This window comes from Colobus angolensis, unplaced genomic scaffold (genome assembly GCF_000951035.1).
Source record: "Colobus angolensis palliatus isolate OR3802 unplaced genomic scaffold, Cang.pa_1.0 Scaffold14, whole genome shotgun sequence".
Classification (NCBI taxonomy): Eukaryota; Metazoa; Chordata; class Mammalia; order Primates; family Cercopithecidae; genus Colobus; species Colobus angolensis.
Genome location: NW_012114488.1, coordinates 23231705 through 23303793, shown reverse-complemented (window position 1 = coordinate 23303793; position 72089 = coordinate 23231705). Strand labels below are relative to the sequence as shown.

Here is a 72089-nt window from a genome sequence, read left to right as displayed (position 1 = left end):
AAAAGTCACTTGAGTAGAAAAACCCACCAAGTTCACAATATTGCCCATGGCTGTCAGAGCCTGCTGTCACATCTTTTACATGATGTAGTTACTGTCTAACCTGTTGTATGAGTTCTTCTTTTATACACTTTTTTTTTTCCTTGAAGTTGGGGCAGTCAGTAACTTAAAAATAAGGCTTGTGGCCGGGCGCGGTGGCTCACGCCTATAATCCCAGCACTTTGGGAGGCCAAGGCGGGTGGATCACGAGGTCAGGAGATCGAGACCATCTTGACTAACACGGTGAAACCCTGTCTTCACTAAAAATACAAAAAGAAAAGTAGCCAGGCGTGGTGGCAGGTGCCTGTAGTCCCAGCTACTCGGGGGGCTGAGGCAGGAGAATGACATGAACCCGGGAGGTGGAGCTTGCAGCGAGCTGAGATACAGCCACTGCACTCCAGCCTGGGCGACAGAGCGAGACTCCATCTCAAAGAAAAAAAAAGAAAGAAAGTCTTGTAACATAGTCAAGAAGTTATTTAAATAACAAGTAGTAGAGTCTTGAGACACTGCAATTGTGTTTTTGCCTCAGGGCCTTTGAATTGGCTGTTCTTCTCTCTAGAAAACTGTTTCTCCCAAATAGCTTCACAGCTAAATCCCTCACCTTCTTCCAGTTTTTGCTCAAAGGTTATGTTTTCATGAGGGTTACCTTTCTTACCTTATTTAAAATTGAAACCAGCCACCTCACCCACTACACTCTTGAACCTGGTAATCATGCCCTTTTTTGTTGTAAGCTATAATACCTAATATAGTCTGAATATTATATATTTTACTTATGTATTATGTTTGTTGTCAGTCTTCCCCTGCTAGATTTTAAACTGTACAGAACAGGAAGTTTTCTCTCTTTTATTACATTGATGTATCCCAAGTGTCTGGTAAAATACCTGGCACATGGTAAGTGCTCAAAATGTACTGATTAAATTAAAGCAATTATATATTCATGCTTATGCAGTAAAAGAAATTAATTACTTTGAAATCACCTTTAATATATATTTTGAAATACTGATTTCTTTTGGAAACATCGCTTTTTGATGTTTTACACTGAGTACAGTTACCATACTATATAATTTAAAAATCCCCTTTTCAACTAGAAAAAAAGAACATATCTATATATCAAAGATAATTTTCTCGTTTTTATTGATAAAAAAATTTATTATAGGCTGGGCCTCTAATTAGTGGCTCATGCCTATAATCCCAGCACTTTGAGAGGCTGAGGGGGGAGGATCACTTTCTCCCAGGAGTTTTGAGACCAGCCTGGGCAGTAGCGAGACCTCATCTCTAAAAAAAAAATTATTTTAATTAGCCAGACATGGTGCACGCCTGTAGTCTCAACTACTCAGGAGGCTGAGGAGAGAGGATTGCTTTAGCTCAGGAGGTTGAGGCTACAGTGAACCATCATCACCCCACTGCACTCCAGCCTGAGTGACAGAGTGAGACCCTGTCTTAGAAATATGTATATTATAAAACACAATAAAATTAGGTAAATAGAGTACCATAGGATTCTACAGAAACCAGAAGTTGGTATATTAATTATGAGAAATTTGATAATGCTAATAGCCAGGGCAAGAAGCCTTTTATTTTTTCAATAAAGTGCTGAAAGGAAAAAAAGAATCCACTGATAGACAAACATAGTATCATTTTAAAGAGGATAACAGTGTTTCATCCTACCTTTTAAAAATTTATCTACTGTAAAATGTAGAACATAAAATAAAGTTTAAGAAATAGGATCAATTAATATAAACACATGTTGCATTAGTTATAAATTATGAGCCGTTGGGGGAACAGGTGCAGCAGATTGGGTATAGAGGGAGGGATATTTGGGAAGAGAAGCTGTCCGAGTGTAAGGGCATGTGTGTGTGTGTGTGTCTGTGTGTGTATGTGTGAGTGAGAGACAGAGAGAGAAAGAAAGGCGGGGGGGAGACAGAACTGAAGAGATAACCAAAACCAGAAGGTAAGACCAACCTAGTGGACTCACCTACTCATACAGAGAGACACATAGAGAAATAAGCAAAGGCAGCTTAAGCCCTTTAAAGATCATAGCACTGAAAAGAATATGAGGCTCCCCAATAAGTAATTCAAAATAAATACAATATTACATTGTAAAGTTTTAATTTTCCCCAATAACTACTACTTCAACGCATTTTAAATTACAAATATCTTAGTATATTTTACCCCTCATATTTTCCTGGTGTACTTGTTTTGCTAGTGGCTAAGCTCAGGCCTCCTGACTGTTGATTATCCAGGCCATATACAGTACTTAGAAAGAGACACACTCTTTACAGTATCTTCATATTGTTTGCTAATAGAGATATCACCTGTTGGTGTCTTGTCCCATAGGCAAGATAGATAAAGTGAGTGCAGGAGTGAGTTTGGTGGCTGGAGATTCAACACCTCTGTTTAAAACTTCTATCCCTAAATCCTTGTGTAGCCTTGATCAGATAATTCACATTTGCTCTAATTCTCTTGCTTATATGATGTGCTGAATTGTCCCAATCTTCAGAAATTTTATATGGTAACTACAATAAATGAAAATACTCACTCACCTTAGGGGTATGGACAATAGCAGGTTCTGCTCCAGGGCCAGGTTGGAGAGCTGAGAACGCCTCTGCAGGGCTCCAGCTTGAAACAAACTCACAATGTTGTTGTCCAAAAACAAATATTTCAAGTCTTGGAGGTCCTGGGAGTCTTGTGCTGTAACTCTCTGAATCAGATTATCGCTACAATCAAGTTTTTGTAGCTTTACTGGTAGTCTGAAGGGCAACATTTGGAGCTGGTTTGGGGACAGCTCAAGAATAGTTAAATTGGTAAGGAGCTGTGCCCCATTGATGGAAGAGAATAAGTTTTCTGACAGGTAAAGATGGCAAAGATTCTTCAAGTGTTTCGTGTCTCGAAACCTTACCATTCTGAGCTGGTTTCTTTCCATCTTTAAAGATAGCAAGGATTTGGGTAGATTGACAGGAACTTTAGTCAGAAAGTTACCACTAAAACTGAGAAACTGCAAAGACTATAGAGAAATAAAGAAGCTATCGTATAAGATGTAACTTATTATTCTCCAGGCTCAAGTGTGTCAGATGGGGAAATATCAGGGGTCCAGCTATAGCCTCCATACTGTTACCAACCAACATCAAACTTTGCAAACTGACAAGGGAGGAGAGTGTACTGGGAGAGAAGGAAGAGATCGGGTTGTTTTAAGGATTTTTAATTTCTTCAGTCCTTCAAAATCTAATCCATGTATGACATTTATTGAGTTATCATTTAGTTTTAACACTTCAAGACTGGCTGGGAGAGCACTAGGGACTCGTCTTAACTTATTTTTTCCAGAGTTCTAAGGTCTTCAAAGTACTCAGAGCTTTGAAGGTGTCATTTTCTACTGACTCTGTTCCACTGGCCAGCAGAATAGAATCTTCTACAGCCAACATTCGGGTGAAGTCAGACAGCTACAAAAAATGTAGAGGCAGGGAAGGGGAAGAAAAAGCAATAAATTAATATTGTTTAAAAAATACCGTATACACTGTCATTACAATACTAATAATACTTCAGATTTCTCTTCGGGTTCTATTTTAAATTATCTCTTGGAAAAGGGTTGAAACTCAGATCCTGAATATTTTTATTTATGATTGATAACATAAGTGTAAGGTATGAAAATTATTCTAAGCACTTTCACACATTATTGATAGACACATAATATTTGCCAACTTTTTTTTTTTTTTTTGAGACGGAGTCTTGCTCTGTTGCCCAGGCTGGAGTGCAGTGGCCAGATCTCAGCTCACTGCAAGCTCTGCCTCCCGGGTTTAAGCCATTCTCCTGCCTCAGCCTCCTGAGTAGCTGGGACTACAGGCGCCCGCCACCTCGCCCGGCTAGTTTTTTGTATTTTTAGTAGAGACGGGGTTTCACCGTGTTAGCCAGGATGGTCTCGAACTCCTGACCTCGTGATCCACCCGTCTCGGCCTCCCAAAGTGCTGGGATTACAGGCTTGAGCCACCGCGCCCGGCGCCAACTTTTACTACATATTCTCTGACCCAGCAAATTTACTTCTAGGAAGAGATACAAATTGCAAAATGATTCATGTACTAGGATGTTCTTTGTTGTATCATCTCATAATACAAATCTCTTACCAAATTGTTAGTAGTTTCTAAATCTAGAGGGTAAGATTACAAAGGATTTTCACTAGCTACATTTTGCATCATTTAACATTATGAATCACATATTTTAAAAAGGCATTAAAAGTTATAAAAATGTAAATGTCCCAGTCTGTTATCACTAGGATGCACTTACTGAAAACACTTTCAACTATACTGTATTTTGGAAAATGAGCCTGTTTCCTATACCCAATTTTCACTTCACCAATGAAAAAAAAAATCATAAACAAATGTGTACATGTTGTCTCCCTCCGTCTCTGTAGAGCAAAGAGTTCATTTGTGCATATATCCCAGACCTAATGCCACTCTTCCTCTAGAATTTAGATATTTGCCAAATCTGATATACTTTCTTCATGTTTTGCAAGTTTCCCTATCTCTCTACATGCCTGCCAACCTCCCAGCTTAATACCCATATCTTTTTCTCAAAGATGTAATTATCTTTATTTGGTGCCAGGAGTGAGGTTATGTTTAAGCAGAAAAAGGAATTGTTCTGTGTTTTCTTCAGGTTGATAAATCTTCACAAAATTTTCAATCTGCCTTAGAATTCAATGAAGCTGGAGTTTTCAGTATACAATTTCATGTGTCTTACTATCCACAGTTTTTAAATATTTGACTTAATTATGCAGTTGAGCACTTTCATAATACCAATACATGGTTAACACCTTCAAGGTGAGTTAATTTTGTATCATATATTTATTATAGGTACTTATATTCTGGGAGGATATGTGATATGAATTATCATGTATTTTTAAACATCTAATATGTTACGGACTCTCCAGTTAAAATTTCCATAAATGAGTATTTTTAATCATAATAGTTTTGGCAGTTGCCTTGGGTTACATATTGCTGCTAACATTTTATATTTTTTTAATGATTTATCAGTTATATTAAATAGTCCTAGTCCCAATAATGATAGAGATTGTATTCTTGCATTTGTTGAGTATCTATGAGTGCCAAGTGCTTTTTTATGTATTATCACCAATCTCCTAATAACCCAGCAAGTTTACTATTATCAACACTGGCTTCTAGATGAGGAGACTAGGAGAACTAGAATGTGAAAGAATTCAGAATTTCAGCAAGGTCTGTTGAACTGCAAACCCCTTTCTTCCTTAGCTACACCATTTTCTAAAGCATTTCCTATTGCATTTGGCCTGTAATTAATGTTTTTCAAAAGAGGCTCAAAATCTAGACACCAATCACAGAGCTTTAGAAAAGCAGAGATTTTAGGGATTATCTAATCTAAATCTCCCATTTCAGGAATAAAGAATTTCAGGACCAAAAAAGTTAAATAACTTGCTGAAGACTCTGTGTTCTTTACACTCCACTCTGAAATGTCTTTTTGTAGGCTTATCTTTTATATAAAGTCAGAACTGTCTCTAGACATATATCTTTATGTCTTGGACTGTTGAGATTCCCAAAAAAGAACTGGGTATTATATTTCCACTTATATCTGAGTGACTATACGCAAAAAATGATTACTAACTATGCAATAAGTCTCAGAGATGACATGGATCAGAATGGGCAATTTATTTTGGGAATGGGCAAGGGATGGTGTCAAAGCTTCAATTTGTCTTGATTTCTATTTATAAAGTATACAGACTGGCCTAAATAGACTTCATATTCTTAAATGAATATTATTAAGCATAGAAAGCATTTTCTTTCTTTCCTCCTTTTTTTTTTGGTCAGGGTCAATAGAGATTACATTTGATTATTAATTAAAATGGCTACAATTTTAGAAATATTTACTATATTTAATTTTCACAAAGCCCTAGGCATAAGCATAATTATCCCATTTTCAGAGAGGGAAACTAAGGCTCAAGAAGGTGGAATAACCTGTCCAAGTATATCCTTTTCTAGTGGAAAAGTTGGGCTACTAACCCAGGTTTATCTTACCCCAGTACATATATTTTTAGCCTTACTGCTATAACATCCTTTAGCTAAAGAAAACAGAGGTGTGGTACCACACAACAATGAGGAAGACTCCTGCTGACTTTCAACTTTTCAGTTGGGTTTGCAGAGCTGACAAAGGGAAAAATTTCTGCCAGACCCATTTTTCCATTTCCATGGCTTAAGCAGGACCTCGAACAATTACGTGGAAAGAGGTGCTTTTGCCCTAGAGCTAACCTTGGGGCTACTGGCAGCTTTTCCAATATTGCTTAAAAAGCAAGGCCAGTAAAACGAAGTAGGGCACAGGATAGCTCCTGCTAGCTTCCCCAGGAGAGGCTTTGTTTCTGGTTTCAATACTGGGCAGACCCTGCTGCAAGTAGTAAAGGGAACACACCCTTTTCTGGCTCCTTATAGATCCAATGTACAACGAAACTGACATACACCCAAAGTGATGGTTTCAGACCTGTGTGAACCAAGCCAGGAAGGAGTTTGTAAAACAATGCTGGATTTTTTTCCTGATCATCAAAGCAACATTTGTTCTCTCCAAACAATTTTTAAATTCTGGAAAATATATAGAGAGTATAAAATAACCCATAATCCCCCTATTCAGTAATGAATCCTTGTTTATATATTTCTTAGGAAGAATTTGAAGAAGCTTCTTCTCTTCCACAAAACAAGTACAATCATTTTAACTAACTGCTACCATAACTACATTCCTATTTGTCTTCTACCTCTGAAGAGAATATATCACTTTTGCTTATCCATTTGAATGGCAATAGTGAAGTAAACTTAATGATTTTTTACATATGTGGACACAAAGTACTGAACCAAACCTACAGTCCTCTAAATAGGAGTGACTTGGGTCACCTAGCACACTGGCCATTTGGTATCACATGTAATCAGCTGTTCATTGTGTATTTCACTCAACACAGTCAAGCAGTTCATCATGGCTTGAGACTAAAGTCTGAGTTAGTGCATAGCAACAGAACAGGACAGAGGAAACAAAAGAATGAAGCTGAATTCCTTTCTTATGCCATACACAAAAATTAATTCAAAATGGATCATAGACCAAAATGTACAAGCTAAAACTGTAAAACTCTTAGAATAAAATATAGGCATTACATTTTCATGAACTTGAATTAGGTAAAGCTAGCTTAGATATGATGCCAAATGCATGAGTGATAAAAGAAAAAAGTCAGGTGTGGTAGCTCACGGCACTCTGGAGGCCAAGGCAGGTAAAGAGCAACTAGTAAAGAAAAATCAGTTGAATATATGGGGGTACAGAAAGTGAGAGGGCAAGGTCTGGGGAGAGGTGTGAAGGATGGAATCAAGGGCCTTGAATACAAGGAGAGACATATCTTCTCTGGAGAAAAGAGTTTGCACAAGTGGATGGAGACAAATTTGTACACAGTGAGCAGGAACTGAGGGAAATCAAGTCTTGTCATGATTTGTCAATAAAATGGGAGGCCAGCTATTCATTGAGAATTAGGATAGCAGGAATTGAATATGCAACCCAACACTCTACTGAAGTTTTGGAACATATTGAATGATTCTGTAAATTCAAACCCAATAAACAGAATGTACATTGTATTTACCAAATGCAAATGAGATATGGTCACTTAAAATCTATGCAAGTGAGATATGGTAACTTAAAACCTAAGTATTTTTAAAAGAGAAGTATCATTGGTCAGAACTTTCATCAACTAAAAGAACTTTCCTTTTCTTTAACAAAACAATCCTGTCTTTTATTATGTTTCTCTTGTGAACAGTCCTTACAAGAGATAATTACCTAACTTAAAGTCAGGGAAGTGGCAATGCTGCTGTTCAATGAAACTAAACCAATGACAAACTGACTCATCCAATAACTGAATTTAATAAGAGGTATAATTTTATCTTATTGGCTACAAAGTACCAGTGTGTAATCATTACTAGGATTAGTTGACATTCTGCTTTCAATAAACATGTCAAGTCCTCAGGGCAAATATTGAAGTAGCTTACCCTTTAACCAGGTGTCTTGCTTGAAAATTTACACTTAATGGGGTCAAACTTGCTATCTGGTGTTAGGCACTACAGGGTTAGAAGAGGAAAGCAAACAGATGGAGACGAGACAACTGTGTTTATTGAGCCAGGATCTAAATACCATGCTACATATTTTAAACTCTATGTGTTTATGGGACACCCATATGAACATTTCTTAACCAAATTAAAGGGATGGTGTCTCTGTTTGAAGGTAAGGTACACTCACCTGCTGCCTCTCTGCACCTGGCTCACAGAGAGGCATTTCTTTATCTTAGGATTCAGATCTTTAAGGGAGAAGCAGTGCATAGTAAAGGGAAAATTAGACAGCCATAGAATTTTCCATCTGGAAGGGGCCTGGGATCACCTATCTAATCTAACCTTCTCACTTCATAAAGGTGCTGCCCAAAGATTTTTTTAACAGCCAGCCTAAGATAGTCATATCTCTAATTAGGGGGGAAACTGGGATGAGAACTCTAGTCTCTTGATAACTTTCAAAATATCAGAGATCAAAAATAAAAGTTCATTTATATTATATAAGTCAGACAAATCCATAGCACTCTTTTCAGTGCCGTCTGCATAAGTGGGCATAAAAATAAAAGTCATAATTAAAAGCACATAGAATGAGAACTGTGGGTAACTTGGCAAAACAAAAAAATTTATTTCCTCTGTATAGGTTTCCACAAAGACACTGATACCTGACTGATACACAGGGTTTGTGTGAATTCTTCTGATATACTGGGTTCACTTTGGTAGTCTGATGTTGCTGTATCATCTTCCATCCATGGAATAAACAAAACTACACTTTCCCCTGAAAGGATTTATTCTTAATCCTGGGGACATAAAGTAGCAGTATACTTTTTGTTAAGCAAGAGTCATTTTTACTTTGCAGCAACATAGATCTTAATGTTTTTGAATAAATATTAAAATAGAATATCATTAACTATAGATTCTGACTTTTGTTGTTGTTTTCCTAAAAATAAACATCCGGAGGCATATACCCATCTCAATACTACAGAGCAAGCAGGTAGCTAGTTCAACTACCCTAGTTTGATAACTAGCACATTTAAGTTATGATTATTTAAAATAAATTTAACAATCCCACACTTGCCCCTCACACTGTCTCATGAAATAAGATTGCAATAATTTGAGTGCCACATGATATAGTTACCTGGAGGTGTTGAATTTTTCTGTGGCTAATGTAGAGCCTCTTGATGACAGAAGGAATACTTGATGGTACCTCCATTAGTCTGAGGCATTACACCAACTGCATAGAATCACAGTTACATCTTCCATGACAGTTAGGATTAAACCCATTGCTGAGAGAGCAAAATAAAGAAAGCATAAAGCAGATGCATCTTCCACAACAGGGGCTCTCAGATGTAGGTAGGTGTTCAGGTGATGTCTCTTTATACCATGAAATCTGATGATAAAATCTCACAAATGTGCACTCTGTCAATGTAAGAAGGCAGTAGAGAAAAATTTCTCAATGTTGGTTAAAATGTTAGCAACAATTACAAAGAGGAAGGGGATTAAACATTAATAAGCTGTCTTAATATTTGTAGGTGAGCAAAACCCTATGTTATTTATGGTTTTGAAAGCTAATCTGCAAATGCCTCTATTATCTGTAGTTTCCTTGTTTTGTTAAATGTGACACTAGGGAATTAGTGGGAAAAGACGAAGAGCTGTTTTATAATGGGCCATAAAACCTTTGAATTTTGTGTGACCCTATATTAAAACCACTTTTGTGGGACTGAAACAAGCAGGTGTTGTCGTCTCACATTAACTAGTAAGGGAAAATAGGAAGGTTTTCTATTTGTTACTGCTGTTTCACTAACATTTTATTGCTAAATAAAACAATGGCAGTACAATGGCAAGATACTTAGAGGCACAGATAACTTACTCATTTATCACTTGATCCACCCAAATATAACATTTGGGAAACAACTTTGTCACTCAAAAATATTGCTCATTCAGAAAACAAAACCTCAACATGGGTCAACTATTTTCATCTATTTTTAATAATGATAGAAAGGGCCTCTGGCCGCTTCAGAGAAAGTTGTCAGATGTGAAACCTCACTGACTACAGAGGAGAAAGCTTCACTTGTCTAGGCACTCCTTTGATGTGGCTTTTTTGTGTTGCTCTGAGCATACCTGTTTAGGGTTTCAAAAGCATTCTATGCAAAAAATTATATAAAGAAGATCTCTACCCACAAATGGAGAACTTTATTTCCTAATGCCAGCAGTCCTCAGCAGTTTGCTTTAATGAAACCCTTAATATTGAAAAGATCCTTCAGTCTCCTCTTCAACTTTGCCTCTCTGCTATAATTGTCATTTGAAATGTGAACTCTGAAAATCTGAGACAGGTCTCAGTTAATTTAGAAAGTTTATTTTGCCAAGGTTGAGAACACATGCCTGTGGCACAGCCTCAGGAAGTCCTGAGTGGTGGTCAGAGCAGTTTTGGTTTTATATATTTTAGGGAGATATGAAACATCAATCAACATAAGTACGATGAACATTGATTTGGTCTGGAAAGGTGGGGAGGGGACTTCCAGGTCAAAGGTAGATAAGAGACAAATGGTTGCATTCTTTAGAGTTTCTTGTTAGCCTCTCTAAAGAAAGCAATCAGATATACATTTATTTCAATGAACAGAGGGGTGATTTTGAATAGAATTGGAGGCAGGTTTGCCCTAAGCAGTTCCCATCTTGACTTTTCCCTTTAGCTTAGTGATGTCGGGGGCCAAATCACTAAGATATTCAGTCCCACAAGATATTTTCCTTTCACATTTCCTTCCTTTTAATTTTTAAAATCTTTTGGAGAAAACATGTTGGAAGAAAATGAGTCTCTGGTCTCAGGTTTCATCTGATCTCTCATGGTTAGGATGGTTTATTCTTAGTCAGGTGGGTCTCGAGATATTAGGAAAGCTCATTTTTAGAAGGTTGTGAAGTGTCATGTACTACAAAAAGAAAATAGGGGGAGGAAGGGAGAAAAACAACAACAAACAAAGAACATCCTGGAAAATCAATATAGGCCACATTACTCTGAAGCCCATACATCAGTAGGCAGGTATGAAAGTGGCTTATGTATGTAAATAGGTTGCTGTTATTTTCTTCTGAAGTTTAAGCTGTCTAGCTTCAGTTCACAGGGCTTTACGAAAGCACAGCTTAGTTTTCAATGACTCTGAATTAGGAAAAATGGGAAAAAAGGAAAAAAATGAAAACATTATTTTAAAGTCTTCTAGCCAAGAAAAAATAGAATTTGATCCAAACTGTAGAAGATAATAAAAATTGAAAAACATTAGGCAAGACTAGAATCTAACAACAGGTGTACTACAGTTTTTGAAAACTAATTTTTCTCTCTCCACTTTCCCATTTTTACTAAAGACAAACCATAATAGGACTAGTTTGCTTTATTATATTTGCCCTAATTATTTGTATACAGTGCAGCAAGAATAATTAAGTTTTACATACTGGTTTTTTTTTTTTCTTTTGAGATGGAGTCTCACATTGTCACCCAGGCTGGAGTGCAGTGGTGCAATCTTGGTTCAACACAGCCTCCATTTCCTGGGTGCAAGCAATTCTCCTACCTCAGCCTCCTAAGTAGCTGGGATTCCAGCTGGCTAATTTTTTGGGTATTTTTAGTAAAGACAGGGTTTTACCATGTTGGCCAGGCTGGTGTTGAACTCCTGACCTCAAGTGATCCACCCACTTCACCCTCCCAAAGTGCTGGGATTAAGGGCGTGAGCCACCATGCCTGGCTTACATAGGCTTTTACATTGGCCTTGATAGAACTTTGTTCCATAGAAAGAATAAGCCGAGCCCAGTCATGTATTTATACCATTAAATACCTATGATTTGGGTGAATTCCTCTCCTCTTGAGGTTCCAAGATAAACCTTGGGTCCTGGACTTGTCAGAAAGTACATTCCTTACTTACCACACGTCAGGAACCCTGTACAGGAACTGTGTAGACAAAGGTATGTGGACAGTTTTTCCAAGGAGTTTTATTGGCTCAGTAAGTTTGATTCCTAAATGGAAAACACACCATTCCAGTAAAAGTTTTGGTAAAATAACCAGTTTTCCAACTGTGTCCTGTTACAAATGAAAACAGATTCTTATTGCACTTATGCTACTAATTATATTGTCACAAGTTAAGAATACTCACAAATAGTTTCCAAATTCTGTAGCAATAAGGTAGAGAGAAATAAATATGCTCCAAATTTCGTTCATAGGAGTATACTTTACTCAATTGTTAAAATTTGTAAATAACTTAAAGTTGTTGACTCTGAAAAGCAAAACAAAGGATCAGCAATGTTTTGAGCAAAACTTAAAAAGATTACTTCAGTCTTCTATTAGTTTAGTCCATGAAGTTAATTCCTGTTCTTCTTGATATTCATGAACATTTTAGCTCTCAATGAGTACTGAAAGTTTTTCCTCTATTCTGATGTCACAATCTTCAAAATTATCAGAAACCTGCATTCAAGAGCACCTGTTAGAGTTTATACAGGACTATAAAACCACCTTCTAAAGAGGACCAAAACAAGACAGTCATTGTCCATGGATGGCAAAAAGTTTCAGGATAGCCATTCTCAAAGACACAATTGACAAGGAAATTTGTTACCTGTATGGCACACAATAATTTAATGTAACAATTATAATTATTACAGATAACATACATTAAGTTACATCAATATTATAGAAATTTCTCATAATTTTAGAAGAGGTACCAATAACATATTTATACAAATATAGCCCAAAGAAAATCAAACACCATTTTATATTTGACAATGCTTCCTGTGTAATTTTTATACCAAATAAGCCAAATATGTGATTTTTGCTTCCAGGTGTGACAGGAGCAGGACTTGTCATCTTTTTCAGAGTCACTTTGCAGGGGTTGGTGAAACTGCTCCCATCCATGTACAGCTCCCGGTCTACTGATGTTTGAGGATGATCTCGGAGGCTGGGCCCACTAGAATAAACTGAGTCCAATACTTTTATACAGTTATATTTAACTGGGCTCTCTGATACCAGGAGCAAGGTGGCAGATTTAGGGTACTGCAAACTTCAATAGTTGTGTGGGGATTTTCACAGAGCAAGCTTTGGTATTTAGTTAGTCTAGCATTTATTAGCTAATGGTGTCCTTTGGAATTTATTAAAATCACCACAGCATGGGGGGACTTTAGGTTTTGCCTAAGAGTTAGCTTATCTGCTTCTTATGCTAACAAGGCCATTGCTGCTAGGGCCCTTGAACATGGCCGCCAGCCTTTGGAAACCTGGTCTATTGTTTTAAGAGATGGACCACTGGCCTTGGCCAGGGCCCTACAGTCTGGGTTAAAACTCCAACTGCCTTTTTTCTTTGACATACAGAGTGTAAAGAGTTTTGTCAGGTCAGGCAGCCTCAGGACTGGGGCCGACATGAGTTTTTTTTTTTTTTTAACTCATGAAAAACTTGTTGCTGTTGGTTGTAATAGATGTAGTTTATCTAATCTATAATTTTTTTGACTGTCATTTACCAAAATATTAACTTAAATCCTGTAACTATTTGATTTCAAGTTTTAAATCGATCTGGTATTTCTTGTGGGGTTCTAATTGCATCTAAATAGATGTGAGAGTTGAAAGACCTATAAGGGTCTTCTCTCACTTTACGATGTCTTCTTATTATTATTATTATTTTGATTGATGAAATTCCAGGGTGAAAGGGATAGCCAAATGGACTAAAGCACAAGTGCCACTCTAGTTATTTGGCAGAGTGCCCAGTAAAGGTCCACCACAATACCACCACACATCTGCTCGGGGATGAACAAGGACTGACTGATTGATAAGCTCTTGAAAATTCTTAAGCTCACTGCATCCCTTCAGGTCTCCAAGGAATGCTAAGTTTCCTCCTTGCCATGAAAGACACAAAGTGAGCTTGGTGTTGGGAGATGGAAGCTGGATGGCCCTCGGGGGCTGACCCGCAGGGACTTTGGGATATAGCAGAAAGCTTGGCATGAATTATTACTCCAGGCTGTAGAATCCTGGAAAAGAGCTACCATGCAGCCCATGCCTGGTCAACTGGAGGACCCACCTTAGTGGAAGGGGGACAATCAGGGCTTCTGGCTTGCCATGTGCACAAGCATAACAATTGCTTTTGTTTAACGTGTGCAGATGGAACATTTGATCCATTTCAACCAGGCATTTGCATCTTGGTATGCTGTCTTAATTGCCAAAGTTTAAGTCTTTAACTTCTGTGATCTTCTAGTAAAATGAATGTTTTCTTTAGCACCTATTTGTATTAGTTTTTAGACCAAAAAAAAAGCTAAATACCATTTTCTATTTAATAATGCTTCTTGTATGATTTTTATACCAGATAAGCTAAATTTTACCTTTAGATTAGTGTGTTATTAATTTTAATAAATCCTTGTAGACATTTATTTAATTTTTTATGTTTGACTATCAGGTAAGATTTTATAGACTCTTTTTAACCTTTCATAATTTTTTTTAAAGAGCAGATTGATGCTGTAAGGAAAACCTGTTGTAGTTTTACTTTAATGTCTAGTTTACAGAAAAACTGGATGATACCTTTTTAAGTTTAGCTAATATGTTCACACATAGAATTTTTTTTACAATTAACATTTTAAAACTTGCTTAAACTTTTAAAACAATTTTTTAACATTTTAATGTAGGTAAAAATCCACATTCTTATGCCTCATTATAATCTTTTTACTAAAGGTATATTTTACTTTTTTATACCTTGCACATAAACTGTTTTTTCAAGAGTACTCAGAAGGCCTTATTACTTTTAAATTATGTAACATTTTTTGCATACAAATTTTTTTGTAACTTTTTTTCTTTTACAACTTCCACAGACAATTTTTTTGACATATCTCAACTTTTTGACTTATTACAAACATTTTTTTTTTTAAACAACCAGTTAATTTATTTCAGGACAAGAATTTACCATATAACATTCTTTTTATATAAATTCTGCCTCCCCCCTTTTTTCCTTTCTTGAAATTTTTCAACATAGTTCCCAATGGGGTGGGCTTACTTTGCACCTCACCCATGTTTTTTCAAGACAAACTACCACGTTCTCACCACACACACTCACCACAAAACAAAGAACGGGTAAAGAGGGCACACACACACTTTTATCATTTATATCAAACAAAAATCAGAATACCACAAAATTCAAAATCCGAGTACCAAGAGATTAAGCCAAGTCAAAACCAAATCCAAAGTATCCAGCAATTCAAGTCAAGACAAAACCAGAACAAAAGTGCCAATCCAGGCACACCGTGGGTGATCAGGCCACGCTTCCACTCAGATGGAGGGGGGCACGTTCCAAACACTAGTCTTATCAAATCCAGTCAGTCAAAACCAGAACAAAAGTGCCAATCCAGGCACACCGTGGGTGATCAGGCCACGCTTCCACTCAGATGGAGGGGGGCACGTTCCAAACACTAGTCTTATCAAATCCAGTCAGTCAAAACCAGAACAAAAGTGCCAATCCAGGCACACCGTGGGTGATCAGGCCATGCTTCCACTCAGATGGAGGGGGGCACGTTCCAAACACTAGTCTTACCAAGTTTCGGATGTTCAGACTCCAAGTGCCAGTTCCTTCCCAGTGTTCAGCCACTGTGTTAATCCTCTGTGGGGGCCTGCTACGTGCTGCTCTGATGAGGTGTTCCACTGGGACAACTGCCTACCCAGAGAGCTCTTTGGATCGCATCACTCAGGCTGGCCGGAGTCCCCTGCAGGAATGCTCCATAGGGCAGGCCTAAGCCACCTAAGGGGCTGCCTCAGCTGTCCATCCATCAGTTATCTCGCTTTCCAGTCAGGGAACCAAGAAATATAGCAGGACGAGTCACAGACAAAACCTCTCAGACACTGAGTTGTAGAAGGAAGGGCTTCATTCAGTTGGGAGCATCGGCAAGCTACTGCCTTAAAATCCGAGCTCTCCAAGTGCACAATTTCTGTCCCTTTTAAGGGTTCACAACACTAAAGATTTCATATGAAAGGGTCTTGATTGATTGAGCAATCTAGGGGATACGTGACAGGGGTTTCATGCACTGAGAGAAACAGAGCAGGGCAAGGAGTTTCACAATGTTCTTCTATACAATGTCTGGAATCTATGAATAACATCGGTTTCTAAGTTATGAGTTGATTTTTAACTACTAGGTTTAGGCCAGGCAGGCCCAGGCCAGGTTTTGGGCCTGGCACCGGGCTGCCTGTCTTTGGTTTCTCTTCCTTATTTTTTCTTAAAACAGGTAGAGTATAAAACAATATAAAACAGTATGAGAGGGTCTCTCTCTTTCCTCAGGACAAATTGTTGCAATTTCAGAAATACAGCCATTGCTCTTTCAGTTTGGTCTGGCTAGTAAAAAGGTGGCCTTGTTTTGTAAATAAAGCCCCTTGGTAGTCAAAATGAAAAGTCTTTCCTCTTTTTTTTCCCCCTTTGCTGGCCATTTTTTTCCCCTGACCACACCACCATTTTTTTCTTTTTTGGTAGGAATTTAGCCACTTCAGAGGCCTTGTTCCCCATAATTTGGAACTTCCTTCAGATTTAATCAAGTTGGATAGAGCTGATCAAACCTGGTGGTAAAAAGACCAAAACAACAACAAAAACAGAAACAAAGAGCAACAAATAAAAAAGTTAAGCAAAAGAAATGATCACACAACTTATATATTTACTGAGTGCTCTAATAGTAAGGAGAAATTAAGACCAGCTGGTTGTTAACCTTAACTAACTTTAGCCAAGACCGCAATTCACTTCCTTATCTAGCAGTTGGTCTCAAGCTGACGACTGCTCTCTATCACCCTAGAAGCAGGGAAAGAAAACCTCTTCTTCCCTGGAGGAAGGAATCTCAAACTCCCCAAAGGAGTTACCTGTTGTTAGATACGAGTTCCAAATTTCTTTTCAAATAATTAATATGTCAGTATGTTCAATTCTTTGCCTTTTACTTTTAAACTTAACTTCCTCGTAAAGCAACATTTTTCGATTTCGTACTCCACCCTGACTCATTCTGATCACCTGCTCCGCCCTAACTCATTCCAATTACCTGCTACCAGCTCTGCACTGACTCCGCCAAAGCACTCACTCTGTCATTCTCTTTAAATTAGCCAGCCAATCAGAATTAGTTTAGCTTGTGCAGTCTAACCCTAGCCAATAGAGGAACGACACAGGAGCAGGGGCCACGTGCGTCAGGGACAAGAACCCCTTCCCCTTCCTTGTCCAGGTGAGCGCTCACCATTGCTCCATCTGTAAGGGTGCACCCTTCTATAGAAGTATCTTGCCTTGCTGAGAATTAAAAGAAAATTTTATATTCGAGTGCTATTTCTTTTGCAGTACCAAAACTTTATATATAACACTGCCTACCATCGTCATGGAAGCAGAAAAACTTGCCTTCCTTGTCTTGGAAACAAGTAAAACTCTAAAAAAAAGAAAAAAGAAAAAAAGAAAAAGGTTGTACAGCAAAATAAACTTTAGTTCTCAACCAAATTTTGGGAGATCAGGGATTCTCTGGAGGAGATGCTTCCAGGCCTCAGCAAATTGTTCTATTGGTTTGAGCCATAAAGATTGCTCAAGCTGGTACCAAGCACCCATAGGAGATTTGTCAAAGGTGAGGGGCACCTACACCCAGAATCCCTCCGGGGTTACCAAAATGTGAACCCCCAAATTCTGAGACAGGTCTCAGTTAATTTAGAAAGCTTATTTTGCCAAGGTTGAGGACACACGCCCATGACACAGCCTCAGGAGTTCCTGATGACATGTGCCCAAGGTGGTCAGAACACACAGTTTAGTTTTATACATTTTAGGAAGATATGAGCCATCAATCAACACATGTAAGATGAACATTGGTTTAGTCTGGAAAAGTGGGACAACTTGAAGCGGGGAGGGGGCTTTCAGGTCATAGGTAGATAAGAGACAAATGGTTGCATTCTTTTGAGTTTCTGATTAGCCTCTCCGAAGGAGGCAATCAGATAGGCATTTATCTCAGAGAGCAGAGGGGTGACTTTGAATAGAATGGGAGGCAGGTTTGCCCTAAGCACTTCTCAGCTTGACTTTTCCCTTTAGCTTAGTGATTTTGGGGGCCCAGGATATTTTCCTTTCACAGAAGCTAAAAGTTTCCTCTGTTTTCTTTATCTATCACAGATAAGGAATGGTAAAGAGATTTTGGTTACTATTCTGACTTTCCGAACACTTTGTTGTTTCTTTTGTTGAGTAATATAATTTCTTTTTGATTTTTAGAATTTCTAACAATCAAAGTAATGCTCAATGAAAGAAAATTTGGAAAAAAAGACAGCAAGGAGGGAAGAATAGTCACCTTGAGTCACATCCCAAAGTCAAACATCACATTTCAAGTTTCTTCTTTTCTATGTTTAGGCTTTGAAAAGACAAAGAATAATACTTATTGCACATGTTTCTGCATTACTATAAAGGTAAATTGATATCCAGTTACTTGAAATAAAAATGCTTGCAAAATCCTGTCCTCTCATCTGCCATTGATAACAGCAAATTTTTCTATTATACAGTACAGTGATGAGTTCTATTCTTCATCCTTTGTTGGTGACCATAGGATTCCTTTTTCTTTGAGCCTTGAAATTATACTATATAATTTTTTTCTTCTTTTCCATGGCAGTTCTATAGCTTTACTGCAATTCTGGCATTATTTCTAATATTTTACACGGTGAAGAGTTTTATTTCCTCAGGTTGTAAACATACTTATATATAACTTTACATTTCCCTCTTTTCACTATTATATTTTTCCATATTATTTCAGTTTCTATAAATAAAAACTTAAATGTCTAAAATAATAGTCCATCAAAAGTATTGTCTATAATTTAACTACTTTCTAACTATTGGAGTTTTAAGCTGTTTTTTGATTTTACCATTATAAATGTAAATAACTTTGATCATAAAAAGTTTCAGAATGTTTTGAAGAATAAAAGATCTATCTTTTCCCAGAACATACCTATTTATTTCGGTTAAGCTGAAAAGTCAAATTTTTTTTTTTTTTTTTGACAGGAAGCAAAGTCTTGTTGATACTTATAGACTACAGAAAAAATATAAAACAAAGGTACAGCCTGCATGCTTGAAGGACACACATGTTTTGTTGTTCCTCTTCTGGAGATGGCAAGCCTGTCTCATCTTTGTTATGCTAGGAGCAATACAGGAGCTGCCACCATTGCTCAGCTTCTAGTTCACTTTCTGCTCGCTTTTGGAGTTTTCACACATTGACTAAGGACCATAAGTATAAAGCTCTGGTGTGTTTATCTCTGGAGTTTGTGGGTCCTGAGGCTAAGTGTGAAGTATGCAGTACTTTCTTCCAAAGATTTTAACAACACCTTACATGATTGTTATTACTTGACTCCTTTGGGTAAGGGGAAACCAAGTGAAGGAACAAAGGTGTCTCTCAAGTATGGCAACTCAATGACACGCCTAGCAACTGTGTGCAAAATAGAGCTCAGAATCTAGCTTTAGTCTTTCAACATAAGAAAGACAGCAATCTCAAGAAATATGCTTTGTATTTGAATTTGGATTGGAGTAGATTATTTGTTCAGATTCTCTAGGCTGGATACTCCCTCTCACTTTATCTTTTAATTTTATTTTTATTTTTTTTGAGACAGTCTCGCTTTATTTGCCCAGGCTGGAATGCAGTGACAGGATCTTGGCTCACTGCAACCTCTGCCTCCCGGGTTCAAGTCATTCTCATGCTTCAACATCCCGAGTAGCTGGGATGTCCCTTTCTTGCTTCTTTATCCTTATTTTCCGTCTCTCTCCGGAAACTTTTCTGTTTTGTTTTATTTGAGACAGATTCCGTGTTGCCCAGGCTGCAGTGCAGTGATGTAATCTTGTCTCACTGCCACCTTCACCTCCCCAACTTCACACCTTCAGAGTAACTGAGACTACAGGGCTGCCACCATGTTCTCGGCTGGAAACATTATTTTTGATTATCATTAAAACACTGGGGAGAGAGGCAGTGTTACCGGCCTCTAGTGGGTAATGGCCAGGGATGCCGCTCCATTTTGGGGGCTACGATGCACAGGATAGCCCCCACAATGAAGAATTATGGAGTCCAAACTGTCAATAGTGCCGTCATTAAAAATGCTGCAGTATATACAAATGTGTACCTCTATGAGATGGACATTGGCCTTCCCTGATTTATTAAAAGCAAAGGGCAAGAAATATTGGCCTAAACTCTGAAGTTACCTAATATCTTGTATGTAGTATTTTGGGAGTAATTACCATACAAGGCATATCATACCAGGATAAATAAATATGCAGAAACTTCTGTTGTAGTTAGGAGGAGAATTTGGTCGCGCCAGGTACTCACACCTGTAATCCCAGCACTTTGGGAGTGTGAGGCAGGCAGATCACCTGAGGTCAGGATTTGCGGTCAGGATTTTGACCAGTCTGGCCAACATGGCGAAGCCCTGTCTCTGCTAAAAATACAATCACCTGAGCCTGGTGGCGCACACCTGTAATCCCAGCTACTCAGGAGGCTGAGGCAAGGAGAATTGCTTGAACCCAGGAGGCAGAAGTTGCAGTGAGTCAAGATTATGCCACTGCACTCCAGCCTGGGTGACACAGTGAGACTCAGTCTCAGAAAAAGGAAGGAGTATTTACCTTTGTTTTTGATGTGTTGATCATTTTTATTACTTTCATAGGATGTCCGCATTGGAAGGGACTTTAGAGATAATCTAATCAACATCACATTTTTCCATTGTGCATAGGAAACTGAATTCCAAAAAGGAAACGAACTAACCCAAATTCTCCCTGATCTGGGATTACAAGCATCAGCTCATTATTCCTGCAATAAAACTGGCCAGTAGCTAAACAGAAGACTTTTATAAAATGAAAACCCCTGTCTCTGATAAAAGACATTTTAAAGATTAAACAAATTGTGTATATGATTTTTTAAAAATATATTTGTTCCTTCTAAAGCATGTTGCATAAAGAGCATATGTTTAAAGTAACACAGAAAATTGAATTCTACTACTACTTAACTTCTCTAAGCCTCATTTTTGTTCTTCCACAAGATAAAATGGGGGAAATAATTTCCACTTTACAGAAAGGAATAGATGAAGCAAACTAAAGTTTATCAAGTTGATGGGCAAAAAGTAGGATCTCAACAAATGATAATTGGTGTATCAGTTTAAGTTATGGATTGCAAGCAACAGAAACAAATTCTGGCCAATTAAAGCAGAAAAAGAATTACTGAAAGAAAATTGGGTAGCACAATGAAGTATAAGAATGCCTGGCGAATGTGAATTGGAAATGACCAAGAATAAAGGAAGGCTGCATAGTCAAAATCACAAGCAAAATTGCAAAACTGCACCTCAGTTGAGTGAGGACACCATTCCTGCTGCCACTACACAACACGAATGTACCAGCCTCTACCACAAACCTGAATCTAGCACAACACCATCACTAGCATGGTTGCTGCTGGAACTGCTATCTCCCCTCCCTCTCCAATCCCTACCAAAAGGAATTCTCCCAATCCTGCCTCACTATCTCCATGTTAAAAATTTCAGGTGGATAATTCTAGTTAGCTAAGTCCAGGTCACATACCTGTCACAGAGCCAGGAAAGTGATTATCTGACATTTTCAGCTTATTATGGAAGAAGGATTCTCTCTCTCACCAAGTAACATAAAACGGGAAATTCCCTAGAGGGAGGGAGCTCAAATATGGAGAGTATCCCATGTGTAGTGACATATTATCACTATAGAAGTCTTTTCGTCCTAACTCTCTCTGCTCACCATGGCCATAAAAACCAAACAAATTCTGAGTGAGTTACAATCAACTAGGGACAAAACAAATACTATCTCCAACAATTGTTGTGATAGGGTTTTTTGTGTAATAGTTTCACTACACTTTTCTGATTTTTAGTTTCTTTTTCTTTCTTTCTTTTTTTTGAGACAAGTTTCACTCTCATTGTCCAGGCTGGAGTGCAGTGGTGCGATCTCGGCTCCCTGCAACCTCTGCCTCCCAGGTTCAAGCAATTCTCGTGCCTCAGCCTCCTGAGTAGCTGGGATTACAGATGCGTGCCACCACACCTGGCTCATTTTTGTATTTTTAGTAGAGACGGGGTTTTACCACGTTGGCTAGGGTGGTCTCAAACTCCTGACCTCAGGTGATCTGCCCGCCTTGACCTCCCAAAGTGTTGGGATTATAGGAACGAGCCATGGCACCCGGCTGAAATTTCTAATTAGATAATTTATACTTTTCAGTCAAAATTTGAAAAAATAATTATTGTTGAAGGGTATTTGGAATACAACTGTTTGGGAGGCCCTTAGTAGACTAATTTATAAAAAACATAAATAACAGAGGGTGATGAGGGAAAGTCTATGTTTGATCCATAAAGTCTGACACTTGAGAAATAAACAGTGACTTGACAGTGGATGAAAGAAGAAGAAAAAATGAGTAGGAAACTCTGATACTACTGTTGATGAACGGTGGTTTCAGACAAGGCTGAAGCAACCCTGGAGCTGTGGGAAGTGGTAGATGAAGAATGTACATCGAGGAAAAGGGGAAAAGCAGTTATAGTCCAGCTTTGATAGTGTAAGGAAATAAAAATATAATAACAAGGGCTTTTTAAAAACTTGTTATGTTTTGGTTTTAGGTTGAATATACTACACAAAATGTAATATCTAGTAAATTTTGACAATGGAATAAGCAAAAGAATCCTTGAAGCCTAAATTATAATGTATTTATTAGTCAAATAAGCCAGATCATTGTAAAATAAAACTTTATCTTTAGGTTTTGAAAAAGAAAGACTAATACGTAATTTACAGATATCCTAATCTCTGAGGCAATATAAAAATAGATTCATATTTAGCTATGCTCTCTAGCATGTATCACAAGTATGTCTTGAAAAGTGAAGTGACTGTTAAGAGTTTCCTAGGTAGAATGCTCGAATGCCTTAATTATTTAAGTTATCCCACAAATAGTTACAGTATTCCTACCACATTCTAGGTCCTGCGTTAGGACCTGGGATACAAAGATAAGTAAGACACAGTTATTGTTGCCAAGGAACTCACAGTCTAACAAACTCCAATATAATATGATAAATGCTGTAAAAGATATTTTCAGGAAGCTAATTGGGGATGGAGCCTATAGCATCTTATGAGGAGAAAGAAGGAAGGCTTCCTGGAAGAGGAGGTATCTGAGCTAATTCTAAATCACTGCACCAAAATTCTCAAGTTTAAAAAACAAGAGAGCAAACAGTTGTCCTGTTTTTTGTTTGTTTGTTTTTGAGACATGATCTCATTATGTTGCCCAGGAGGGTCTCAAACTCTTAGATTCAAGAAATTCTCCCACCTCAGCCTCTCAAGTAGCTAAGACTACAGGTACACACCACCACAGCCAGATCCCTTTGTTTATACAAGAGAAATAATCAGGGGAATAAGGCTAATAAATCCCTTTCGATTCCTAAACTTACTTCTTTAGCATATGTATCGGAAAAGTTCAAAACTGTTAGTAAATATGAATAATAATTTTAATAAATATAAATAATAGGTATGAATACAACACTCCAAGACTTTCCTACATTGATTAAGTAAAATGCTAGTGGATTTTTACTTTCTTCATTCACCATACATACAACTTGTTACAGCCACCAACAGCGCATACTTAACCCTTTCTCTTGGTAGGGTTACTGGAAACTAAATGAAACATGTGAAGTTTAGTACAGGTCCTGGAACACAGCAGAGTTCAATAAGTGATAATCTCCCTCTCTAGTCCAAGGTGGGTCTTATACACCCTTTTATTACAGTGCCCTTGCAATCAATGATGCTCCATAAATATTTAAACTATACACTGACCCCACAGTTAATTACCAGTACCTATCAAATCCTTAGCATCATCTCTCTTTCCCCAACTTCCTCAGTCTCCACCCAACTTATTCTTAGTAATGCCTTGTGACAAAACTCTGTAGGGATAAGTTCCTAAAACAAGAGTGTCACATTTAAGTTATGTTTTTTAAAAATCACATAAGCATGATTCATAACACAGTGATTGGAAGCTTCTGCCTATCCAATTGCAAATAGAAGTATCAAGACTTTAATATCTGTGGAAAAACAAATCGCTCAAGTATTGACATTACATACAATGTCAAATTCCAGAGTAGGTAAGGATAAGGCAGTAAGTGTAGATAGAGTACACCGACAACAGATGGCAGCACTTGAACATTAAGCCCTGATGATAAGCCCTCCTTTTCACATTCATGTTGTGCTGTGACTTGCAGATTTGCATAACCTCAATCAAGGTGGGCAAAAGATTATGTCTCCATACTATGGTAATAAGAAGGGACAACATGACACGAAACTTGTCTGAGACATAGATGAGTCTATGACTTGTTGAAGTTGTAAAAGTTGTAATAGATATGAAGCTGGGTTCTGCAATCTTGAAAATGGGGGTACCCACAAACCATTAGAGCACTGGAAACATATCAACACTTAAAATGTCGCTCAGCTGCACCCACACAATGTCGGTGGAAGTTGATTTTTTTAAAGAAATGAAATTTATACTCAAGTGTGGTTCATATAAATTAGAGTTACAAGTAACAGAAAATGAGTTACTACAATTTTTTGGTAATATTTCTTATATGTTAATAGATTTGTATACAGTTTCTAACTAGGAAGAAATTAAAAAGAACTTTTGGAACTGACTTGTTAGTTTATTATACTGCTAACTTATGCAAGAAGAAATAGATTCCTTCATTCTTCTGTATTCCATGGTTAACAGCAACAACTTAGGAGAAAAAGACACCTAGATTGATATACTACCTCAGTCACTTTCTAGCTTTGTGACCTTACCAAGACACTTAAACTGTCTGTGACTTCATCTGTTAAAAAGTGATTACTGGGTGTGGTGGCCCTCACCTGTAGTCCCAACACTTTTGGAGGCCTAGGGTAGGAGGATTACTTGAGTCCTGGAGTTCCAGACCAGCCTGGTCAACAAAGTGAGGCTGCAGTGAGCTGTGATCGTGCCACTGCACTGTAGCTTGGGCGACGGAGCAAGATCCTTTCTCAACAACAACAACAACAATAAAAGACGTGGTCATACCTACCTCACAGGATTTTGTAAGGATCAGAGAAGTAAAGAAAATAGCATAATGCCTAACACATAGTAAGGACTCAATAATTGAAAGCTATTATAATTGTGGTTCAATGTATTCTCCCCCTGTCCTGCTAATTTTAAATTATTTACTTCGAGTTCCTGAAAATGCATTGCTAACTGTATTATGTGTAGATAAAGTGGCTGGGAGCTTGATAGTTGTAGCAATGATGTTTTTGCTAATATTGTAGATGAAAATAAATCTAATTTTGGAACGGAATGGGGAAAGATGCAAATTTTAGTTTTACATTATTTATTGTGTACTAAAACCTGTGTGAAGGTCCCTACTTAAGGTCTAAGGTCAGGATCTCATGATCCATTCTGATTAGCTAAGTTTGCTCAAGCCAAAGGACTTTATAGCTTCATGCTAACCAGTCTGCCCTATAGTACAAAGACTGCAAAACTAAAATTGTGATTTCTTGCTCCTCAGTGGCCTTGCATCGGCGAAGGGCACACAGTGCAGGCTTTGGGTGGTAATTAACTGGAAGGGTCTGTCCCAAGAACAGATTACAGCAGACTGCATTCATCTAAACATGTTTCTAGGTAATGCAGGAGTTTCCACCATCCTACTCTAATCACATAGGTTTCTCTTTCCCTCTCTAGGATTGTCTACCCTTGCAGTGGAAGTAGGCAGAATGTAAAGGGAGGAGTTGCTGAATACTTTTAAAGGCACTGAAAAATTCAAGTTGAAGTTATAGTTGAGAGTTAGTAGCCTCACTAGCCTGTCTGAGCTTGAGTAAAGGTCATGTCTCATTAATTTTTGTGTCTTCAGTGTCGCAACAGAGTTCTGCATTCAATATATTTGTAAATATACGAATTCACAATTTTGATTTTCTGAAATGTCACGTGTGGGAACGCTGTACGTTTTCAAATGTGCCAAATAACAAGGCTTCAGCCATGAATGGATCACATAAACTATGGTGACCCTATAAGAGTATATGCCATGTTTTTACTGTACCTTTTCTATGTTTAGATAAGTTTAAATACACAAATAGTTACCACTGTATTATAATTGCCTACCGTATTCAGAATGACAACATGCTGTACAGGTTTACAGCCTAAGAGCAATAGGCTACATCATACAGCCTAGGTGTGTAGTAGGCTATACTATCTAGGTTTGTGTTTAAATACACTCTAGGATGTTCCCTAAGGGATGATTAACCTAAGGACACATTCCTAAGAACATATCCCCATCTTAAGCGAAGCATTACTGTAGTTGCTTTTGAAATGTGTGACCTATGGCGGATTTAGAGGAATACCATGTGCCAAGAAGTGACGCTAAGAGTTTATCTTACAAGTGAGTTAAGTAAAATTTGGAAACTTGGTTTCAAGGTTAACTAAGACATGTAAGGTGACACAGGTAGTATGTGACAGAGGGTAACAACTGAACGTTCACCAGGTCTACCTGACTCAATCACCATACAAAAAGTTTTCTATTAATTCCGCAAAATCTGGTCAGCCGCTTCAATGCGCAGCGTTAGGCAGTCCACACCTGGAATTTGGGGCTGGTTTCCCAAGAACAGCCAGTGTGTACACCCACTCCATCCTAACCAGGAACTGGAATCCAAAAGGTACAACGTGGCTATTGCGCATGCTCAAACCGCCCTTCCTTGCTCTCCCCTCCCTGACCCTAGACGCCACCGCGGCAACTTTCTGGGAGGACTTTGGAATGGCTCCCGCCAACTGTTAAGTCAAACCGGCGGAAATCCTTCCTTTCTGCGACGTGGACACCTTTCTCATCCTCGGGCCTTTCCAACCAGGATGCAGAAACCACGCGCCTCCGTTTCTCAGGGATTCAAGCCGTAGTTTGCCAGTTGTTAATATGGCCGCTGACAGGCAGGCCCCAAGCTGAGGCCTTTCATAGGCCAAGGTCGCATCCTGGCCCCGCCCATTTTGTCCCTCCTGGCTGCGTCCGCCCAGCTCTTCGCTACGCATGCGCAGGGTGGGCAAGCTGGGAGGTGGGACGGACCGAATCTTCCGTGTGTCGCCGCCGCTGCCGCCTCACCCTCAGCCTCAGCCTCGTTACTCCTGCGGTTCTGTGGCTGTGTTGCTGGCGTTAACGGCGCGAGGTGAAGGGAGGTGACGGAAGGTGCGCGCGCGCGCGGGGGTCCCCTCAGTCCCAGGAGTTCCCTTCGTGCGGGTAGGACGGCGAGGGTCTTCAGCAGTCGGGTGAGGCCCTTGACGGCGCCATGTCGGCGGGCGGTCCATGCCCAGCAGCAGCCGGAGGGGGCCCAGGGGGCGCCTCCTGCTCCGCCGGGGCCCCCGGCGGGGTGTCCATGTTCCGGTGGCTGGAGGTGCTGGAGAAGGAGTTCGACAAGGCTTTTGTGGATGTGGATCTGCTCCTGGGCGAGATCGATCCAGACCAGGCGGACATCACTTATGAGGGGCGACAGAAGATGACCAGCCTGAGCTCCTGCTTTGCACAGCTTTGCCACAAAGCCCAGTCTGTGTCTCAAATCAACCACAAGCTGGAGGTGAGCCGTGGGCGCTGGCGGCTATGGCATCCAACCCCAGGTTGCCCGGTGGCGTCAGATCCCATTTAACGCTCCAGTGAAACGACCCTAGAAAACTGCCCACCGGGGCTCCCAAATGTGATGGGAGAGTGCATGTCTGTGTGTGCGAAGGAAAGGAGTGAGGTGAGGGTGGGGGACAAAAAGGGCCCTAGACCGACGCGTGAGTCTCCCCGGGGTACTGTCGTCCACCTTCCTAGTATCTCTCTCGAGGAGGAAACTAATTACATACACTAGCCCCCCTTTTACATGTTACGTTAACAAACCTAACAAAGATTCTCTGTCATGAAAATACCGTAGGCCACCTTTTGACAATTGAGTTTTGCAGATCTACTTTCACATTGATAAACCGAATTTGTATATGTTTAGACAGATACAGCCCTGATTATTTTCATTTTAACTATTTCAGGTCAGCGCCTATTACTGCATACAGAGACATGCATAAACTAGGGGAATCTGATCAAAGCTCTTAGGAAAATTTCGTGGTGCATAACGATAGTATCATTGTCTCGGTTTACATCCATAGTTGGTCCTTAAATTACAGGCAGATACCTCCAGAGAGCTCCCTGCAATTACTGAAATTACTTCTGACATTGAGTTTTTATATGCTTGTACATTACTGTGTAATTTTCCAAAGTCTAGATTTATTTTTGAGAGAATATAAAGCATCATTTGCTTTAATCTCTGATGCTGGGTGTGGGTGAGGGTGGAGTGGCTGTGATTCAAAAAAACAAAAAACTATCACGTTGTGCAGAAAATTTTAAAAGGGCATTATTACAATATTTATAAATCAAGATAGATTAACATTATTGCATAAAGAGTACTTTCTAACTAGGCAATTTAAGAGAATGGGTCTTTCTTTTCAAAAAGTATAATAGATAAAAGTGGAATAATCAGTGATGTGCAAAACTCTTCGAACATTAGCTTTCCTAAGAAATCATTACTCGTTGTCACTGAGAGTGCCCATTGTATCTATATCAATATATGTCAGATAAACATCCTTTCCTTGCCTAGTGGTCAGCATTCTTTCTCTCCTATTAGCCATGAAGTATGTGGCATAATTAATCCTTGATTAACATAGATGTACATATCCAAGAATTGTGGCTCTTCTCCACTGCAAGAACTGTTAATTTCTTCTATCCTTTTTGAAAAGATTAGAAAGTGCTAATATGAAGGTAATCACTTCTTACTGTAGGTAAATGAAAACATCTCTTGATTTCTTTATTAGTAGTATTTTCCACAAGAAAGCTATTTTTCTGATAGTGAAATTACATTTAATGTTTTATAGAAATAGTACTTTAACTTTATTTCATTTTATTTTATCTTACTGTATTTAAAAAAAAAGAGATGGAGTGCTTTGTTGCCCAGGTTGGTCTTGAATTCCTGGCCTCAAGTGATCACCCTCCTGCCTCGGCCTCCCAAAGTGCTTTGATTACAGACATGAGCCGCTGTGCCTGGTCATTAGTTCTCTAGCTTTAAACAACAAAGATCAAGAGTAGCTTTTGCCACATGGTATAATTTGAATGTGTCCCCCAAATTTCCTGTATGGAAAACTTAATCCCCAATGTGACAGTACGGAATCTCCAATGTGGGGCCTTTAAGAGGAGAGTGGATCATTAGTACTCAGTTCTTATGAATGGATTAATCCACTCATAGATTGATTTGTTATTGGATTAATGGATGAATGAGTTATCATAGGAGTGTAAAACTGGTGGCTTATAAGAAGAGGAAGAGAGACCTGAGTAAGCATGTTAGCATGCTCAGCCCCCTTGCCTTGTGACACCCTATGCTGCCTCCATACTCTGCACAGATCCCCTGCCAGCAAGAAGGCTCTCGACTTCTCGAGATCTGGCCCCTCGACCTGGGACTTCTCTGTCTCCATAACTGTAAGAAATAAATTCCTTTTCTTTATAAATTACCTAGTTTCTGGTATTCTGTTATAAGCAACAGAAAGTGGACTAAAACATGACATGAGAAATTTCATATCATTTACAACTGCAGTATCAACTGGGCATTAACAACTTTTTAAAAATGAAACAATATTTTATTTATTTTTAAAATGACCTAAGGAAACTTTAAACAGGGATTTTTTTTTTTTGATGTCAGATATAAAAATAGAAATTGGGAGGAAGGATAATTTTCTGAGTAGGAGGTTGTGCTCCATTTTTTTTGTCTTTAAATATTGTAGATGAGTATTCAGAGTTGTAATAAATTATGCATGTTCTTTTTTCAGAAATTAAAATCGCACATTCTGACTCTTAGGTTGTGATTTAGGAGGTTGCATTATTTCTCAAAATAAGAAATGCTAGCATATCACAATGTGAGCATGTTTTTTAAACATGCTTGAAACACTTGATTTAAAGATCTTATGAAAATGGGGAGGGAAAATCCTAATGATTTTTGTTTGTTTGTTTGTGTGTTTTGAGTTACAGTCGACTTATTTGTCTTTGGTGTTACTCTGTACACATTTAGCAGCTTCTGCGGTTTTCGTGGAATCAATTGTGTATTGCTGTGGAAAGAGGTTCATTGTCAGCAGTGCCTTTCAAAGTAGACTTGCTGCTGTACCATCTACAGAATTTCAGTGGTTGCTCCATATATTGTTTGAAATCTTGAAACAATTTCCATATTTTCTTGCCCTTTTTTACTTTCTAGTAAAAGGATTGAATTAGTTCTATTGTTTTAATTATATGGACATTAAGACATATTTGAGACCACTTATGGTTTGATATGACAAATGTGGTGACGTTCAGTGGTTTCAGAGGTTAATACCTTAAATCATATTGCTATAATAAAATATTTTTATATAATGAAGAAACACCTCCGATTTGGGTAATTTGTAATGTAGTTAACATTAAACACTATGTTTATTGTTAAAATATTAAATTTTGCTGCAAAAAAAATCATAGGTTACTTTTTTACTTGAATAGGCTGTTAGGGTTATTCTTTTTTGTTTTTATTTGACACAATAATCGTACCTGTTTAGGGGGCACAGTGTGGTATTTGGAAACACATAATGAATAATGGTCAAATTAGAGTAATTAGCATATCCATCACCTCAAACATTATTCATGTTAGAAACAATTCAAAACTTGCTCTTCTAGCTGTTTGAAAATATACATTAAGCTACTATTAACTGTAATCATCTTACAGTGTTATAGAATACTAGAACTTTTTCTTCCTATTTAGCTTTAATTTTGTTAACCTTGGAGTCCCCAACCCTGGGATGTGGACCAGTACTGGTCCCTGGCTTCTTAGGAACTGGCTGCACAGCAGGAGGTGAGCAGTGGGCGAGAGAGCATTCTAGCCTGAGCTCTGGCTCCTGTCAAATCAGTGGTGGCACTAGATTCTCATATAGATTCTTATAGGAGCACAAACCCTGTTGTGAACTGCACATGCGAGGTATCTAGGTTGCCTGCTTCTTATGAGAGTATAATGTCTATTGTTGAAACCATCCCCACGCCGTCCTGTGGAAAAATTGTCTTCCACAAAACTAGTCCCTGATGCCAAAAAGGTTGGTGACCAGTGTTAACCAACATATTCCTACCCGCCTCACCCTTCCCAACTTAGAGTAACCACTGTTCTATTCTCTACTTCTATGAGATCAACGTTTTCTTTTCTTTTCTTGAAACGGGGCCTCACTCTGTTACCCAGTCTGGAGTGCAGTAGTGTGATCATAGCTCACTGTGGCCTCCAACTCCCAGCTCCGTTGATCCTGCTGCTTCAGCTTCCCAAGTAGCTAGGAGTGCAGGCATGAGCTACTATACTCAGCTAATTTTCCTATTTTTTTCTTTTGTAGAGATGGGGTTTACTATGTTGCTTAGGCTGGTCTTGAACTCCTGGGCTCAAGAGATCCTCCTGCCTCAACCTCTCAAAGTCTGGTATTACAGGTGTGGGCCACCATGCATGATAGATCAATTTTTTTAGCTTCTACATTTGAGTGAGAACATGCATTATGTATCTTTCTGTGTCTTGCTTATTTTACTTAATGTCCTCCATGCTCATCCATGTGGTCTTGAATGCAGGACTGCATTCTTTTTTATGGCTGAGTAGTATTCCTTTGTGTACATATACCACTTTATTTTTATTTTATTTTTTAAATTATTTATTTATTTATTTTTTCTGAGACAGAGTCTTGTTCTGTCGCCCAGGCTGGAGTGCAGTGGCACTATCTCGGCTCACTGTAAGTTTCGCCTCCCGGGTTCACGCCATTCTCCTGCCTTAGCCTCCCGAGTAGCTGGGACTACAGGCGCTCACCACCATGCCTGGCTAATTTTTTGTATTTTTAGTAGAGATGGGGTTTCACCGTGTTAGTTAGGATAGTCTCCATCTCCTGACCTCGTGATCCACCCACCTCGGCCTCCCAAAGTGTTTCATCGTGTTAGCCAGGATGGTCTCGATCTCCTGACCTCGTGATCCACCCACCTCGGCCTCCCAAAGTGCTGAGATTACAGGCGTCAGCCACCATGCCCGGTCCCACTTTTTTTTTTGTTAAATCTGTTCATCTGTTGTGGAAATATAGGTTGCTTCTGTATCTTGGCTATTGTGAATAGTGTTACAATAAACATGGGAGTGCACATATTGTTCAACATACTGATTTCCTTTTTAGGGGGCATATATACCTAGTGTATATGTTCTATTTTTAGTTTTTTGAGAACATAGGTTACATCTTAAAATTATAAATGATACCCATGTGACTGCTTTTTGCCATAGCAATATTTGGGAAGAGTTATATCTGAGAAGAATGGAATAGCAGAGAATATCAGTATATTTTGACGTGGGGCCATTTCAGATTGCTCACATCTCTCATAGTTTCCACCTGCTTATGAATTTTTGCTGTGGTGAGCCACTTGATAATGGCTATGCTGGAATCATAGGCATTGATTGGAATAGTAGTAGCACTGAGGAAGAAAAAAAAAGAAAAGAAACTTTTTATCTGAAGAATGTGCCCACATTCACCACTTCTATTCAGTGTAGTACTAGAAGTCCTAGCTGGAGCAATCAGACAAGAGAAAGAAATAAAGGATATCCAAGTGGATAAAGAGGAAGTCAGACTGTTGCTGTTTGCTGATGACATGACAGTATACCTAGAAAACCCTAAAGACTCATCCATAAAGCTCCTAGAACTAGTAAATGAATTCAGCAAAGTTTCATGATACAAAATTAATGTACACAAGTCAGTAGCCCTGCTATATACCAACAGTGACCAAACTGAGAATAAAATCAAGAACTCAACCACTTTTATAAGACCTGCAAAAAAATTAAAATACTTTGGAATATACTTAACCAAGGAGGTGAAAGACCTATACAAAGAAAACTATAAAACACTGCTGAAAGAAATCATAGGTGACACAAACAAATGGAAACACATCCCATGTTCATGAATAGATAGAATCAATATTATGAAAATGACCATACTGCCAAAAGCAATCTACAAATTCAATGCAATTCCCATCAAAATGCCACTATCATTCTTCACAGAACTAGAAAAAATAATCCTAAAATTCATATGGAACCAAAAAGAGCCCACATAGCCAAAGCAAGACTAAGCAAAAAGAACAAATCTGGAGGCCTAACGTTACCCGACTTCAAACTATACTATAAGGCCAAAGTCACCAAAACAGCATGATATTGGCATAAAAACAGACACATAGACAAGTGAAACAGAATAGAGAACTCAGACATAAAGCAAATACAGTCAACTCATCTTTGACAAAGCAAACAAAAACATAAAGTGAGGAAGGGAACCCTTTTCAACAAATGGTGCTGAACAATTGGCAAGCCATATGTAGAAAAATGAAACTGGATCCTCCTCTCACCATATACAAAAATAAGATGGATCAAAAACTTAAATCTAAGGCCTGAAACCACAAAAATTCTAGAAGATAACATTGGAAAAACCCTTTTAGATATTGGCTTAGGCAAAGACTTTATGACTAAGAACCCAAAACCAAACACAACAAAAACAAAGATAAATAGATGGGACTTAATTAAACTAAAAACTTTGTGCACAGCAAAAGACATAATCAGAGTAAACAGACAACCCACAGAGTAGGAGAAAATCTTCACAATCTGTATATCTGACAAAGGACTAATATCCAGAATCTACAAGGATCTCAAGGAAAAACAAACGATTCCATCAAAAAGAGGGCTAGGGACATGAATAGATAATTCTCTAAAGAAGATATACAAATGGCCAGCAAACATGAAAAAATGCCCAACATCACTGATGATCAGGGGAATGCAAATCAAAACCACAATGCAATACCACCTTACTCCTGCAAGAATGGCCATAATAAAATAATAATAATGATAATAATAATAGATATTGGTACGGGTGTGATGAAAAGGGGACACTTTTACACTGTTGGTGGGAATGTAAACTAGTACAGCCACTGTGGAAAACCGTGTGGAGATTCCTCAAAGAACTAAAAGTAGATCTACCATTTGATCCAGCAATCCCACTCCTGGATATTTACCCAGAGGAAAAGAAGTCATTATACGAAAAAGATACTTGCACACACATGTTTATACCAGCACAACTCACAATTGCAAAAATAGGGAACTAGCCCAAATACACCTCAATCAATGAGTGGATTAAAAAATATATATATACAGACACCATGGAATACTACTCAGCTATAAAAAGGAATGAAATAGTGGCACTTGCAGCAACGTGGGTGGAATTGATTGGAGACCATTATTCTAAGTGAAGTTACTCAGGAATGGAAAACCAAATGTATGTTCTCACTCATGGGAGCTAAGCTAGGAGGATGCAAAGACATATGAATGATACAATGGACTTTGGGGATCTAGAGTAAAGGGTGGGAAGGGGATGAGGGATAAAAGACTACACATTGGATACAGTGTACACTGTTCAGGTGATGGATGCACCAGGATCTCAGAAATCACCACCAAATAACTTATTCATGTAACCAAACACCACCTGTTCCCCAGAAACCTATTGAAAGAAAACAAAAAACAAAAATAAACAAAAAAAAATCCTGAGTTCCTTTCCATTGTCAGGCCCAGAGAGGCATTGAAATGAAACTGCAGTTATGGCGCTCTCTTTTGACCTAAGTAGTTATCTCTTGAAGCCACCTTCTATGTAGGATTTAGACTAACTGACGCCAAGTAGCTATAAAATACCATATGCTGGACACCATAAGTCATACCTTATAGTGCAAAAATGAATAGCCAGTCACTAATCAGTGATTGTAAACCAGTGAGAATTCTTATCAAGCGACTTTGTGTCTGCCTTGTTCCTGTTTCCCTTTAAAATCTGCTTGTAACTCAGGTACCAGAGCACTCCCCAGGCATCTGGGAAATATGTGTTGGGTAGCTGTCCTCATTTTGGCTCAGGTAAACTAAAGTATGTTTTGTGCCTCAGCCTTTTCCTTTGAGGTTTACAGTAGGAATAGTAATAGTAGCAGTAGTAGGTGTGTTGGAATACAAACGTTGTGAACCAATGCTTTAAAAAACTTAAACGTCTGCCTTGAAATAGTGTTCTGCCTTTTACTCCTTTTTTTAAAGTAACAGCACAATACACCTTCTGTCACATCCTCCTTTCCCCTCAGCAATTGCTCCATTGGTATCTCTTTGAAGTGATTTACTGTTTATAGCCATCAGTAGAGAAACTTTTAACTTTGATCTATAGCCACATTGATAATGGACTCGTGATATGCTGGTCCCTTTGCTGCTTTAAATCTGTCCTGTTTTTAAACAGGCTGTTTTGCAACATTGAAGCTGAAGTTTAATATTGATCCAGTATGCAGTTATGAACATGAATTATGTGCCAGATGCTGTATTGGGCACTTGGGATACAATGGAGAGCAAAAAAGGATTGCAGTCATGGCTTTTATGGAGTTTGGGTTATGTTGGAGGAATTTGTTGGGAGAATAATCATGTAAATGAGAAATTGCAACTTTGATGAATACTGTGAAGGGTACATAAGAGTAATGAGACCCTATTTTGGGATGTCAGTGAAGGCTTCCCTGGGGAAGTTACTGAGCTAAGACATAAAAGGATTATGTATGAATAGGAATGAATTAAGCTAAGAAATACGAATGCCATTCAACATTGCAGTAGAGGGAATGGGAAATGAAAAGCACCTGTGATGGGCAAGAGCATAGTGCATTTGAAGATTCGAGAGACAGTTGGTATGTATTACAAGAGAAGAGGGCAAAAGAAGCAAGATGCAAGGTAAGTTTGAGCAGACAGGGAGAGACTGTTTCTACATGGCTTTATAGGCCATGCAAAAATATTTGGGGCTTTATCATAATCGTGGGAAGGCTTTTAAACCAGTTTGTAGCCTTGGATATGAAGTTAGAACAGTTCACTCTGGCTATGGTATGGAGAAAGTTGGGGAGAATGACATGAATGAATGCAGAAAATTGTTTAGAAGGTTTCTGTTTATGTGAGATTATGATAGTGTGGAGTAAGATAATGGAGGTAGGGGAAAGTATTCAGAACAAGAGTGACTGGAGAGGTAAAAATAAAAAAAAAAACCTAGAGATGGATTGCAATAGAGGGATGAGGGAGTTCAGGAGAAATCCAAGTGACAATCTTGTGCAGCTGGTTGCCTGAATAGATAGATGAATGTGTTAGATTATTAGCAATAACAATATTGCCAACTTTGTTGATCAATTACTATGGGCCAAGCTCTCTTCTGAGTCTTTTACATAGACTGATTCATCCAATTCTCATGACAGTCCTGTGAGACAGATTTATTAGTATGGTTATTCCAACTTTACAGGGATTAAGTAAGAGGCCCGAGGCTACGGAGCTAGAGAAATCAGTCTCTGCACAAACACATATTTATGTCTGATGGGGGATGGAGGAGGTGGAGAGAAAAGCAGACAGAAAGAGTGAGTGTGGCTGAATAGATAGCAAGAAGTGAGAGTGTAGGGTACAAGGGAGGTTTTGTTTTCATTTTGTTTTTAAATAAAAACAAATAAAACAGAAGTCTGTGAGAAGCATCTACTTGAGAGAAAAGCAAAATACAGAAAAAGAGTGGGGTAATTGATATCAGTAAGATTTTGTAATAACAGCTACTTAGAAGGCAGAGAGAATGAGAGTGGACAGTAGGAGGTTGTGGAAGTTTTTGTTTGATGGCTTTTTTTTTTTTTTCTGTAAAATAGGAGCCCAGGTGAGTTGCTGAAAGTAGGTGAGAGTAAGAGCATGAGGCTAGTAGAAGAGGTTTGAAATAGTTATGGTAGAGTGGGAGAGCCAGTTGGCCAGAGAAACAGGACTGCGAGGCATTGTTGAGGACCGGCTTGGGGTTAGTTATCATAAAGTATGGTGCAACCGGGCTGTACTGTTGTGTGACTTTCTTTAGCAATGCATGTCGGTTTAGGTACAGGCACAGTATTGAGAGTAATAACTAGGTTCATTCAATGTTATAGCAAAGGAGTTTGTTATAGACAAGTGTGTTATTGAAGTGAAAAGTGGTAATGGGGCTTATGAAAAGCAGATAAATTGAAGACTAAGGAAGGAGAATTGACAGGATTTGATAATTATGTAGATGCAGAAGATAAGAGAAAGGGTTAAGGATAACGCCAGATTTCTGTTTGAGAAGTGTATTGATCAGGATCTGTAGTGGGTTGAATCGTATCCCTCCACAATTCATATCCACCCAAAACCTCAGAACGTGACCTTATTTAGAAAGAGGGTCTTTGCAGGTGTAATTATGTAAAGATGGAGATAAAATTGTAGTGGATTAGAGGGAGCCCTAAATCCAATGGAAGTGTGCTGATAGGAGACAGAAAAGGCCACACACAGAAACAGAGAAGAAGGCTATGTGATGATAGAAGCAGAGATTGGAGTGATGTATCTACAAGCCAAGGGATGCCAGTGATTGCCAACAGCACCAAAAGCTAGGAGAGAGGCACAGGATCTCCAGAAAGAGCCAGCCCTGTCAATACCTTCTTTCAAACTTGTGGCATCCTGAAATGTGAAAGAAGAAATTTTTGTTGTTTTAAGCCACCACGTTTGTGGTAATTTTTTTTTTTTTTTGGACAGAGTCTCACTCTATTGCCTAGGCTGGAGTGCAGTGGCACAATCTTGACTCACTGCAACCTCTGCCTCCTGGGTTCATGCAATCTTCCTGCCTCAGCCTCCCAAGTAGCTGGGATTACAGGCACCAGCCACCATGCCCGGCTAATTTTTATATTTTTAATAGAGACAGGGTTTCACCATGTTGGCCAGGCTTGTCTCGAACTCCTGACTTCAAGTGATCCTCCCACCTTGACCTCCCAAAGTGCTAGGATTACAGGCGTGAGCCACCGTGCCCAGTCTTTTGCTAATTTTTTATAACAGCCCTAGGAAGTTAATACATTACTATTTACTGAGGTAAGGAATACAGGAAAAGGAGGAGCAGGTCTGGGAAAGATAAGGAGATAAGATTAGGATATTCTGCATAATTAAGGTCCTTATGCTTTTTGCATATTCCTAACATAGTCTCCTAATTATTATTCCCTCCAAACCATCCTTTTGTTGCCTGATCATTCTAGAGTGATTCATATTAGTAGTTTGTATTTAAAAAGATGAATCTGATTCTGTCATTCTTCTTTCTGTATCTCTCTAAAATTCAATTTCTTTGGCCCAGTGATCAGTGTGCCTGTCTGTCTCTCCTTATCTCTTATCACCCCTTCTAAACTGCTTTTGCCTCAATAAAACTGGTCTATTTGCAGTTCTCTAAATAGGTCTTGCTCTTTTATGGCACCTGTACTTTCACATAGGCTTTAGTGTATAATGTATTCTCTGTTCCCTTTGTCTACAGTATCAAACACCCACTCATCTTTCCAGACTCCACTTACATCACCATCTCAGTGAGGGCTTTCCTTACTCTACTCCTCTCTGCTCTTTATAGGCAGAGGCTGCACTAAGCCCTTGAACTTACTTGTACTGTTAGATTTGTTACATTGTACTATAATTAGCAGTTACCACATCTTTCTACCTCTAGAATATAAGCTGTTTGAAGGTCAGAACCATGTTTTAGGGGAAATAATTTGAACCATCAAATGCTTTGTGAAGCTGATTTAGAAGGTAGCATTATCTTTTTGTGAACCTATTTTGGTTTCTAGGAGCTTTTTGTTTGTTTTTTGTATTTTTTGCTTCTGTGCTCCCAAAACACATTGCTGAGTAATTCCTTTGGTATAGATATCAGATTGGTTTATACATGGATTACAGAATTGGTATTTGGCCCCTTTTTAAAAGTAGAAATTTGAGGCCGGGTGCCGTGACTCCTGCCTGTAATCCCAGCACTTTGGGAGACTGAGGTGGGCAGATCACCTGAGGTCGAGAGTTTGAGATCAGCCTGGCTAACGTGGTGAAACCCCATCTCTACTAAATATACAAAATTTGCTGGGTGTGGTGACGCATGCCTGTAATCCCAGCTACTCGAGAGGCTGAGGCAGGAGAATCGCTTGGACCTGGGAGGTGGAGTTTGCAGTGAGTTGGGATCGCGCCACTGCTCTCCATCCTGGGCAACGGAGTAAGACTCCGTCTTAATTAAAAAAAAAAAAAAAAAGGGAAATTTGGAACTTAAATACCAGCCATTTTGATCTAGTTACTCCCTATCTCACCTGTCAGATGCTTTCATATCTCACCTTTCCCTTTCCACTCCCTGTATTAGCAGATCTCCATTCAAAGCTCAGGGAACTTCTTTCTAACTGCCTCCCCTTACCTCTTTTTGAATTGGTACATCACACATGTCTTTCAAATAGTGCTTACCACACTTTGCATCACAATTGGAAATGTAATCTTTTTATCTTTTTTTTTTTGTTTTTGAAACAGGGTCTCACTCTGTTGCCCAGGCTGGAGTGTAGTGACACAATCATGGCTTACTGCAGCCTTGACCTCCCTGGCTCAAGTGATCCTCTGACCTCAGCCTCCTGAGTAGCTGGGAGAACAGCCATATACCACCATGCCCAGCTAATTCTTCGTAATTTTTGTAGAGACAGGGTCTCACTATGTTGGCCAGGCTGGTCTCGATCTCCTAAGCTCAAGCAATCCACCAGCCTTGGGCTCCCAAAGTACTGGGATTGTAGGTGTGAGCCACCATGCCCAGCCTGGAAATATATTCTTAGTTTTTCCTAATAGGGAACTTCTAGAATCCATGTCTTATTCATCTTTTTGTCCCCAGATTGTGGTATACAGTGAGTACTCAATGTTTATTTGAATGAATGAATTTTTTGAAACACATCTGGTGTTCTGCTATAAATCTTCAAAGATCACCCACAATCCTTCTGTAATATAAGCTTCATAAGAGCTAGGATGGTATCTGTCTTGTTGACTCTATATTCATGTGTACAGTGCCTGCCCCATTGCTTAAAGACTGATCTGCAGGTTCATTTATTCCCCTGGCGTGTAATTCACAAGCATGTAATTTGTGAGTTAATATTTCATGGTATCTTATTTTGGGAAAAAATTGAAACTGATTGAAAATAACTTTAAACATTAAATAGGAATATTGAGTATTGATTTAGTACTTGTGATATTCCTAAAATATTGGGTAGGTTGATTCTCCTCCCCACCCCATCTCCAGTTTGATCATAGAAGAAGTGAGGGCTTTGAAATGAAAATGGAAACATTTTTGATTGATTGGATCTTCATTTGAGGTTTACAGCAAATTACTTGTCAGATTTATCAACTGGTTTCCATTTCACATCCCCAACTCAGTTCATTCATGTTGTCTCTCATATTACACATAACTGCCTTTTAAAAAAAAATTAGGGCCGGGTGCAGTGGCTCACACCTGTAATCCCAGCACTTTGGGAGGCCAAGGAGGGCGTTATCACCTGAGGTCAAGAGTTCGAGACCAGCCTGACCAACATGGTGGAACCCCGTCTCTACTAAAATTAGAACATTTGCCAGGCATGGTGGTACATGCCTGTAATCCCAGCTCCTGGGGAGGCCGAGGCAGGAGAATCGCTTGAACCCAGGAGGTGGAGGTTGCAGTGAGCCGAGATCACACCATTGCACTCCAGCCTGGGTAACAAGAGCGAAACTCCATCTCAAAACAATAAATAAAAATAAATAAATAAATTAAAAAAACATAAATTCATCAATTGCTTTTTGAATAAAATTCAAACTCTTAATTTTGGCAGACAGGCTCTGCATGATCTGACCTTCGGGTATCCCTCCTATGATAGACTGTTTTTTTTTTTTCAGATGGAGTCTCACTCTGTCTCCCAGGCTGGAGTGCAGTGGTGCAATCTCGGCTCACTGCAAGCTCTGCCTCCCGGGTTCACGCCATTCTTCTGCCTCAGTCTCCCGAGTAGCTGGGACTACAGGCGCCCGCCACCATACCCGGCTAATTTTTTGTATTTTTAGTAGAGACGAGGTTTCGCCATGTTAGCCATGATAGTCTTGATCTTCTGACTTTGTGATCCGCCCACGTCGGCCTCCCAAAGTGCTGAGATTACAGGTGTGAGCCACCGCGCCCGGCCCCTATGATGTATCTTACCATTCTTTCCTCTTACTCTATATCAAGCTTGTCCAACCCACAGCCTGTGGGCTGCATGTGGCCCAGGACAGCTTTGAATGCAGCCCAACACAAATTCGTAACTTTCTTAAAACATTATGAGCTTTTTTTTTGCATGATTTGTTTTTTTCTTTTTAATTTTAGCTCACAGCTATCATTAGTGTTAATGTATTTTGTGTGTGGCCCAAGACAATTCGCCCAGTGTGGCCCAGGGAAGCCAAAGATTGCCTACCCCTACTCTATATGGTGTAGCCACATGAGCCTTTTTTCAGAAGGTCTAAGTCAAGGTTCTCAAACTTTTTGGTTCCTGGACCCCTTTGCATTCTTACAAATTTTAAGAATCCCAAAGAGCTCTTTTTTTAAAAAATGTGGGTTATATGTATAAATATATAAATACACAAAATATAAAAAAAGTATAAATGTAGAATTTACTGTATTGGACATTAAACTGAGAAAACTTTATTACATCATTTAAAAATAACTAGAATAAACTCATTACATGTTAATATAAATGATTTTAAATTAAAATGTAATTATATTTTCTGAAACCAAAAAATGTTTTAGAAGAATAGCATTGTTTTATATTTTTTCATACCTTTAAATTCCTGTCTTAATAGAGGATAACTCACGCCTGTAATCCAGCACTTTGGGAGGCTGAGGCAGACAGATCACTTGAGGTCAGGAATTCAAAATCAGTCTGGCCAACACGGTGAAACCCCATCTCTCCTAAAAATACAAAAATTAGCTGGGCGTGGTGGCGGGCACTGGTAATCCCAGCTACTTAGGAGGCTGAGGCAGGAGAATCGCTTGAATCCAGGAAGTGGAGGTTGCAGTGAGCCAAGATCATGCCACTGCACTGCAGCCTGGCCTGGGTAACAGAGCAAGACAATGTCTCAAAAAAAAAAGTTTGCTGAAGCCTCCCCAGCCATGCTTCCTGTACAGCTTGTGGAACCATGAGCCATTTAAACCTCTTTTGTTTAAAATAATAGTATTTATAAATTACCCAGTCCCAGGTATTTCTTTATAGCAGTGCAGACTAATACAGAGACCAAGGTGGGAACATCGCTTTAGACTAGGAGTTCAAGACTAGCCTGAGCAACATAGCGAGACCTATCTTCACAAAAAAATTTAAAAATGACTATGTACTCTTATAGTCCTAGCTACCCAGGAGGCTGAGGTGGGAGGATTATTTCTACTCAGGAGTTCTAAGGCCCCAGTGAGCTGTGATCATGCCATTGCAGCCCAGCGTAAACAACACAGTGAGACCTTGTCTCGAAAAAAAAACTAAAACAAAACATCAACAGCAACAAAAACTGCAAGTGCATAGCAGTAAAGACTACAATGACTACTGATGGAGTTTGGTGCCACTGCATTGACTTGTACTAAAATCCCAACATTTTACTCATCATTACTTTTGTACTTTCAGTATGTCAACATAGTGAAAAAGACAAATAATGTTTTATTGTAATGAAAATAGTTTTGACCTTTCAGATGCCCTGAAAATGTCCCATAGACTTTGGGACCTGCTGCTTTAGTAATAACCAAAACTCTTCCCGGAAGAATAGTCATACACTCCCACTCTACTAATTCTTTTAGTTTCTTTCATACAGCTCATTACAATTTGTAGTTTTATATATATATATATATTGTTTGGGGAGGGTTGGTTATTTTAAGAAATGGGGGTTTTGCTGTGTTGCCCAGACTGGCCTCAAGCTCTGGGTTCAAGTGATCCTCCTGCCTTAGCTTCTCTAGTAGTTATGTACACCTGGTTTACTGGCTTTTTAATGACCATGGTGAAGTTACCTAACCTCTCCGTACTTCAGTTGTCATATCTGGATAAAAAGTGCATCTCTCAGAGTATGTTATGAGGATTATATATGCTTGTCTAGACCGTAGAATGGTATCTTTTGCGGGAGAACTAATGGCAGATGAAATTAGTGGTCATTATGGTTGGATAGAAAATAGAGAGTAAACAGATACAGCTTTCTCACAGAACTTTCATAGACCAGATGACTGGTTCAAGAGCTGACTTTAAGTAAGGAGGAGTATTATTTCCTGTCTTGAAGGATGGCAGAGATTTTCAATTTGACCTTTGAGTATATTTTCTGTTTGGTCATAGTCTTGTGTTTTAGAATAAGACTCATTAGATTTCTGTGATTTTGACCACCTCAGGCACATGGAAGAGAGAAAAAATAGAGGGAGATTTTTTTATAATAAAATGAATGAGTTAAATTAAATGATATTTTGAAGGTGTACAAGAAAAGGAATGAATCAAAATGGCTTTCATTAGTTACATTTTCTTCTTGACTTTTATCACAAGAGAAAAGTCTTATGAAGAATGGTTCTGCCTCTGTTGTCTGTCAGGTAGCTTAGGATCTTTTATATAAGAATCTCTGTTCCTAGCACGTTGGGAGACTGAGGCGTGCAGATAACGAGGTCAGGAGATCGAGACCATCCTGGCTAACACAGTGAACCCAGCCTCTACTAAAAATACAAAAAATTAGCTGGACGTGGTGGCGGGCGCCTGTAGTCCCAGCTAACTCCAGAGGCTGAGGCAGGAGAATGGCGTGAACCTGGGAGGCGGAGCTTGTAGTGAGCCGAGATCACACCACTGTACTTCAGCCTGGGCGACAGAATGAGATTCTATCTCAAAAAAAAAAAGTCTCTGTGATGTATTCTTTTAAAAGTTTAGTTTCAGGAAAAAAGACAATTTTGCCAGATAAAATGGAATTGCTTGCTTCCTTTAATGAGAAAAGGGGATTTATATAATCTGTAAAGATTCTCTTATTAATTGGAAGCTCAGTTTACTATATTAAATTTAATATAGTACTCAATAACTAATACGTTAGTATTTTTTATAGTGTTATCCTGCCATCTCTATATGATTTTTATTTTTTACATTTTTGTTTTTTTTTTTGACTATGTGAGAAAAGTAGATGGATGTCTAGGATAAATTTGGGATATTGGCACTAAATGGTATAATTGCTAGAGATTTAAATTCCAATCTGTACTTTCATCCTAAATTACATTTTAAAACATAAAGAGAATACAGATATTTAAAAGGTGAAGTGATTACTTTTTGTACACATACTTTAAAACAAAAGGTGTAGAAGCAGTTATAGGTAGATGTGACATAATATTTACATCTTTATCAGCAGCTTTTTGTGCTGTAGTTCATTATAGTTAAATTGTCATGTGAAGTCAATTATTTTCTTTGTAATTCCTAAACAGCTTGGGGAATGTGTGCTTTGTTTGCTTGCATATCTGTACCTGGATCTGTTCCTGTTTGCATGCCTGCAGGTATGTCTGTGTATTCATGCCTGTGTATGCTCACAAGTACCAGTGCCTATCTGTGTGCATGTGTAGGAGTATGGGGTGTGTGTATGGGGTTCAGAATCTCCTGTTTAGTTAAAGCTTTGTCTAGTTCTGATATTTGGGGAATGTGCTCTGATTTGGAGCTCATGGACTACATCTTCCCCCTTTTTTTTTTATTATTGCCAGAATTACAATGGATGTCAGGAGGAGGTCTGAGTTTTAATACCATGCAATTTGTAATTTGGGGCATCTCACATAATCTCTTAGGTCTCAGTTTCTTCATGTGTAAAATAAAGATGTTTTAGGTTGTTAACTTGGACCTTCTAAAACTTTATCAAAAGAGCTCTATGGCATGCTAAAAGTAGTGAGTGAGCTGGATCCAGTTTTCCTGCTGTGCAACTTGATGTTCACAAATTTCTTGGCTTAGTTTGCTCCTCCTTCAAAACATGAGGCTTTTGAGGGGTGCTTAAGGTAAAATAATAGGAGTATTTATCCATAAGACAGTTAAAAAAAAAAACCTGCTTATATTTAAAATGAAAAGTGTGCGTTGTTGTATATTCTTAGAAAATAATACAGGTAGAGGATTAAAGTTTAGGCAAGTGGATTAATAGGAAACTCTGAATAAAAAAATTACTTTGATTTTGGTGTCCAACCTCCAGGGAGTGAAGAAGGCTTAGAGTTAAGTTGATCACCAGTAGCCAGTGTTTCAACCAGTTATGCCTCTTGTGTTAATTTGTTTTTGTGTCACTATAAAGAAATATCAAATGGGGATAATTTATAAAAATTTTAATTGGCTCAGTTTTGCAGGCTATACAGGCAGCATGATGCCAGCATCTTCTGGTGAGGTCCTCAGTGAGCCTACAGTCATAGTGGAAGGCAAAGGGGGAACAGATGGATCACATGCAAGAAAAGAAGCAAGAGTGAGATGGGGGAGGTTGCAGACTTTCCAACAACCAGATCTTGCATGAACTGAGTGAGAATTCAGTTACCACCAAGGGGATGGTGCTAAACCATTCATGAGGAATTTACCCCATGATCCATCCAGTCACTTCTCACCAGGCCCCATCTCTAACATTGGGGATCACATTTCAACATGAGATTTGGAGGGGACAGATATCCAAACCAAATCACCTGTGTAATGAAGCCTCCATAAAAACCTAAAAGGACAGGGTTAGGAGAGCTTCTGGATAGATGAACACATGGAAGTTCATGGAGGGTGGTGCCCCCAGGGAAGGCATGGAGGCTCCGTGTCCCTTACCCCAGTCCTTGTTCTGTGCATCTCTTTATCAGTATCCTTTGTAATATCCTTCAAAATGAAATGGTAAATGTGCTTCCATGAGTTCTGTGAGCTGCTGCAGCAAACTAATTGAACTGAAAAAGGGAAATGTGGGAACCCCAACTTGAAGCCATTCAGTCAGGACTTCTGGAAGCATAGACTTGCAACTAGTGTCTGAAAAGAATGGGGCAGTCTTGTGGGACAGAGCCCTCAATCTGTGGGATCTGGCAGTATCTCCAGGTATATAGTGTCAAAATTGAATTGGAGGACACCCAACTGATGTCTGCTGCAAAATTGATTGCTTGTTTGTTGGTGGGGTGAAATCCCCCACATTTGGTCACAGAAGTTTCTGTGATGATTGTTGTGGACTGAGAGAATAGGAAAAACACTTTGAGGTTGTGGTTGTTTTCCCACTAATCCAAAGAAACCTTTCTGATAAATCTATTCCTGGGAATGAGCTGAAATCATTGGAGTAGCTTTGGTTAAAGGTCTGGTATTGAGCATAGAATATATTTGATAGAACAAAGACTATTGGAGTTAAAGATGATGGAATAATACTGAATGCTATATGCACTGCAATATAGATTTTGTTTTCAATTCTCAAAATGGGAGAAGAGTATTCTGAAAATGTGAAATAAGCTTGATGATCACTCTTAGTTATTAGCTGGGAATCGAAGGGTAACACTTTGTTAAATGTTTGAAAAGAGTGAGGGAAGTGAGATGTTAATTAACTAATTTCATGACTGCTCATAGAAGGGATAATGCCTTAAAGATAATACCTTAAAATACAGTCAAAAGAGGAAATTAGGATATAATATCACAGTAATCATTAGAACAAAGATACAGAGCTTCCAGAAGATTAAAAAAAAAGTACATTTGTAAAGCCACCAAAGAGAGCAATGAAGACTTTACATGTGTGTTATGTTACATACAAACATTACATGGCAAATAGGATGAAAGGTTAAAAATAAGAGATCAGACAAAATTATACTGAGTAAATGCAAATAAAATGAAACTAGGAGTTGCAAACTTGATACCAGATAAGGTAGAACTCGTGCCAAAGAAGCATTTACTGTTGGGGAGAAAACTATTAACATAATGAGCTGCATTAAAATTAAGCACTCTGTTCATTGAAATACACATTTATAAAGTGAAAAGAAGCCACAGGATGGGAGAAGGTATTTGTAACTCATACCCAATAAAGGAGTTCATATTGATGCAGGATATTTTCTTGACCCCTTCACAGTACTCACGACAGGGGTGCCCTGTTTACTCAGCCCGCCCCGCTCAACCCCTGGCAGGAGGGAGCACACAAGCGAACGAGTGTGAGAACTGGTTGGCCGCTTTGGCATTGGCAGGAGCAAACTTGGTTCACTTGGGTCCACTGCACTCCACCCCTCATGGGAGGGAGTGTGTAGGCAAGCAGGTGTAGGAACTGGCCAGCTGCTTTAGCGCTGGCAGGAACAAACTCCATGCAGGCCCTGTGGCAGCATCCAGGTCGGGGTGCCTGTGACCCAAGGCCCCAGAGGGCGTGTTACAAGATTCTCTTAGCTCTGCTGGACAGAACTGTATTATCAGCTCACTGGGCCTTTTGCCTTTTGTGGGGCGGCTGCCCTCCGCCAGTAAGGGCAGAGGGCCAGTGTGATAGCCTTTTTGGGTACCTGCACTTGGTGAGTCCCAAATTCTTGTCTGGTGCCCAAAAAGAATGAGGTAATGTGAATTCATGCTGAGAGCCACTCCCATTCACTCAATAAAATTCTCTGCATTGACCATCCTTCATCCATGAATTGGATCCTTCATCCTTCCTTCCGTTTGAATTCCATGGGACTGGGTCAGTTCTTTCTCTGTATATAACTTGCCACATTTTTTAGTTGGTCCACATATGTGTATTTATCAACCCATAATACACATAATACGTAAGCTTGTCAAGGGCATAAATTATGATCTCTGATTTTTAAAAATATTATCTGCAATTTTTTTTCTTATTGTGCTGGCATAGTTCTGGGCCTTTAGATGCTTAGCAAAATTATGTTGAGTTGCGTAGGAAACAAAGGCATGTCTTGATCTTTAATCTGCTAGCTAGCTGGGAAAACCAAAAACACAAGGGACGCATCCTGTGCACAACTGTAAAACAATATATCAATTGTGCAAAAATGAAAACTTCAAACTGAATTGGCAGGTGGTCCTGATGAGTTGCTCTGCTATGCTAAAGCTGAAGACTTAACAGTTAACTCTGATCTTCAGGCTTACTGTAGTCTCAGAAGTTGATACCTTAGCACCTAAAATAACTTTACTAGATAATGATTGGAATGATTTGGGCTAGTATTCGTTGGATTGAAGACAGAACACAACTCACTTACTGGCATCTTCTGTAATACTGTTAATGTTAGTGATCCACCACAGCACACGTTATCTCTACCACATGGCGAACCACCTCATAGTTTTGTGTTTTCATAAGCTTTGAAGATAAAGGTGAAACAGTAAAAAGGTTTCTTAAAGTGAACAAAGTAAAATGGAAGTAGCATTCTGTGTTATTAGAAGATATAGCATATAGATTTCTCTTGCTACTGAAATATCTTGACTTACACTATTGATTTTCTGTCAGTTTAGATGGATGTCTTGTATCTTAGATGATAGTATTCTAATGTTCGTGTATTTATTTCAAAGGTAGTCTCTCTGTTGTCATTCTTGAATAACAATTATTAGTCGAAATAAAGAAAATTAAGCATCCTTAATTTCTTTTATTGTTTTCTTTATAAGGCACAGTTGGTGGATCTGAAATCTGAACTGACAGAAACCCAAGCAGAGAAAGTTGTTTTGGAGAAAGAAGTACATGATCAGCTTTTACAGCTGCACTCTATTCAGCTTCAGCTTCATGCTAAAACTGGTCAAAGTGTTGACTCTGGTACCATTAAGGCAAAATTGGTAAGTAGTTTAGAGAGTGACATGCATGTATTTTACAGGGTGGAGAGGACAATTTTGAATGAGACTTTTAAATTATCAAATGTATGTGCTCATTGTGGGAAATTTAGAAAATATAAGAAAGATAAAGTTTATGATCATTATGATAATCTACAATCGCATCACCTATAAATAATCAGTGATATCACAATCAACTGATAGAATTTTTCCTATTTAAAATACATGAATAAATATGTTTAAAAGATATTTGTGATTATAACATAGAAGATTTTTTTTTTTGCCCTACTGTATCAGTTGGATTAAATTCAGCTGCATATAACAGAAATCCCAAGTAACATTGAGATTATTCTTGAATAGTGCTTATTTTTCTCTGAAATGAAATCTGAGACCGTCAGTCTAGAGTTGATACGGCAGCTCCACAGATATTAGAGATCCAGATTCCTTCCATCACTGTGCTCTGCCATTTTTAGCTCATGGTTTCCATCCTCAGGATTTCTTCATGTCTGCATTTCAGGCAGGAAGAAGGGTTAATCTAAGGAAAGGGCAAAAAGATGCTTCTCCATTGTGTTAGCCTTCTTTAAATAACTTATTATGAAATCTTTCTCAGTAATTTTTGCCAGCATTTCATTGACCACCTCCAGCTGCATGTCAGTCTTCTATTGGTCGTATGGCCACTTTTACAGTAAAACTGGAGTCTGTTAATAAGGAAGAAGTAAAAAATGGAATTGGGTACCAGCCAGTAGCACATTCTTTTCTTTGACTCTTAATATATTGTAAGCATTTTTCCTGCCACTGTGTACCACATATGTTTTAAGTGTGTAAGAGATATCAGATATTTTGTACCTGTATGGAACACAGCAATAAATAAGACAGCTATTGCTTGGCAGAGGCAGGACATGAAATGATGTTGATGATATGCTGAGAGTAATACATTTATAAGTTTTACTTGTTTTCAGTTAATTTCATTTGGTTAATTAGTTCCTAGTACTGATGTGTTAAAATTCATGAAAATAATTTTAAGTTGAACTCTTAAGTTTTCAAAGTCTGTGAATCTGTGTTAAAAGGGTTTTATTTAACTGAAATAAAAGCTCATAACTGCTTCTTCGAGCTATTTGACATTAACATTCAGAAACAACCTAAAAATTCTGTAGAAAAGAATTTACGTGAAGTTTTAACATTAGAATTTGAAAGAGTATGGTGAAAAGAACACTGTACTAGTTATGCTGACTAATTTTGATAAAACAAAAAATTTTAATCTAATGCTATTACAGTTACTGTTGTTTATAGATTGCAAATATATTTGTTCTAATGAACTTTACCCAAATGATATTCAACATGTGGGGTTTTTCCTTATAATGATTATACCACTAAATAAAATCATTTGTTTGATCTTCTTCTAATTATAAAACTTTTTTCTTATATCTGAAGTCTGGCCCCTCTGTGGAGGAGCTGGTAAGTATATTGTTTCTGTTTTGCTTTAATATGTCACGCTGAAGTGTTCTTAGTGTTTTATTTGCATATTATATGTTGTCACTCATTGTATTTGAAAATAGCATTAATGATGGCAATGTTTTAATGTTCCAGTACCTGAAAAGTTCAGTGGATGGCCCATTGCTCTTTTCTCACTGCATGTTGTTAAACGTTTTTCTTTTGTTAGTGATTTATAGCCATTATTTGCAGAGCCTGTCAATTTTTGACAATTTTTGAGCCTTGTAACTTGCTCACACCTCTACTTCAAAAAGCCATTGGTTTTCCCACTTCAGGGTATTGAAGTTATATCAAGCAGGCCTAGTTTTTAACCCCCTTAAGTTTCTATTTGAAATTACTTCCGGAAAAGAATGTGCATGTTGGTTTCTTCTTCATCTGCTGCATGTGTTACGGCTTTTCAAGAGTCTTGAGAATAATCTTGTGGCCTTTGAAACAATCGAATTTTGAAATGTTTTAACAGAAGTTATTTTCGAAAATAACAATACATTTTTAATATTTTTCACATTACCCCAACCTAATCAGGTTCCAATTTGTCTTATGGCTTTACCTCTTTTGAAGATACAATCTTTGGTATCTAAATGTAAAATGAACATCTTGGGTGTTACCTAGTAACAAACAGGTTAACTAAGAACCAAAACAATTTTTTTTCTGGAAACCTAGAAATGGTTAACTTCAGTTTTCTTAGTCTTATTCTTGCTTACCTCTGTTAATTTGAGGCCTGAGAGTTTGTCAGATTCATTAGGGATTTAAATCATTAAAACCCCAGTCAGTGGTAGCTTAATATGTCTCCCATGTTTCATTAATGTAGTATAAATAACTCATTAAAGTAATTGAAAGTAGGTAATCGTCAATGTAAAGTTTATTTAGCCCATAAGCCAAAGAAATCTTGGTCTTCTAGGAATGCTTTTTTAAAAGTTGCATCAACTTTAAAATGTCATAAGAAAGATTTTTGTTCATATCTCCAAACTGGTTTCTTTTGAAACAGATACTTGCCCTTTTAGGACATAGGTTCTGAAATAAAGATTTTAATAATTCCAAAATTATGTTAAAAGGAGGATTCTAGATTGAATTTTTCAAATCCTTTAAAACCAGTATCTAGAAATTATGTTCTAATCTTTTTTTTCTAGAAATTGAGTCTGCTAATCTTTCATATGTTTGTCATATATATAACAAATATTTGTAATCAAAGAAGTGATAAATATATCTAGCATTTGGTAGTTGTCGTTAGTTTTAGCTTGTGTGTGTGTGTGTGTGTGTGTGTGTGTGTAAATTTTTTTTTTAGGATTATGGTATTTATTGACTAGTATTCAAATATATCTATTTTGATGTTGTTCAAAACAGTAGACCAAGGGAGACACATTAAATTAGTACCAAAATATATTCCATGAATTGCTGAAAATATGCTTAAATTTGTTTCTTAGCTTCTCAATATCCAGAATAAAAAGGGAAATAATTATGTAAAATAATCAGTGCATACAATAGAAACAATACTATTCATCATTTCCTCAAGAGAAACAATTTTTCTGGTGCTAAGGTAGGTTTTTATTTACATCCTCACAAAAAGGACGTGGTGGTATAGGGAATAATGTCTTCCACATATCATGAACAAATGTAACCATGTTTTCATAGGATTTGTGGATTCTGTAAAAGCAGTTCTGCTCAGGATAAATGCAAATTTTCAGTGTTTAGGTGGTTTTTTTGATCTACAAATAACACTTAAAATGTCTGTTGGAGCCCTTAACTCTCAAAAGGGTTTTATTTGGCCATATAGTTTTGTGTGTGTGTTTGATTTTGAATTTGCCTGCCTTTGGGCAGAATTTTTTGTACCTTCCATTTTGCACTCTATTTTGTCTTGTACCTGCCTGTTTCTGCACTTGGATCCTGAAGGCATGTACATTTGCAACCCTTGATCTGTAGGAAAGATTATACTTTATGCTTTTAAGGTAAATTGAACATTATTTCTCATATATGAACTTGTGATAAAAATTTGATGGTGAAGATCTTGCGGTTAAAGTCTCTGGCTAACGCCTTTATGTTCACATATATGGACTATCTACCAAGAGGAACATAGGAGGCAAGTGAGGCCAGTGTTTTCCTCAGAAAAAAGTTCTGCATTCACTCTTAACATACAGACAAATAGATGAACCGGATTACAAAGTTCAGTGGTAATCCACTCCATAGATGTGCTTAATCTATAGAAACTTTGTAATGTGTAGATGTTTTAATGCAGTTGTTACCAGCAGTTTTTCATGACTATAAAATGTCTGTTAAAAAACTGGTATATCCTCTAGTTTATTCGTTATAAGTTTCTTGTGGTCCTCTAAGATAAATTAGCTATAAAATGTATCTGTGTAACTGAATGATTCTGACTTTAAGACAGACATGCATAACTTTGCATGCGAGTTCTGACAAGTCTACTTTATAGACTTGTTGCATTAAAGTTAATTAAATGTTTGGGAACAACCATCAGAATGATTATTTTTATATTAGTCTAGTTTTCTAAGTCAGTTTTAGAAGTAGATAGCAGATTTAACTACCCATTGAAGTCACTTTTACTAATTATGTGATAACATGAGCTTAGAGTAGACTACTTTTCTTACTATCCTCCACATCAGGGTAACCCATGGCATGCAATTATTTTATCTAGAAGTAGTTCCAAGATGTTACGGTACTAGTTCAAAAGAACTAGATCCAGATCTTTGTGTTCTGTTTTATAGAGATGATACATTGTTGAACTGTAGGCTTTTGTGCATTTTCAAGAACATGGTCTAGTGCTAAAGAGTTTTTATTTTCATTAAATTATATACTTTTAAAAATTACATAGGAAAGAGAGCTTGAGGCAAACAAAAAAGAAAAAATGAAAGAAGCGCAACTTGAAGCTGAAGTGAAATTGTTGAGAAAAGAAAATGAAGCCCTTCGTAGACATATAGCTGTTCTCCAGGCTGAAGTATATGGGGCGAGACTAGCTGCCAAGTACTTGGATAAGGAACTGGCAGGAAGGTGTGTAAAAAATGGGTATTATTGTACTCTTAAGTGACAAATTGGATATTTAATGAGGTTGACTCTTTCTTTTTCTTTTTTTATTTTTTTGAGATGGAGTCTTGCTCTGTTGCCCAGACTGGAGTGCAGTGGCATGATCTCGGCTCACTGCAACCTCTGCCTCCTAGGTTCAAGTGATTCTCCTGCCTCAGCCTCCCGAGCAGCTGGAATTACAGGTGCCTGCCACCACAGCCAGCTAATTTTTGTATTTTTAGTAGAGATGGGGTTTTACCATGTTGGCCAGGCTAGTCTCAAACTCCTGACCTCATGATCCATCTGTCTTGGCCTCCCAAAGTGCTGGGATTATAGGCGTGAGCCACTGCACCTGGCTGACTCTTTTTTCTTACGGTAAATGCAGCATTAATCTTTTCCCTTGGAATTATTTTACAGTTGGTTTTAACTTACTGTTGTTAAATTAATACTGACAGCGTTATGTATTGCAGATCTATTTATCCATACTAAATATGTTTAGTTTACACACACAAACACTGGTAGTATCTTACTGTGAAATGCTAACAGCTCTATAGAGCAGCACTTTCCAACTATTTTGTGCCTTGAGACCAGTACAACCGATATTCACGTGCATGGCAGAACTTCCATAAGGAATTCTTTTTATGATCACTGAAACCCAATCTTTCTTGCCCTTCAAAAAGACATGTTGGTATTTAGTTAATGACAGTGATTTTATCATAATCATACACAGAATTCTACTTGTATTTATTAAGTAAATTATTAACTCTGGTGACTTACTAGTACTGAATCATTTTGTGCATATTCTTTTAATGTCACATTAAATACATGGAACAAAAAAAGATCTATATCATCTTGAAGTACAAATTTTCTAGTAACTTTTTTTTTTTTAATTTTGTGAGATGGGGCCTCACTCGGTCACTCAGGTTAGAGAGCAGTGGTGCAACATTGGCTCACTACAACGTCTACCTTTCAGGCTCAAGTGATCCTCCCACCTCAGCCTCCCAAGTAGCTGGGACCACAGGCATGCCACCAGGCCTGGTTAATTGTTTTTAAGGTTTTGCCATGTTGCCCCGGCTGGTTCTAGTAACTTTTAACCACATTTAAAATAATCATTTTGTGAAAAGAAACTCTAATTAGAAGAAATATTTTGTACAGTTAATCTCACCTAAAAGCTAACATTTAATGGTATCTGAGTTCAGTGACTTTGCATGCAAGACATAAAACAGATTGACATTAATCTCATCAATTGTTTTTTAGATTTATTTGAATTCAGTATATGACTAAAAGAGTTCACATTAATTCCTTTAAAAAAATTTTTTTTACTGGTTTTTCCCTTCAAGATACCTGTTCTTTCCAAGTGTTCATATTTTTTTATACCTGAGAGACATCAAGAAGTTCCTGAGTATTAGTTTTACCACTAATTTGAGATTCATGCAAAAGCTACTTTTGTTCAGTAATTTTTCTGAATTCTCACTATAGTGAACATAATGAAAAATCAACTCAATGTACTCTTTTCCCAATATGAAGGGTCCAACAAATACAATTGCTAGGACGAGATATGAAGGGACCTGCTCATGATAAGCTTTGGAACCAGTTAGAAGCTGAAATACATTTGCATCGTCACAAAACTGTGATCAGAGCCTGCAGAGGACGTAATGACTTGAAACGACCAATGCAAGCACCACCAGGCCATGTATGTTTGCTTTGCTGCTGCTTCCCACTCAGCCTCTTTTTTCTTTCTTTAATCACAATTGCTTTCTATTCTTTCCTTTATTCTAGTATTGTTTGAAACCTTTATTTAAAAAATAAAAATGGGATTCAACTTACTCAAAGTAGATAAAGTTTCAACACCCATAGAAATTTTAGTAGTTCTTCACAGACTTACTAATGCTCTGAGAGTGATATTTTTGCAGACAGTGAGCCATTGTTAGCAAATGCATATTGCTAGTATGTTGGATCATATTTCCAGTTTTTCCTGGATCATGATTGGGCATGCTTAAATTTGTTTTAATCTTAGCTTAGAGTGTGTGGTCATTTTGATAATTCAGCAAATATTTTGGGGTAGTTTTTTAAGGGAATTTTTCGTAACTGAATCCAAATGTAGATGCTGAACTAACATTTACACCTGTTTGGTCTTGGATTAAGATGGAATTTGAGATCTGTAGCCAGTTGTCTGCTTCTATAGCCACCGTTGTATAAAAGCTTCTATCTGGATAAATCTTTATTGAATTTTATTATAACAGCTGCTTGATAATATAGACCTTAATATATGAAAGCATGTCTCCCAAGGGTTCACATATCTTAGTACCAGATAATGTATGGCGTTAAATAGTAAAATAGTTTGTTGCCTCTGCAAAGATTTTTATAAGAAGAATCGATATGCACATAGAGTTGGTGGAAGAGAAGTGGGGATAACGATAAGCACTTATGCCATTGTTTTCTCTAGGACACTGGTGGTCTCCATTAACTTCTAGGTCCAGTAGATTTGGCAAATGGAGTAACACGGTTAGGAGGAAGGCAAAGTAGTTTGTATCAGATGTGTCTGAGTGATAAAAGCATGCTTGTGAAATTAGCTAAATATGAGGTTGGGGTTTTAGGTAGTGGCTGGATTATAGAAATTATTTTATACTAAATAGAGGAATTTTAACTTTAACCTGATAATCATGGAAGTTTTAAATAAAATGGCAGACTTCATAAACTTTACATTTTTTAATAGTTATTTTGGTATAGTGAAGAGGACCAAGTTGGAGTCAAGGACATAGGAAGATACTATGGTCATCCAAGGAGAAAGTGATGAGGACAGAAGTGGCATTTGAGAAGAAGGACACATTCGATAGGATTATAATCAGAAGGGCTTGATTGGTGACTAACTGCTTTTGGTTAAATAGTGAAAAAGAAAAAGTTTGAGCAACTGAGTGAGATCTGGCCTTCAGTGATAAGGGAAATAAAAGAAGGATTTGGGGAAAAGATGATGAGATCAGTTTTAGACAAGTAGTGTTTGAGGTGACAATGGGATGTCCAAGATACATCCAATTGGATATATGACTCTGGATTTCAGGAGAGAAATCTGATTTGAAGAAATGTTAGGGAAACTGTCCATCTATTATACTTGAAATCTTGGAATTGATTAAGTCAGTTCCAAGTGTATATGTATATATAAAGTATATAGGTAGTAAAAAGAACAGGAGGCCAAGATAGAAACTTACGGAGTGGGAGAAGGAAAAGGATCACTAAAGGAAGGAGCCTGGGATAGAGCTGTCAGATACAGGACATCTAGGAAAGTAGTGTAATAAAAGCCAACGGAAAGAGTGGGTTTCAAGGAGGGGTTGGTGAACAGTATCAACTTTCTACAAGTTTGAAGTAGGGTAGTGACAAAAAGTGTTAATTGTGTGTAACAATATTGATTACTAGTGAGCACAGAAAAGAAAATTCCAGTTGTGCATGTAGGGGCAAAACTAATTATGGAGCTCAGAGGACTGAACCTGAGTGGCAAGGAAGTAGATATGATGAGGATGAACTTCGTGTGGAGGTTAAGGAAAGGGGGAGGATGATAGTTGCTAAGGAAGATAGTGAAGGTTTGAAAGGTTTTTTTGTTTTGTTTTGCGTTTGCACATGATCAATATTTTAAAACTGGAAAAGGCTTGTAATTCATTTATCTGCTGAGTAGGAAAACAGCTTAGTAGAGACAGAAAGAGTAAGGGTACCAGAGAAAGAATCATTAGTGGATCAAGGCCCTTTATTTAAGAGGTAGACTCCAGAGCACCAAGGAATGTATAAGTAATTAATGGTCCAGTTGGAAATTTGTTTTTCAACTCTACAACTCAGCTAAAATCAATGTATACCTTAAAGTCATCCAGTGAAGATAGACAGTCACTTTTATTTTTTGAGGATATTTGTTCCTCAATTAATTCCTGGAAATAATTTCTTTTATAATGTCCTACAATTTAAAAATAAATGTATTGGCAGAAATGTGAGAACATCATCTATACATTTTGCATCAATAGAATAGCTATTTTCATTTTTCCGTTTTATCTGTTACTTTCTTAACCATATACTGTTTATCCATTCCAGGAAGTTAATACAGATTTGTAAAAGCAAGTTATATAGTATGAGTTTACTCTTATTTGGTATGCTATTTAAATGATACTAATTTTTCTTCTTTTTTCCTCCCAATTAGGATCAAGATTCCCTAAAGAAAAGCCAAGGTGTTGGTCCAATTAGAAAAGTTCTCCTCCTTAAGGAAGATCACGAAGGCCTTGGCATTTCAATTACAGTAAGAAGTAGTGCTTCCATTCTCTTCCATTCTCCTTTTCTACAGTTATCTAGTATAATCATATTCCTTTTTTGGACATCACTGGGGAACAGAATATTCTGGATATATTTTTTAAATAACTAAAATGTATCCCCATGGGGATGTTTGCCTTTGTGTAAACATTTTTTTAAGAAATAAATCTTCCTAGCAGCTATTAAGTATACCTTTAGTAAGCATAGTTTAACATTTTTGTTATGACTCACTTAATAGTTCTGTGCCATATAGTGTGATGCCTCTAGGAGCCCTTGGGAATAGATATGGTTGTTTTCGTATAGGTTAAATGGCTTCAGATTGTATTGTTCTCTCTTCAAGTATGTATATCTTTCTCTTGTCTCATTTATTAGCTGTCAGATTTCACTGGCTCTGGGGTCCATATATTATATATTCTTTTTTTAAATTGGATGCCTTTAGGAGCCATTTTGTTATAGTCTCAGTGCTTTAATGAACAAGGTGGCTTTAATTTCCTTTTGGTAATACTTAGGCACTGAGCAAGTTCATTTGTTTTTTTAGTATTGCTTAATGTAGAAATGTTTCTTATAATAAAAAGCTCATCTAATCTGTATTTCTTGAATACTTACCTTTTTTAATGTGCTGTCTTCAAAGAGTATACATTTTAGCAGTACAAATAAGACACACACACACACACACACACCCCCCCACACACAACGATACAAGCTAGAGAGTGATAGGTACCAAATACTGCATTTTTTTCAATTCTACATTGCGTATATTTTCATATTTTAACTTATGTGAAATTGTGGCACCTAAAATAATTGGTCTTGTCATTTGTAGTGATTTAGACTTGATAAAATGGAATGGTACTATGGAGTACTAACACATAAGTTTTTTTTTTAATTTAAGAATTTAGCCAATTTACTGTTCAATATTCTTTGATAATTTTTACCATTACTTAAGTAGCAAATAAAATTTTACCCAGCATTTATAGAGACAGCATAGGTGCTTAATGAAAGATGTTTTTAAGAAAATATTTTATCTCTAGATTAATCGGTAACTGTACTTTACAAAGAATAATTTACTGCCCTTTGTTGTTGTTGTTGTTAGGGTGGGAAAGAACATGGTGTTCCAATCCTCATCTCTGAGATCCATCCGGGTCAACCTGCTGATAGATGTGGAGGGCTGCACGTTGGGGATGCTATTTTGGCAGTCAATGGAGTTAACCTAAGGGACACAAAGCATAAAGAAGCTGTAACCATTCTTTCTCAGCAGGTAAATTCCCTTCATATAATTAGAACTGTATCTTTCAATTGGTTATTAATCTATTGAACACTGTATACTTACCTACAGAGTTTCTAAAGTAGTAAAGTGTTTATACATAGATCTTGTTTCCTTTGATTTAATGCTTTTGTAGATGACATTCAGTCAAATTTACTGAAAATGGACCATTCCATTTTGTTTACTTCATAACTTTGAGCAAGTTGCTTAAGTCCTCTGTCCCTCAGTGTCCTCACCTGTGTGGAAGGGATTAAAAGAAAGCTGTGAGGATTAAGTATGTTAATACATGTAAAGTACTCAGAACAGGACCTGAGACTGAAAAAACAACATCCTTAATGCCTAAAACACTATATATAAGGTATTACAGAAAAGACAGTGCTAGAAGCAGATTAGAATATTAAAATTGAAATCACACATAGAAACTATCTAGCCCAAAATTCTTAAAATGAGTAAACTAAAGTTCTTAGAGATGAAAGGATTTACTCAAAGTTGCCGAGCAAATAAATTAGAGAATTGAGATTCATATTCAGGAGTCATATTTGTCATACAGTTGTACTTAAAATGTTGTTTTATTTTGTTTATTTCTTTCAAGAATAGAGTTGAGGGAATTAGAGGCATTGGTAGTGCATCGAGATGTTTCTTGGATTATCAGTGTGGTATGCGTCTGTAGAATTGAATCTCAGAGTCGAAAGTGAATATAGTTCATTGGTTCAATTCTATATGATGCATAAATCTTTGCAACATCACTACTTCAATAATTATATTAAAAGGAAGACTTGCTGATATCAACCAGTCCGTTCCATTGTTATACAGTACTGATTTTTAGAAAGCTTTTTCTCATATTAAGCCTGAAATCTGTGTCTCCCTGACAGCTACTCACAGATCTAATTCTGTCATTTAAAACTTTACTGAAGACCACTACATCATCTGTCTCTTTCTGCAAAATGGTATTTTTAAAGCATTATCTGACAAGAGAGATCTAAGCATGCTATGCTATTCTCTTAAGTTAGTATTTTATCAACCCATCTTGACTGTCATCCAGTAGTAAAAGAGTGGGATAACTGGTGAAGGAGCTACCAATGGGCAGTCATAAGTTTTAAGAAAATGCTAACTAAGCACATATTAAAATTCTGATGTATAACCTTAAACTACTTGGAAAGAAGAGCACCAACGAGACTAACTTAGTGAGTAGCAGTCAAAAATGGCATGTTTTCTTTTGAGCAAAGGCAAACCATAATTTTCAGAGTTGCCAACACCACACTTATATGTAGTGGCTGGAGTCTCTTATTAAATGACAATTATAACTTGGAATTTTTTTTTTTCTTGTTTTCTTGTTTTTTTTTTTTTTTGGAGCCAGGGTCTCACTCTGTCACCCAGGCTGGAGTGCAGTGGCACAATCGTGGATCACTGCAGCCTCAATCTCCCAGGCTCAAACAGATCCTCCAACCTCAGCCCCCCAAGTAGCTAAGACTACAGGTGCACACCACCATGGCCAGCTAATTTTTTTTTTTTTTGTAGAGATGGGTTTTGCCATGTTGCCCAGGCTGGTCTCGAATTCCTGAGCTCAAGCGATCCACCTGCCTCAGCCTCCCAAAGTGCTGGGATTACAGATGTAAGCCACCGTGCCTGGCATGATCTGTAACTTTTTACTTGAATGTGTCATTGTTAAAGAGTGGCAGTACAACTATTACACAGTTAATCTAGCATAATATAAAGATCAAGGACTTCAGAGTCAAACTTTTATTTTTCTTTATTCTTGTTCATTATGTAGGGAAAGTTATCTCCTTTCTCCAGGACTCACTCAGGTTTCTCGTTCATGTAAAAGACACTATAATACAATTATTCTGAGGATTGAAAGCTATAATTTATAGTAAACATATATAGTAATTACTACTAGCATGAGACAGAATACCTTGATTAACACTATGTCTGTGTCTGGTACTCAGTGTAAGTTCTTATTCAAGACCTATTGAATAAGAAACAAAAAATCATTTTGTAGGAGTTTCTTGAATTAGTTAAGGAAAGGTTTGTATGATGTCCTTATGGCAGTGTATAAAATCATTTTGTAGGGGTTTCTTGAATTAGTTAAGGAAAGTTTTGTATGATATCCTTATTTAATATCTGACTATTTAGATGTATTTGCTGAATTGCTGTGTGCAGTACAAAATAGCAAATAATTTTGAATCCTTGTTCCAGAATTCTATAAATTTAATAATTAAGCATCCTTTCAAATTTTAGATCTATTAGCAAAAAGATTATGGTCAGTAGAAAGAGCTACTATAATGTTTAAAGGAACTATAGAGAGGATTCATGAGGCTGATCTAGACATGATGGCCTCACTACCTGTTTAGATTCTAGAACTTTATTGTTTGTTTTCTGGAAATGAGCTATCTCTTAGATCTCTCCACCCCTAAGCCTTCCCACAAAGAATCTGGAAATCCTTTTAAAATTACAATTACAATAACTTGACTTTCTCATTTTCATTTCCTGTTTTAGAGAGGAGAGATTGAATTTGAAGTAGTTTATGTGGCTCCTGAAGTAGATTCTGATGATGAAAACGTAGAGTACGAAGATGAGAGTGGACATCGTTACCGTTTGTACCTTGATGAGTTAGAAGGAGGTGGTAACCCTGGTGCTAGTTGCAAAGACACAAGTGGGGAAATCAAAGTATTACAAGGTAAAAATCACTCTAAAAATTATTAACATACTCATTATTATTAAACTATTATTAAATGTTTAAATGTTGAAAAATGTGAAGGCCTCGGAATTTCTTCAGTAAAACTGTTTTAACTGTGAGGAAATCAAAGGAATGAAGAGCTTTCCCTTGTTTATTGTTTTAGTGTACATTATGCGAACAGTTTATTTACCACATATGTTCTCCTATATTCATCTTGGACTGTTAAGACAAGTACATTACCAGTTACTCTACTGCAAGTGATCCTTGAAAAATAAATAAACTTTTTTCTAGACTCTGAAACAAATACCAACATACTATTTTGAGTAGATCTGTCTTGTAGACTACATTGTCTCTCTGTCTTGATGCAAATTCATCTCTCATAATGCAATGAATTTTAAGCTAATTATGAATAAGTATGAAGTATACTGTCGTCTTATGATTGCTATTAGAATCAACTTATATTATCTTCGGGATGTTTGGTTTAGTTCCTTTGCTATCAGTTACACATATTTTAAGGAAAAACTCTAGCACTTCCTTTTACATAGAGCAGTGGTCCTCAAATTGTGATCTATGGATCTCTGAGGGTCTCTGAGATATTTTAGCAGAGTTCATGAGGTCAAAGCATTTCGTAATAATACTAAAACATCATTTGTCTTTTTTTGCTGTGTTGATATTTGCAATGATGGTATTGGGTTGGTGCAAAAGCAATTGGGGTAAAACTGCCTTAGCACTAATCAAGGCAATGTTGCTAATACTAGTAACTGTACTAGTAATCTTTGTTTTCTTCCTTGCCATCCATTCATCGTAAAAGAACAAGAAGAAGATACCAATTTTGCTTAAAAATACCTTTGATGAAATGGCAATAACAGTTAATTTTTAAATATTGACCTTTGAGTACATGTCTTTTTAATATTCTTTGTGATGAGATGGGAAGTATGCATAAAGCACTTATTCTGCATACTGAACAAAGATGCTGTTCTCAAGGGAAAGTACATAAGTGACTGAACTAGCCATTTTTCTTCATGGAAGACAATTTTTACTGAAAGAATGACTTAAAAAGTATGACTTTTCGGACTATTTGGAAGCCATTTTCTTAAAAATGAACAAAGTCCATCATTTCAAGAAAGACAACTGATAATATTTATTGCCAATGATAAAATGTGAGCTCTCAAGTAAAAGTTAGAACTTTGTAAAACATGCATTGATCACCATGAGCTTTGCAGCTTCCTAACACTTAAGAGCTTTTCTGATGAGATTGATGATGATATTAATGAATGTGATTTTTTGGTACAGTAAAGTGAAGTTTGTCAACTTTTGGAATTGCTACATAACTTCATGGTCCAATATTTTCAAATCACCAGTAAATGATATTATAAAATTTTGCATGGGCAAAAGATCCATTCAGAATGCAAGATAGGCAAATGGATTTTAATATAACAGAGTGTGAAAAGTTCACTGATAAGGTTTCAAATTCCACATTGTCAAATTTTGTATAATATCAGAGAGTAATACTGACAGTTATCTGAAAAGGCTATTAAAATACTCTTCCATTTCGCAACTACATATCTGTGTGAGGTTGAACTTTCTTCATATATTTGTAACAGATTGAATGGAAGCGGATATATGAGAATACAGCTATCATCTATAAAGCCATTGAAGAGATTTGTAAAATTGTAAAATAATGCTACTCTTCTACTAACTAGATTTTTTTTTTGTTTGGAACATAGAGTTATTTGTCATTAGACAAAGGTTATTTATATTAACATTCTGGATTTATTATTGTCATTTGTAACAAATACATGAATTTGTTTTAGATTTTTCAGTTGTACTTAGTAATATGGGAAACATCAGTAACTATAATCCACATAAACAGAAGCTTCTTGGAGTCCTCAATGCTTAGTGTAAAGACCTCCTGAGACAAAAATGTTGAACTCCTGGCATGGAGTTTTGTGGTGAACTGATAAACTGTCACACTTCTGATCAAGCTGTGTGTTGTAAACTGTCTGCACAAAGATAGCAGGAGTGGTTATTGTTTTCACTGTGCATCTTGAACAAAACTATTGCGGCAATATGTCAAAGACTTACACTGTTGGGCTGCTCTCCAGATGGTTTCATTGTGTTTCACCCTTTTTGTTGTTTTCTGTCAGGATTAGAAGGCTTGTCTCTTCTTTTTTTTGTAACTGAGGCTAAAGGCTTCTCTGTCACTTATGCAAATTGCAGAAACTTAAAATGTGACTCAGATACCTAAAAATTTGTGTGTATGTATCACATTTAACTGACTTACTTAAAAACTGTATCTATTGGTTATTGTTTCACACATGTCTATACTTTATAGCTCAATAGATAGGTGATATAGTCAACACTTATTTATTTATAAGCCTATTATTTATTTTATAGATGACCAGAATTCGTTTTAAATCTTAGCTAGACATCATCTTGCCAACAAATTACATTTTAAGCAATTAACTAGTATATGTCTCAGTTAAGTGAAGTTAATGTAATATGAAAGTAACAATGTAAAATAAAAATATAATTCACAGTTCAGTAGATATTTATATAAGTAGAATTGACTGAATTTTACAATTATATGTATTACTTCTAAGTCTTATAGACAACTTGATAGGGGCTAGGAATGGTGGCTCATGCCTGTAAACCTCGCACTTCGGGAGGCCAAGGCAGGAGGATCGCTTGAGGCCAGGAGTTACCAACCTGGGCAACATAGTGAACCCTGTCTCTTCAAAAAATTTTTTAAAATATACCTGGACATGGTGGCACATGCTTGTAGCCCCAGCTACTAAGGAAGCTGAGGTGGGAGGATTGCTTGAGCCCAGGAGGTCAAGGCAGCTCTGCAATCCAGCCTGGGCAATAGAGTGAGACCCTGTCTCAAAAAAGAAAAAAAGGAAAAGAAAACTTGGTAGGAAACTTAATACAATTTTTAGATAAGCCTATTATAGTATTTTTAAATCTGTACAGTATCTGATACCTGCCATAAGGGGGAAGAAGGAAGAATTCCTGTTAGGAATTGCTGATTTGATTAATATAAGGCATTATTTTTGCCTTAGATACTACTGTTAATTACAGTGGGCATTCCTTTGTTTTTCATGCAATGAAATTATACAACTAACTTTTTTTTTTTTAATTGAGACTGAATCCTTAGGAAATAACCCTTTGATTTTCAAGAACTACCGAATAATTGTATGAAGAGGTGGTTTGTTTTTTAAAACCTCAAGTTGGAATTTTTATGAGGTCACTGTGTAATTTGAAGGATTGTATGAGATGGTTATGATATAAATTCCTTTTAAGGATTGATAAATAGAATGAATTTTTTTTTTTTTTAAGAGACTAAATTTCACTCTGTTGCCCAGGCTGGAGTGCAGTGGTGCAATCTCAGCTCACTGCAACCTCCACTTCCTGGCTTCAAGTGATTCTCCCGCCTCAGTCTCCCAGATAGCTGGGATTACAGGCATGTGCCGCCATACCCGGCTAATTTTTGTATTTTTAGTAGAGACGGGGTTTCACCACGTTGGCCAGGCTGGTCTCAACCCCTAACCTCAGGTTATCTACCCACCTTGGCCTCTCAAATTGCTGGGATTACAGGCATGAGCCACCACACCTGGCCAGAACTAACTTTTTAAACCAGAAAGTATCTGCTTTTTTTTTCTCCTTTCTTTCAGGATTTAATAAGAAGGCAGTAACTGACACACATGAAAATGGAGACCTGAGCACTGCAAGTGAAACTCCGCTAGATGACAGTGCTTCAAAATTAGACGATCTGCACACTCTGTATCATAAAAAATCTTATTAAATTGACCATATCTCCAGACAAGATTGTTAATCAGACTATTCTGAATTTGGGGCACTGGGGAAGATGGTGACAAAGACTACAAAATCAGAGGAGGCTGTTTGTTGCCTAAATGAAAGGCAGGTACCTCAGGGCTTCATGTGAACAATTCTAAATGCATAAAACACACTGTTTTCTGTGGTAGACCATGATTAGCTATTGCATGTAAAGCAATCTTGATTTTCTTGAACATGTAAGCACCAAAGCATGTGTTCCCAAAGGGGTATTACTGGGCTGTTAAGTACCAAATGAAACCCTACTGTTTTATTTGGTTTGTTTTCCCTTTAGAAGGAGGACAGTGCTAACTGGAATTTTACAAGAAATACCGTTACAGAGAGTAAGTGAATTCATATTTTATATTCTAGAATGTTAACCGTGGTGTTTCAGAAGACAACTTGACTCAATGAATTGTAGAAATATAGGCTTGACTTAATTTTTGAAACTGAAAGAAAGGCTTCTTAGACTTAAAAAAAATTTATTGTGCATCCTGAAATCTAAACCAATTATTAATGATCATTTATTGTAATGAGTTTGCATTTCAGCCTTATTCAATGCAGTACGAAATAGTTTTCTTTAAGCAGTCCTTTATCAATCAGTGCTGCACTAGAAATAGATTCTCAAAAGTTACTAAACATTTTACTTTTTTGGGTTTTTAAAAGAAATGCAGACGAGTGTAAAACATCTGTTCTCAATTATGTTGATCTGTGTGCACGGTACTGGAGCATTTACCCATTCATGTTAAGTCTCAAATGCTTGTTTTCTGGGATCCACAAAAGACAGTTTTATACATTTTGAGTTGTTCATATAGTTTGTCTTGTGATAGTCCTGGCACTTAAAGATAAATTTTTCTGGTAGTAAAAGTTCAGATTTATTACTATGTCATGAAACACAGTATATTCAAATCAAATGGCAGTTTTCTAAGTAAATGATTTCCAGTCATCTAAAAGGTGTGCAAGAAGAGATAAAGACATTTTGATACAGTAATTGTTTTGGTTGGGTTTTCATGTCAGTTTATGTTTGACTAAAACTCTCTTCACATGCAGGTTTATAAATTTGTTAGGTCTCTTGTCCTATGATTAAACATGGAGTGCTTCCTCTCTGATTTAATATTTTACAGGTCATTGTAACCTGCTAGGCAAAGTCAAAACATTGCATTAAAGAGGTGATAGTTTTGCTAATATCACTGTTTTAAAGGATACACAGTTAAGGGAATATTAAGTGGGAGAAAGCCTACAAGGCTTTTAGAATATTATCAGTATCTTAATTTCTGGTATTCAGATGTTATGTGATAAAACACATTTTTTTTTGTCTTTCCCAGATACACTATATATTTGTTCAAGGGTAAATCTATAAAATATATATACTTTATTTTGTGGTTTTGCTATTTATAAATTTAATGTTTTAACTGTTGCTCATTTATGGTTTGTTTTGGGTGGTGGTGTTCATCTGTATATCACCATGTTAATTTGTAATAGAAGTGCACTTCATAGTATATATTGTTACTGATATTAAAATACTTTATAGCATTTGCCTCTGAGCAAAAGCTAGTATTTAATTGTACAAATGAATAAGCAAGTTACATGTTATTGTTTGCTCTTGAAAGGGTAGGCCTCTTAAAAGGAAAAAAAAAACTTGTTTTTTCCTTATGTATCCCCTATGCCAAACACATACCTTCCATGCATGACATGAGATCTGCAAACTGAATTTTAGCCACTGTATTTATTTAGTCAAAAAAATTGTCCATTGTGGCAGACCTGAAAACCTTTTTGCTGTGACATGGAACCATGTCATTCTTATCTTCTAAAAACACAGCCTGGGATGGAATGACCATGGCATTTTTTTCAGAGAACATCCTTTATCTGCTATGACTGAATCCTTAGGAAGTAACCCTTTGATTTTCAAGAACTACCGAATAAGCGTATGAAGAGGTGGTTTGTTTTTTAAAACCTCAAGTTGGAATTTTTATGAGGTCACTGTGTAATTTGAAGGATTGTAGGAGATGGTTATGATATAAATTCCTTTTAAGGACTGATAAATAGAATGAAAAGTTTCCAGGTAGTTTAAAACTCCACAGGTCAGTTTCCTTTTCATTCCTGCTTCACTGTGGTTTGTAAGCCTACGGGAGAGCACCATTGCTCAGATGCTGCTGTGAGCTTCCTGTCAGGTGTTAGAAAGTAACTAGTTAAAAGATCATTTTAGAATATATGGTTTTTGGGGATGAACTAAGAATTAGTTATTAGTTCCAAAGGACTGAGAACCAATTTTAATATTTTCACACTTATAGGAAAGAAATTCATATGTCCCTGAAACTTCTAAGACAAAAACCAAACAAGGAGGGAACTGTTGCAAAGCCATTTCATCGAGAAAGGGACAGAAGGAGAAATACACACATGTATACACAAACAGAATGGTTGAGAAAACGTTTTAATAGAATGTGAGGGTTGTATGTATGTGTGTATATATTTACACTTAACCTCTAAAATTCTCTTCTACAGTACCTCAGTTATGAATTTGATGGAAAAGCAACATTTTGGCGGTGAGACTATTGTTAAAATAAATTTGAGAAAGATGAAAATTTTGTGAGTCTTGATAATTACAAGTCAACAGCTATCAAAAGTTAGCACAACTTGTCTGTGGTGCTGTTTTTTTTCCCCACCACAGTGGACTTACTCTGTTTTCATGTTTAGAAACAAAAAGGTTTCATGTGATTCATGTGTAAGATGCACAGTATTTGACATCCTAATTATGTAATCCCTATTCCATCTATCCAGTCTTACACTTATGGTTGGCCTCAAATCTCTCGCATTTATGATAATGTATTATATCTAGTTGAGTTTAATATTTTTTTATTAGCCTGTAAATAAAGACGGCATCTTCTACATTAAAATGATACTGATCTCATTTTTTTAAATAAACATTTTGTTTCCTCTACATTAAATATTTTGGCTTATTATTTATTTATAGTAGCTTCTATTATTTGTACCAACATGTCATAAAGTCTGTGCAAAGGACTTGGCTTAATTTTGTGTTATAAATATTGTGTTATAAATATTGAGGAAAACATTGATAAAAGTTAGAAAATCAATCCTGTTTTTAAGATACTATTTAAAAGGATATTCTTCCATTTTGACATCTAAGTATATATAATTTAGAAGTTCCTAAGTTATATGTAAAATAATTTTTGGAAAATACCTGTAAATGAATTACTTGAGTTATAAACGTTTAGAAATGTTATGAACATTAGAAATACATTTTTGTCACTGACTAATCTTGATTCAGTGCTAATACGTATATGCTTTCTGTGTGTTGATTTAAGCTCCCGATTCACCAAGTGATTTGAAAAGATGCCTTTTCCCCAGAATACAACCCCGTAGGATATTGGTCAATTTATGAATTTTTTGGTCAGTTTATGAAATTTTAAAGAGAACTTGCATTTTCATTGTTAATCAGTGTTTTAGGTGGTTTTATAACTGTAATGTTAAAAAAAAAAAAACTTTAAAAGTATTGCAAATACCATGCGCTATTGGTGCTGAATATTTGTTTAATAGTGAACCTTTTTCAGGTGTGTTCTGAGAGTTATAACCACCATGGCGGCAGTCATGAGAATGCGTCTGTCAGTTCTCGTGCAGGAGGGAGCGTAGCTTACTGAAAGCCCAGCTACTGTGGTCTGAAATTCATCCCTGTGTACGTGGTGAGGCTCTGCTTCTCCACGCTGCTGCCAGTCAATGACTGATTATGACAGGGATATTATATGATGACTCCTCAACTTTAGCTGAGCACTCCATGATGGTCTTGCCAAACTCCCTTAGGATTACATTGTAGTCCATGTTGCTGTCACCCAACCTTCCTTCCTCCTTTCGTTCACCTTGGGTCTTACCTCCATTGTGGTCTCATTGCCTTCCAGCCTCCCCTCAACCCCAGCTCCCTACCTATTTTTCCTCACTGGTATTGCCCTTAATAAATCTGTTGCACAGCAGATCCCTTTTTGGTGTTGGCGTCTGCTTCTTAGCCTAGACTAACACAAGTGACCGTGAGTGAGATTTGAGGAAACAGGTAATAAGATGGGCATTAGGAACCCACCCAAAGGGCAAAGACAATGACATCTGGTTGGTAAGTACAGTTTATCTAGTCCTTGACACAAAATCATGGCTCAGTGGCTATTGCACAAATGGTGTGCAGAAAAGAGTTAACAGAACAGGCCTGAACCTGTTGTCTTTAGGTCTGCTTGCAAGGTTGGACCTTGGCTAGCATCCAGCAACTTGGATATCAGGAGTATTCCCATCATCCCCTCGCTGGTAAGTGTGGTTTACTGTGCCTGAAATGTTTGTACAAACAATAGGATTTTTGTTGAACACTTACTTTCCTCTGGGAATCTAGAATTTTGGTATGTGCTAGGCAGAGAGTACCTACATGACTGACTCCCCTAAAACCTTGACTCCTAGGTTCAGTCAGGCAAGCTTCCTAGGTGGACAACACTTGATGTATTGTTACACGTTACTGCTAGAGTAATTAAGCATGTCCTGTGTGACTCCATTGGGAGATGAATCTTGGAGCTTGTACCTGATTTTCTTGGGACTTTGCTTATATATGCCTTTGCCCTTTCCTCATTTTGCTTTGTGTTCTCTGTAATAAATCATAATTGTGAATAAAACTATGCTTAATCGGATGAGTCCTAGCAACTCACTCAACTTGGGGGCAGTTTTAGAGATTCTGGACCCAGGGAGTAGCTTATGGAGAGGGGAACTCTCCAGGAGGGTCGATGATGCAGACATTTAAAAAATATGGGGAGAACAACATCTACAAGAATAGCAGAGTTGGCTGGTTACAGCAGGATTGTATTGATGACCTACAGAAACGGGGTGGGGCAGCTCCCAAAGAGGTCTTACCTCCTACAATGGAGGGATTGAAACAGCTGAGCTTCAGGCTGAGTGCGTAAGTGTTAGAGTTGCTGAGTTTCAGATACTTGAATGTTCAGCCAAACCCCTTTTATTCTGTGAAAGTCAAGGCCCTGGTGAGGAAAACCTAGAACCACGGGGAGATCTGGATGGATGCGCCTGAGAGACTTTGCAGTCTACTGGACTGTCTGGTCTTAAGAAGTGGCCCACGCTTCTCCAGTAAGGCCTTGTACCTTGTCTACGCTCCAAGATGTTACAGAGGCCGCTACTAACCACTTCCCTAAGGCAATACCTGCCCCTGCCTAGTCTGCTGCCAGGACTGTAACTAGGGCTAAATCCTAATAAAGCCTGGATGGGAGATGTGCTGGGCCTGATAAAGGAGAAAAGAAACTACACAAAAAGTGTAAGAATTATCTAGCATATGCTGGCAAAAGTCAAAGGAGTACTCCTAGAATTGAATTTTTTATTTTTTATATATATATATATTTTTTGAGATGGAGTTTCACTCTTGTCGCCCAGACTGGGGTGCAATGGTGCAATCTTGGCTCACTGCAACTTCTGCCTCCTGGGTTCAAGTGATTCTTCTGCCTCAGCCTCACAAGTAGCTGGGATTACAGGTGCCTGCCACCACGTCCGGCTGATTTTTGTATTTTTAGTAGAGACGGGGGTATCACCATGTTGGCCAGGCTGGTCTTGAACCTCCTGACCTCAGGTGATCCGCCTGCCTCCCAAAGTGCTGGGATGACAGGCAGGAGCCACCATGTCCAGTCTAGAGTTGAATCTTGAGAGCGCTTGATCAGTGTCTAAACTCATTGAAAGAAAGAACTGAAACTGGATAACATATAATTTACATTGGGAAAAATCCAGCAATATATCGTTTAAAAGGAACATACTAAACATAAGGACATAAAGAATTTGAACGTGATAGGAGGAAGAATATACACTGGGCATATTTTCTCCAAAAGAATATGGATACAGTTACATTAATATTTTTTAAAAACAGACTTGAAGAAAAAAAATCATTAGGGATAAAGGTTACTTAATTTCTTAATCAATTTACTATAATGTTGAATCTATCATCATAGTGGGAGATTGCAACAACACTCTCAGGGAAATTAGGAAACGGAAGATTTGAACAACAAGCTTGATTTAAAGTTTTAAGTTAAGAGGGCATTTGGTTGTAAAAGAAACACCTCTGGCGTCTAAGTAGGAGGATAAAAAGTGAGCAAAAGAACAGACATTTTTCAAAGAAAACATACAAGTGGATGATAAACATGAAAAAAAAGTTCAACATCACTAATCAGAGAAATGCAAATTAAAACCACAATGAGACACCATCTTACACCAGTCAGAATGGCCATTATTAAAAAGTCAAGAAACAGATGTTGGGGAGGCTACAGAGTAAAGGGAGCACTTACACTGTTGGTGGGAATGTGAATTAGTACAACCTTTATGGAAAACAGCATAGAGATTTCTCAAAGAACTAAAAATAGAGCCACCATTTGATCCAGCAATCCCACTACTGGGCATATATCAAAAGAAAGAAAGAAATTATATTGAAAAGATACTGGCACTCGTATGTTTATGACAGCACTATTCACAGTAGCAAAGATATGTATGGAATCAAACTAAGTGTCCATCAATGGATGACTGGATAAAGAAAATGTGGTAAATATATGCCATTGAATACTATTCAGCCATGAAAAAAAGAATGAAGTTACATCTTTTGCAGCAACATGGATGGAACTGAAGACCATTATCCTAAGTGAACTAACTCAGAAACAAAGTTGAATACCACATGTTCTCACTTGTGGAGCTAAATAAAGGGTACACATGGACAGATACAGAGTGGAATAACAGACGCTGGAGACTACGAAAGATAGGAGGGTGGGAGGGGGGTGAGGGTTGAAAAATTACCTATTGGGTATAATGTTCACTATTCAGATGATG

The 72089-nt window shown here is 37.6% G+C and overlaps 1 protein-coding gene and 1 pseudogene across 4 annotated transcripts; one reads left to right on the top strand and one right to left on the bottom strand.

The window, feature by feature from the left end:
- The window catches only part of LOC105506786, a 16961-nt pseudogene extending 7528 nt beyond the window's left edge, over positions 1 to 9433 (bottom strand).
- A 17671-nt stretch (positions 9434 to 27104) lies between these two features.
- Positions 27105 to 68182, top strand: GOPC (golgi-associated PDZ and coiled-coil motif containing). Of its 4 annotated transcripts, XM_011935074.1 has the most exons (9): positions 27105 to 27649; positions 48520 to 48684; positions 50110 to 50133; positions 52994 to 53169; positions 54709 to 54874; positions 57359 to 57454; positions 58556 to 58720; positions 61223 to 61403; positions 65078 to 68182. In XM_011935074.1, the coding sequence occupies exons 1-9, from the start codon at positions 27365 to 27367 to the stop codon at positions 65206 to 65208; spliced, it is 1389 nt and encodes a 462-aa protein (XP_011790464.1). In that variant the 5' UTR covers positions 27105 to 27364; the 3' UTR covers positions 65209 to 68182. The 4 variants fall into 4 exon arrangements, with proteins under 4 accessions (XP_011790464.1, XP_011790465.1, XP_011790466.1 ...); XM_011935075.1 differs by lacking the exon at positions 50110 to 50133; XM_011935076.1 differs by lacking the exon at positions 58556 to 58720.
- The last annotated feature ends 3907 nt before the right edge of the window (positions 68183 to 72089 follow it).

What these genes read in the sequence shown, in the direction of transcription:
- GOPC (XM_011935074.1), top strand. Translation starts at nt 27,365, where the DNA reads ATGTCGGCGGGCGGTCCATGCCCAGCAGCAGCCGGAGGGGGCCCAGGG. An exon ending in GATAAGGAACTGGCAGGAAG is followed by an intron (nt 53,170 to 54,708) that starts GTGTGTAAAAAA and finishes CCCAATATGAAG; the next exon opens with GGTCCAACAAATACAATTGC. An exon ending in TGCAAGCACCACCAGGCCAT is followed by an intron (nt 54,875 to 57,358) that starts GTATGTTTGCTT and finishes CCTCCCAATTAG; the next exon opens with GATCAAGATTCCCTAAAGAA.